We start from the raw sequence: 72,089 nt of genomic DNA on the forward strand, positions 1-72,089 counted from the left end.
AATGCCATTCAGACAAACATCCATCAGGATGGGGGATAGATAAACTAGGCAATCTCTTAAAATACCTTCCAGTTTTATTTTTTCTTTATGATTATCTGAGTAGGCTTGTCATACTGAAATATTTCTCTGATTAGGGTCTGATGTTATGCCTTGTCTCCTGTAAAGCTATTTATCCTTATGTTGTTAGAGACCCATGATAATGAATAAATGACAGATGCCTAGTTTGTTCTCAGAAGCCAATTTTTCAGCCAGTTAGCATCTGGAGTTGCAGAGATTTCCTACAGAGCTCAGTTCTAGAAGTTCCTTTGTTTCAGATATAATGGGACTTTCTAGGTCAAGCTTCCTGATATTTTCTAGAAATATGCTTAAGTAAAGGACTCCCATCATGCTCAAGACACAGGGCTGCATTCCTATAACTCACCTACAGAATCTGAGCTAATCCATAACCTCACGTGGCTTCCACTGAGATTAAAACTGGGAAGTTTTATTAGTTATTTGTAGTGAGACAAGCTCATGAACGAGATCATCAAGGTTCTGGGAAGATCTTATAGCAGCCTTCCAGTACCTAAAGAGGACCTGCAAGAGCTGGAGAGGGACTTTTGACAGGCGTTAAGGACCACTTTTGACATGTGATAGAACAAGGGGTAATGGCATTAGACTGAAAGAGGGTGGGTTTAGATTAAGGATTAGGAAGAAATTCTTTCCCGTGAGGGTGATGAGACACTGGAACAGGTTGCTCAGAGATGTCATGGATGCCTCATCCCTGGAAGAGTTCAAGGCCCATTTGGACAGGGCTTTGACCAACCTGATCTGGTGGGTGACATCCCTGTCCAGGGCATGACAGTCGGAACTAGACGATCTTTAAGATACCTTCTGACCCAAGTCATTCCATGATTTTATAACCAGTTGCTAAATCCCAGTTGTAATATAGGAACATGTTAAGTCTTTGCAGACTTCAAAGATTAACTCACACTGAAGAAAATATTTCAGGAATCTCAGAGCCTAAGAGTAGCTGATACTGTTCCTGAGGCTTCTACACTAAGCTACTCCGGAGGCACACTATGAACTGACAAAGATGCTTGCTCAGACCACCTATAGCTATTTTTATGCTCTTAAAACATTTGAATGAAGTCTCTAAATTGATTCTGAAAATGAGACCTAGACTTTGAATTTAGCTGGTTTTGATTTAGGTGTCATTTAGGTGCTTTTGACAAAGTTGTATTTAGCACTCTTCAAAAGCTCCAAGGACGCAGTAAATATGTACCCACAAAAATGCTGCTGAAGAGGAATGGATGTGAGCATACACATTCCTGGTTATATGTACTTTCAAACATATTTCTCCGCTCTTCAGCTATATCACAGCTCGATAAGAAAAACTATCTTGGAAATTTGATCCTAAGTGAACCACTATCCTGAAGGAACACCCAGAGCAGGACGCTGAGGACAATGTTACTCTAAATAAAAGACAACAGCAAGAACTGTCTAGTATCATAAACCAGTTCAGAGAAAGTGGGGTACTAGTGTTGGTTTTAAGACACTAATTTTCTTATCCACCAGTGACATTTTTTTCTATTTCTGCATTCTATTTTTGTTCCTGAATACCCTGGTCTAGTGCTGATTTTAAACAATTTAATTCTGAACATCAGTTAAGATCTCTGATATCAAACACCTACACAAACACCTTTGTGCCTTATTTGTGTTTAAGTTTTATTTCAAATCAGGTGCCTAAATGCAGAGCTTGTAGAATTGCAGAGCATTTGGATTTTAATTGTATCAACTTCATGCAAAAGTGACTATAAAAGCCTCAAAGAAAAATAATAGCTTCTAAGTGCAAGTGAAAAGATGCTGAGATTTACATAATGGGTTTAGTCAGACACCCCTACTGTTTTATAGAGGGTAAAGTGTATGTGCACAATAAATAAATTACACTCTGCCATCAGTAGGTTGCATCTAATTGCATTGGTGGTTCCATTTTTCCCCTCATGACTTCTTTGGGGTAGCATGTTGGAAAGCACATTTTTTTTCATTATCCTACTTAATTGGTTTGATAGATCTGCGTATAGATGACACTGGTTTTTATTGCTTCTACCAAATTACTTATATATAAACCAGATCCTTTGTGTGTTTACATGCAAGATCTCGAAATACTGAAAAAAAAATTATTATTGTCTGTGGCTCAGATAGAACATGACCAATATTCTTCCACCTACTCTGCCTTCAGGCTGCCTTGCTATGTGTGCTTTTCATAGTGTCCACCTCCTAAATCTACTCACTTCAAGACAGAGCTGGCTAAAGCACCTCCTTCCACTACCACACTGCCCTCCATGGGGATGTTTTGATCTATCTTTCAACAATTCATTGCCAAAATTATTTTCTTGAAATGCTGTTCAAATTCCATTAATCTCATTTTATTATGGCAAAGTATAATTTAGAAATTGTTAAATTATTAAATCCATTTTTATGGAGACTGACCCTTTCTTTAAAAAGGAAATATATAGAAAATGGAGAGGTTCTGATGAATTTAATTTATTTAGCTTCAATATTTCTTTATCCTCTTCCTTCATACTTTTCCCTGTGTTTTTCTGGACTTTTTTTAAAAAATATTTTAAAAATGGTAAGAAGAATGGCTTAAATATGGTCAAAATGTGAAAAATCAAAAAATGGAAAAATAACGAAAGTTTCCGGATAATTTCCATTTATTTGCTTTTTTCTTTTCTTTCCTTTTTGTTGTTGTTTTTGGTTTTTTGTTTGTTGTTTTTAAATTGAGAACCTTTAGAAATAGCCTTTTCTGTCAAAATTTTCAACATTTTAATTTTGGCCAGCTTGCTTCTTTTCTCTGTTCAGTGCATTTATGTTCTGGAATAAAAGAGAAAGATCTAATATATGTGTTATGTTTCCATTTGCAAAAGAAAACTAAAGCAGATTAAGGATTGTGTTACTTGAAGAGTGTGTTGGGTTTCTACAGCCAGGTTTTGGTAGCAGGGAAGCTACAGGGATGGCTTCTGTGAGAGGCTACCAGCAGCTTCCTTCACGTACAACAGAACTTCAGGATGCCAGAGCAGGCTGCAGGATGGAAGCTGGCCAGGGCTGGGCCCATCAGAAATGGTGGTGACACCTCTGGGGTAACAGATTTAACAGGAGAAAAAAAATGTTGTTGCACAGTTGTATTTGCAGCCAGAGAAGAGCAGGGTGAGAATACGTGGGAGGAACAGCCCTGCAGACTCCAAGGTCAGTGCAGAAGGAGGGACAGGAGGTGCTGCAGGCACCAGAGCTGGGATTTCTCTGCAGCCCCTGGTGCAGACCATGGTGAGGCAGCTGTGTCCCTGCAGCCCAGGGAGCTCCACAGCGATGCAGAAATCCACCTGCAGCCCAGGGAGGAGCCCAGGCTGGAGCAGGTGGATGCCTCAGAAGAGGCTGGGACCCCATGGGAGGTGTGTGCTGGAGCAGACTCCTGACAGAGACCTGCAGACCCATGGAGAGAGGTGCCCATGCTGGAGCAGGTTTCCTGGTAGAACTTCTGACCACGTGGGGGACCCACATTGGGGCAGCCTGTCCCTGAAGGACTGCACCCTGTGGAAGAGTGACTCACGTTACAGCAGTTTGTGGAGGACTGTGCCCGTGGGATGGACCCACACTGGAGTAGTTCATGAAGAACTCTCTCCTGTGGGAGGGACCCCACATTGGAGCAAGGACAGGACTCCTGTCCTTGAGCAGTGGCAGAAACAAAGTGTGATAAACTGACCTTAGCCTCAATCCCTGTCTCCTTGCATCACTGGGGGAGGTGGTAGAGCTAGGAAGGAGGGAATGGTGCAGAAAAGATCTTATTTTACTTCTCATTATTCTGCTCTGATTTTCTTAGCAATAAATTCAATTAATATCTCTAATCTGAGCCTGTTTTGCCCCTGACAGTATTTGATGAGTGATCTCTTCTGGTCCTTATCTCAACTCATGAACCCTTTGTTATATTTTCTCTCACCTGTCCAGCTGGGGGGGTGGGGGAGGGAGAGGTGGCTTTGGTGGGTGTCTGGCATCCAACCAGCATGAACCCACCACAAGGTCACAGACAGGATATATTATGGACTTGATTTTGCCAGACACTAGATGCCTGCAGCTCGCCTCTCACTGAGTGAATTTAAGGCACTTGTCACATGACCTACTCTTTTATTAGCTTAGTTGCAATGGAAAAGGCAGAGCAGAAGCATCAGGAATGGAAAATGATGGCAGGAAAAGTCTGGCAGTTTGTTCCACGGGGATGATGGAAACTGCTATTCTGAAAGGCTCTCTGCAGAGGTAATGTAGAGGAAGATAGTAAGAGCAAAGGGAAATTAAGATTTCAGAATAATAGAAAATAATAAAAAAAGCGCACAAACTATTTCTGGAGCAATAACTGCTCTAAGAAAAAGGTATCAACCCAGATGAATCACATCTACAAAAACGGGGTAATTTAAAGTCATTTTATCAGACAAAGAGAAATAAGTGTTTTTAGAGAGTGATTCAGCCCTTAGATAGATAGCATATCTTTCTCTCTTGTGAGACATCTCAAATCGCATCATGAAATTCAGATTGAACAGCACTGAGGCACAATGACTGGGCATTATTACAGTGGTCCTTTCAAAAGTTTCTCCTTAAGCTAGGACATGGGAAGTCTGGTCCCAGCGCAGAAACCCGTATAAAATCCAGCAAACCTGAAAAAACTGTCTTCAGCCTCCAAGAGAACTATACTTTTTCTACCTAAGCATTACTCACTGCTCATTTCAGAGGGCTCCCTTCTGCTGCCAAGCAGCTGGTGATGGCCTGCAGACCACGCAGGCTATCACTGAAATGTTTTTATCAGCCCTGACTGAGAACCCATCCTGTACTTTGTTCCAGTGTATTCCCCATCTATACCCTCTGAACGGATCAGTGACCTCCGTGCCTTTTCAGTAACTCAGCCTGTGTGCTCTGGCTTTGTCACCTTGGGAAAGGGGCCCAATGCAGTGCCAAAGAACTGCCCTTCCCATAGGAAGGAGGAGGAGGAGGAGGTACATGTTGCAGGCTTTCCCATGTTTGCCATCTTTTGTGTAAGCTTGATTTTCACAGGTGTCTTTGCATGGGGAAGGTCCAGTCCTACAGACAAAGGTCAAGAGCTTTTCAGTGGAAACTTTTCCCCAAAAGAGACTGCAGCATCAAACTTTCCTGCATGAAAAAAGACATCTTTCCTCACTGAAATAGTCTGCACACAGAAGCAAGATCGCCCTTTGCAATATAATGCAACCAAAGACACGCTGCCTCCAACACAAGGCCACAAAAGAGGGCTACTTTATTTTATTCACAGATTTTTAAGCTCACAGTGTTCACGTTAGGAAATTCAGTCACAAGAGAGGATTGCTCGGAAAGCCACCGCTTGATGAACAGCATCTCGCTACTGCCACGACCCCGAGACCGGGCGCTGGGTCCGACTCCCGCGGGATGCTCGGTGGGGGCTTACGCGTGGCCCCACTGACCCCGCATCCCCCCGGCCACCGCCCCGCACCGGACCACCCCATCTTCTGCCGCGACCCCCGGCGGCGGCGGCGCGGCTCCGCAAACGCCCCCTCCTCCTCCTCCTCCTCCTCCTCCTCCTCCTCGTCCTGCGGCGGCAGCCCCGCACCCCGCGGGCCGCTCCGCGCTGCCTCCGCGCCCGGGGGCGCGCCCGGGAGGGAGCGGGCCCGGGCGGGAGCGAGCGCAAGGCGGGGCCGCGCAGCCCCGCGCCCGGCGGTGCCGTCTGCGAGCGGGGCGGGGAGCGGAGGAGGGCGGGAGTGGGGCACGAGCATCCTCCAGGCCGAGGCTCCGTCTGGCTTTCCGGGCTCCGCGCCGGCGAGCGGGAGGCGCTTCGGCAGCAATAACCGGCGAAGTACCTGCGGATCGGCTTTCCTCCTCCTCGCTGGCTTTTTTTAGTTTGCTGGTGCCGCTGCCTTTTTTTTTTTTTTTTTTTTCTTTTTTTCTTCTTAACCCTCCCTCAAATCCAGGGAGACGCTTCAGAAGCGGGGCGAGCGCTGATCTTACGTAAATGGTGCTGCTCCGGGGAGGGCATCTCCCCTGCCAGCCCCGGGCCAGGGGAGCATCCCCAGGCGCCGCTCGCCCTGCCTAGCGACCGGGCTCCCGGCTGCCGCCCAGCCCGGATCCGCAGCGGCGGCGGCACCGGCGGGGGCGGGCGGTGAGCAGCAGCCGGCAGCCCGCAGCCCGCAGCCCCGCTCCCGGCGGGATTCGGCGCCTCCGCGGAGCGGCTGCGGGGATGATGCGGCGCGTTGGACCCCGCGGCGGGGAGGGCGCTATGTCAGAGAGATAACGCGCCTCCGCCAGCAGCCCGGGGGCAGTGTCGGTGCCAGCCCCCCCGGGACCCGGCTGCCTGGGAGCCCTCGCATCTCGGCGGACGGACTGGCCGCGGCGGCGGGGCCGGGGAGCGGCGGGGCGAGGCCCGGCGGGGCGGGGGAGCGGCGGCCGGCCGTGCCGGGGCACCCCGCCTGCGGGGGGCGAGCGGCCGGGAGGCTGAGGAGCGCAGGCAGCGGAGCCGGGGAGGAGGAGGAGGAGGGCAGCGCCATGACTCATTTGCAGGCAGGTCTCTCCCCGGAGACTCTGGAGAAAGCCCGGCTGGAGCTGAACGAGAACCCCGACACATTGCACCAGGACATCCAGGAGGTGCGGGACATGGTCATCACCCGGCCGGACATCGGCTTCCTCCGCACCGACGATGCCTTCATCCTGCGGTTTCTGCGGGCCAGGAAGTTTCAGCACTTCGAGGCGTTTCGCCTCCTGGCCCAATACTTCGAATATCGCCAGCAGAACCTGGACATGTTTAAGAGCTTCAAGGCCACAGACCCGGGCATCAAGCAAGCGCTGAAGGATGGTTTCCCCGGCGGGCTGGCCAACCTGGACCACTACGGCAGGAAGATCCTCGTCCTTTTCGCTGCCAACTGGGATCAGAGCAGGTAAAAGCAAAGCCACTCGCCCACCTCAAGCCCTTCTCCCCCTGGGCAGTGCGTGGGAAAGCCGTGGCAGAGCAGAGGGGGAGAGGGTGGGCAGCAGGGACACACCCGGCGCTGCCCACAGGGGGCTGGGCAGCAGCCTGGAAGGCAGAGGGAGAAAATAAAGAGGAAATACGTTTTGTGGCTTAAGGCCCTTTCAACCAGCTCATCCTTTGGGGTGTGAATTTTGGGAGGCAAGTAGGCGCTGCTGGGGTGCTCTTCTCAACTGTCTGCTAGGAGGTTTACAGGCTTCTGCCTCCCCTCAGCCGGAGTGAGCTGGCACGTAGATGATGTGCTTATCCCCCAGACAAAGGCTGGTTGCACTCCAGGCTGGTCTTTCTGCTTCAGCACACACAGAGCTGCTCAGGTGTCATGGGAGAAAGTGGGAGATGCTCTGTGTAGGAGTATCCATCATGGCTTTTGAGCTGAAAAGTTTGCTTGTGCAGGAAGCTGAGACTCTTGAAATCCTTTCCCTCAGCTGAAGAAAGCTCTTCCTGAGCCACCTGGAAATGCCAGGATGGAAGTTTCTGTAACCACTTCTTTTTCCACTCATGCTACTCAATTCTCTGCATAATAAAATCTGAGTACACAAAGCTTTGATCACAAATTGAAGACTAGTCTCTAGAACAATTTCTGATCTTTTTTGGGGGGGATTACTCTACCCTGAAGATGATTTAGCAGGGTGACCCAAGAACTGTCTCCATCAAGGCCCTTTTTAGCAATTGGCTTGATATTATATGACATTATTTGTTTATTCTAACTACATTGTGGGGGTGTCACGCTGAGTTTCTCCTGCAGTCTAAAATTATATCCACAACAATGGCTTGATTTCAGTACATTTAAACTCTCTAAAACATGCTTCTGTGGGCACTGCATTGTTTTCTTTGATTCCCAACCTGAGTGCAGGTTTAGGATCCGAAGCAGTTTTTAGTGAGAAAACTGAGAATCTTGTAAGTTGCCATCCTCATTGCAGTCAACAAAGTGCTGAGTTCTCAGAGCAGATATCCTCAGCTCATCTACTTTGAAACTTTGCGGGCACTCAAACAACTGTTGTCAGTGTGGATAGAAAGGACAAAATCTGGGGGAGAGGCATGTTTAAGTTTGCCCTTTTGGTGTTTGTTTTGCTGTCCTCTTGCGGGCTGTGTGGATTGCCATCACAGGGAGCCTCCCCACAGCTCCCTGCCCTGGTTGGTGCTGCAGCCAGGCACAGGTCTCTGTCCAGAGGGATGCTGGCCCACCTTGGCTTTCCTCTCCTCCAGACATGGCAGCCGCACCCACACTGTCTATGGGAGAAGTTTCCTGTCCCTTGCTAACCCATGAATCAAGTCTAGGGACTAGGAGAAAGCTGTCTGGCACAAATCAAAATTACCCACAGCCAGGGTAATGACTAGAAAGGGTGGATGATAGATGCAGAGCTAGGGCCAGCATCCTTTTTCTGCTTTGCTTTTCTAACAGATGGAGCATGAAAGCTGAGTGAAGAGCAGTGATGATGAGGCTAAGGACTTGCTGAGTGTGTTTGCTTTCCCAGATAAAGACCTTCCTTGCTTCCCACACAAGGATCAGGTCAACTTTTAATTTTAAAAACAACTCCACAAACTCTTAACAATCCCTGAAGGAAGAATTAGCAAAGAAACAGGTGTTTAGCACTTTTGTTAAGTCATGTCTATGATGAAGAAGTTCCCATGATAAAGGTAGCGTGATCTACTGTATACTATTGTTTCTTATTAATGAAAAAATCCTAAAGCTTTGTGTGACACTTGTCATATTACTTGACTTGATCCTAGTCAAAAAAGTACCAAGAATTAACGTGCAGAGATGAAGTAGCATTTAAAATAATAATTGCCATGTAGAGAGAACAGGTTTATTTTCTTCTTGATGTCAGATATGCTGATATTTAAAGTACATGAGCTCAGTTGACACAGCAATAAATTTAATGTGGTTTTTTTCATGAACTTCTATTGTTATGATTAATATTATATATGCTATGACAGCAAAGTGGCTGGGATACACTAGAGTACTTAATGGATGTGTTTGCAATTGGGTTCCTTCTGCTTTTGAGCACTGCATGCTCCCGGCACGCCTCCTCCAGAGCGAGGGATTTGTTTTCAGACCACTCAGACAAAGCAGAGAGAGCTGAAGCCCAGCTGCGGGGAGTGGCTTGCTCCAAGGCACATGACAAGTCAGTGACACATCTGGGAATGGAGCTAGGTCACTTTCTTTCTAATTAATTTAGTGCCTTCCATTATCTGATGCTCAGTGGCTGAACCTGGGGAGCAATGTGGAACTTATGCCTGGGCTGCTGTGCAATATGTCTCAAGCTTATGCCTTAACTGACTTGAGATCTTGCAGTACATAACCCAGTGCTCCTCTTACAGCAACAATAGGAGGATTACTTATTGAAGCCTGTCTTGTTAGCCCCTCTTTGTGTGCTTTATAAACTTAAGTTAATAGAGCACAGCTAGCCTCCACATTTATCATATATGTGCAACTTATTATGGCCAGAATATAACAACTAGAAATAAAAATTTCCAATTTGTTATTTAAATGAATAGCAGACGTACTAGAGATGATTTATATAGCACTGTCAGCCTATGATTTACATAGTTCCAATTAGAAAGAAAAGTGTGGGAGGCAAAAAAATTCCTGTGGTAAAACAAGCCTGTGTACTAGATGTTAAATCATTAAATTAAAGCAGGGCCTGAAAACTGTACCAGATGTCCTGCCATCTGAACAACCCAATCAGACATGTATTTAAAACAAACAAACAAAAAAAGGAAAGGTGAAAGATAACTGGCTCAGTAGCCCAGCAGTTTTTCAGTGGGACCCAGCCTAACTCTCCACCCTGTCTGTAGTATGGGTAAAATGAAGGTCAGTGGCATTCCTGCCAGGAAGCTGGATGGCTCTCAGGGAGGGATCAGCCTTCCCTATTAGCTTCCAGATTGTTGATTCTTAACTGCATTTGGCTTGTAGGTGTCTATGTGCATTTGAAGACTCCTTTTTTCTTAATGTGTCCAGCTGCTGAAGTTTTTTTTCAGTTAATAGCACAATTAACTTCAGCTCTCAGCTGCAAGGGATCTGTTGTCGTGCGTGGCCTTCTGTATGCTTCCTGGCACCTGGACACACATTCAGCATGAATATCAGCCCATGTGTTTGAAACCTTTCTGGTATTAATTATCTCAGGTTTTTCCCTAGAAAGTGCATTAGAAAAGTGCAATGCTACCTAGTTCTGTAGGTGTCACAGTGACCTGCTCAGCTCACACCATCCTCAGTGAATATGGAAATCCCCTACACTCATTTGCTGCTGGTTCTGCTGTTGCATCAGACAGTTTATACCAGGGCAAAGACAGAGCCCATGGGTTTTCTTTCAGAACTAGACCTCACCTTGCACAAGTGCTAGAAACTTTTCCTCCTGTTAAATGAAAATTTAACTTCTGTAGCTATGAGGAGCCTGGTTCGCTCCTCAGCTCGCAATAAACAAACAGGCAAGATGGCAAGGTATTTTTCAAGCTCTGATGGAGGCAATATGACAAAATAAATAGCAATGCTAACAGGAGTAGCTAAACTCCTAGTAGTTAAAAAACACTGTTTTAAAGAGTCAGTTTTTGTTTGGAAGTTGTATCTTCTAAATGATAACTATTAACTAGTGTAAACATTGTCATTTTTTTCTACAGTTACTTCTGCTGACTGATGATGCTTGGTTTCCTAGTTTTCTCTCAGGTGTCCCTATCTGCCTATCATCACCTGAGAGTTTAAACTGCAGGGGTTTTGGCTGGGGAGCTTTTTGATCTATGTAAAATTTAGATCAGCTGAATCTTCACCTGTGGCTGTGACTGTTAGACACTGGACTAATATGTGGCCTAATGAATGGTATTAAATCTGAATCTAAAAGCTAATCTGGTAAAATACTTGAAACTATTTCTATTTTTTCTATGCACTTTTTGTAGCAGTGGTGGTGCTTTTTATTTCTGGAATAAGGTATTCCCAGGGCATGCTGCCACTGTTTTAGCAGAATAGCCATAAGAGAACTTTCAATCCCTCATCTTTTCAGCATTCAAATCTGTACTCAGACTGACAAACCAAGGAGATATGAAGTATCATTTCAAAGTACTCCTTTGTGTATCTTGGGGGTTTTTGTTCTGTTGAAATTCTAAAAATATTGAGCCAGAACAGTAGCTTAGAGATGGGATGATGGCTCAGAGACTTGACCAGCTTTCTCTTTTAAATCACAGTGGTGCAAGAGCTCATTTGACAGAAGCCTTTTCTTGTCCAAATGATGAGGAGCTTAAAATATAGACTGTGCATTCTTTGTGTTTTCAGACGTTCAAGAGACATATGGCTCAAATTCAAGCAAAGGAGACATCATTTTTCTGTTCTAGTTCACATCCTGAGAGGCAGATTCATGCCATTTAGTTATAATTCTCAAAATTACTTCAAATTTCTATCTTTTAGGGAGGAGATGACAAATAGCCATAGAGATAGTGGGGCAACTCTGCTAAATCAGATTATCTGTTATTCAGGGCAAAAGTGAGTTGACTAGAACCCAAATCTGGTTAAACAGATGATATGGTTGATGCCACTCATCATCAAGAGCATAAAGTATTGAAAACAGCTGACACAGCTGAGTTTGACATGAGAAATCTGTTCCCTGTTCTCCCTGTCTCTTCTCTTTATGTTGGCCTGGTGGAGATCACAGTGGATGCATACAAGGGGATGCATAGACCACATAACTTAGAGATAAAGGTGAAAGGGTTCTGGTGAAGATAGATATATCTGCCAGACTGTTTTCCCCAGAAATCCTTGGAAATACATTGAATCTGTTCACGTCCCACAAAAAAACAAAACAAAACAAACAAACAAACAAACAAAAACTCATAAAACTTTTCTTTTTTGTAAAGGGGAAATTGCTGCCACTGTTAAATTAGGAGAGAGTGGGATGCTCAGTAAATCGTTTGTGTTCTTCTGTTCTTGGCAAATAAAGACCCCAGTGAGGCATTTCCCTCGAAAGCTCTGTTACTGTTGGGGTAGAAATTGTAGCTGTCCCAAAGAATTTGAAAGAATCCCTGCCAGTGTGGCTGTCATCTTGTCACACCTTCTCAGGCTCTATTACTTTCAAGTCAACCTGAATGAAAAATTTCAAGTGGTGACAGAGTCTTGCACACCAGTCCCTGCTTCAGTCAGTCTCCAGCTAGGACTCACATAAAAAAGGAACATTAAGGGTGAATTATATATGTGATAACATATTTCCAGCATTTGTTACTCACATTAATAACAGACTAAAAAACTTGTCCAAGTTTTCCATTGAATTAAGCATGGTTCTGTAAAGAGAAGGCATTAAATACATTTAAATTAACTGTGAGTTTTTGATTATCCTAGCAATTAGTAATATCTTGCTAGCTACAATATGTCCCATAAGAGTCTGTTTAAACAAGTGAATGCAACTGGATTTAGCCATAAATAAATTAGGATTTGTTTATTCACAGCCTAACTTCAAGCTGCTACAGAATATGCACTGCAGCCAATTGGGCCCAGAACACCCAACATATCTGACAGCACTGGGGCAAATAATTAAAAAAACCTGGTGCCAGGGCAAAATGAGTAGCTTGCTGCTCCATAAGTACACATTTTTACTTAGCACAGATTGGTAAAAATGAAACAGTACCATCTTCACCTCAGACTGTACACCATAGTCTCTTCAAATTAAAGGCTAATATTTATTATTTATTTTTTCCTTCAAAGTAGAAAGGCAGTTAAAGCTGTCTTGGACCAAATACATTTCACTCTCACTAGCTTGTCCTGTTTCTCTCACTTTTGACTGGTCGTACTTCTGTATCTGCATGGAAAGTAATTTCAGTCTGGAATTAAAGTTTCAGCAAAAAAATCCAGAGTAATTTTTCACAACTTCTTTTTACATAAGGTTTTGATTTCCCTAAAGTCCAGCCAGGTGTGGAGTATATTTTACGGCAGAGCCTGTGCACCCTAGTGCTAGCGCAAACAGTAGTAGCAGTGAGGTGAAATGTTGGACAACGTGGGGCTGAAGTGGATTAAAGAGGAGTCTTTACACAAATAACTCTGTGCGGTGTGAAAGCTTCCATGCAGTTCCTTCAATCATGTTTTTTTTGCTTGGGCTGCTCAGCTGATACTTTCAATACTCAGCGTTTTGCACCACCTAAGGTTTCATCTGCCACAGCAAGTTTACATTTCTGACTTGCCTTAGCACGTGTTCAGAGTAAAAGTTGCTTTAAATACTCACAAATGGATTTTTCAGTCTTTCTGGTGCTCTGGAACTTAACTAAGGTATTGAAGACAAGAGAAGAGATCCTGTAGAGAAAAAAGAATATCTTCTATCTTCAACTAATTGCCCTGAAGGGTATTTGAGGTGGGAAGCTTGATTATTACTGACATGTCCCTGTATACTCCTGATATAGCTTTTTAGACTTTAAGAATACTTCAGATACCTCCCTCTGGCAGAAAGTGTTCTTGCTTGCTTTTAGCCAGACCTGTTTTGTGCAGGACTTCTCTCTTATTCTCAGTGAATAAATATAAATATTATTGTTGTTGTGGACTGTATTTCTTACACTAGCAGACCTACAATAGGAGTCATGGTGGTGGTGAATATGCCACAGATTTGTGGAGACACAGCCCTGTGACTAATTTTTTACTCTATGTGGCAGCTGAAATCCTGTTCCCATTGCTGCCTGACAGTTTTCTTTTTGACTTAAATGAATTCAACACATAATTAGGTGTATTTCTGTTTACATGTATACATCTTGTATTTAACACTTAGGTATACATAAAAAAAAGCATTTTATGGTCAATCTTAGAGGGCTGACTGGCCCCACAAACAATTAATCTTTATGTCTGATGCACCAGATTTCTAGCATCCTTGTGCCACTAGGAATCTGTTAATCCAAGGCATGTGATGTCTCCTTAAACTCCTTAGGGAGGGCTTTAGAGATGGACATCAGGAACTTGGCACCCTTATTCCAGGACTGAATGTAGGGTTCTTCATTGTGGAGCCCTTCTGGAGAATGAGATCTTTTGAATGGGACAACCTAAATGCCAAGTAGGGTTGAGGCTAATTTTAGAATTTAAACATTTTTAATGTCTATTCCTTGTATGAGCTGTGGTCAAAATCGTCCTCAGACCAAGGCATTCCAAACTTCCTGTAAACCTAGATCTCAGAAAAGTAAAGTGTTAGAAAAGAGTTAAATCTCAGAAAAGTTCAAAGGAGAGGAATGAATATGAAAAAAATTATCCCTGTCAATCACACAAAATTTCAAAAGAAAAAGGATCTCCAAGATGAAGAGACAAATTTTGTTTTTACAAAATTATTTTTAATGCTTCCCCTAGTATTTTCCAGGGAAAACACACTTTCTCCTGTTAATTTCATTTATGTTATTTCCTTTTACAGATATTTTCAAAATACAGTTATGTCCACAACAGAACAGTGTACTCATTGTATTAAAGCAAGTCAAATTCAGTATAATTTAATGTCATTTCTAAGTAGGCACACATGCTCTTTGCTACATATGCAAAATGGTGAAGAATTCTCTAGGGACTCACAATTTTGAAAACTTCTGTTTGTTGCCATCACGGGGGACATTTAAAGGGCATTGCTTGAAAATATTTTGAATTGAAAACATTGAATATTTCTTTCATTTCTGGAATACTTTTACTTCTGATTTTTTCAGGTTTAACTTTCTGGTGCTTCATTTAATATTGTAGTGTGGACTGGCAAATTTATGTCTGTTTTGGTAACTGTTTATGAAATCCCACAATCCTGGTATGGTTTGGGTTGAAAGGGACCTCAAAGATCATCTAGTTCTAACTCTCCTGCCATGAGCAGGGGCACCTTCAGTAGACAAACACCTCAAAGCGCTAGTGTGTGTTACTTGCTTTTAAGATCCTTGAGTAATCAGACTTCTGTAATTATGGATTTAAGAGAAAAACATACACAGAGAGTGGGATAAGGAGAGGAGGTGGAAATTCTCCATTTTAGTTGATAGTTTTGTAGGACATATTATTTAATTTCCTTGGAAAATATAGGAGAAAATTGGATCTATGCTTCTGGTGTTAGTCTTGGGTTTTGGTATAATATATATATATGATTTTAGGAAAAAAACAGTTTGTGTGGGAGCTTTTATACAGACAGGTAATTACACATAAAGATACTAAAGCAGCTTAGGATATTATGTTGTATCTAGTTTAAATTTGGTTTTGATGTGTTACGTTCTTGTGGTTTGTTTTGGCTGCCTGGTGGTCCGTAGGTACATAATCCTGCTCCAGAAGATGAGCTCAGCTAGTTGAGCTCTTGAGGATTTTCCAGCTTTAGGCACTTCTGAGGACACATTTGCACTCTTTGATTTCAACTTTTGGGAGACAAAGGGAGAATACTCAGAACTTCTCCACCTCGGTGGCTGGTGCTCCTTTCCTAACCAAACCTCCTCTTCCCATTCTCAGGTACACGCTGGTGGATATTTTGCGTGCCATACTTCTTTCCTTAGAAGCCATGATAGAAGACCCCGAGCTGCAAGTGAATGGATTTGTTTTGATTATAGACTGGAGCAACTTCACCTTCAAGCAGGCCTCCAAGCTCACACCAAGCATGCTGAGATTAGCCATAGAGGGCCTTCAGGTAACATTATTATTTTCTTTCTTTTCCCAATTCTTCTTCATTGTGCAGTTCATTACAAATCTAGGTCAAGAAAAAAGACCAAAACAAAACCTTAAGGTGTGGGTGTATGGGCAAACTACTTGTGACAAAAGTGTGAACTCAGTCAGCTAACTGCAGTAACTCCTGATGTGTAGGCTCCTTCCTTGCTATAAATATAAGGTAACTTTTTTGTCTTTATTCCAAAGTGATTTGTTTTCTGTAAATTCAGATGGTAGCTTCTGCAATGGGATGTTAGAAATAATCGGTCTGTGTTGCACTTATGCACAGGGCTAATGAAATAGGGGTTGCTGCTGCCACACCAGGTTGAGGGTCTTTTGTTGATTCTTTTGGAGATAGGCTCTACATCATTTGTCATGAAAGTCTGTGGCCCTGTGGCTGGACAGTTAGCTGGGACTATTTATTTACTCAAAGTTCAGCATGTGCTTGGCTCTTTTTCTGGGTCAAGATTAATCTGAGCAGCAGCTTCTGGGACTGAGTATGCAGTGATTTAAATTTTTTTTCAGCTCATTGTAAATGCACTTTACATGGCACAGCAACACTGGTGAAAAGGATACTGCATAACTCACATCTGTTTCCTATGGCATTTTATTCTTCTTAAAATGAGAAACTAAAATTGTTAAAGTAGTTGTTTTCTGCACAAGTCTGAATTGCTGTGTTAAACATGTCTGTAATTCACTCCTGTGGCAGACTGCCTTGCTTTTAAAAGGACATGTATTCCTCATCTGTGATGTTTCTTTCATTTATACATTTTTATTACTTATAAAGCAAAATAACAGCCTTATCTTTGAACTTTTTTCAAAGTGATAGTGTGATTTTTGAAGAAACTTGTATAGCAGTAATATGGAGTTTTGATCTGATGAAATGGCTCAACTAGCATTCAACCTGTCATTGCACAAAGAAGGGTAGTGACATGAGACAAAGATCTCAGTTCTCAACTCGCTTTGTTATGTTTCCTTATGCAACAGTGTGATTTCATTGTTTTCCAACTACCATAGAAGGAAGGCAGCAGTAAGACCTGTGCTCTAGATATGCTGCATTTCCCTTTATTGCTTTCAAAGTTGTTTTCTTTTTGTGCTTTTTTCAAAGTTAGCCGTTGTTTTCTGGTTTATAACATGAGGAAAAGCTTTAGTAGTCTTTGTTTTCAAATGGTGGTGTTTCTTCTTGGGTGATATTTAGAGATGGTTATTTTGAGAAGAGCTGCAGTGAATAATTGCATCTGAAAATGTGAGAGGTGACCTACCAAGCTTTACCAAACTGAGACTGCATTCTCCTTTGCCTTACTTAATTTACCCATGCCCCCAGCTTTGTAGTTTTGAATATTCCAAGTCTGATGGTGGCCAGCACCTATGGCATAATTTTGTGCCCACTGCCTTCAGTGCTGTTTACTGCAAAAGTGGGCATGAAATGCTCCAGAAGAGAGAAGGAAAATTAATTTTTTTGACTGCCTTCTATTATGGAGGAAAGTGCATAGTAAAAACATCGTTCTGAATGATGTCGAAGTAAAAAGTGCTTAATCAGGTAGTATGAAAAAGAACAAGAACAACTCTTACACACTATTTATTTATGATCTTTGTAAATACTTCCCATTTAATTAGAGAAATGAAATTTACTTTGGCTTATAAGATTTGACAGGGCTCAAGATGCTGAACTTTACTATTTGGAGAATTTAAATATTTGTGTTGCTTAGGCGGAAGGGGACACTGAGAGTGGGATTAGTGACCACTGAATTTGATGTTAGCCAAATCCCTTTGCCTTCTGAATGAAATCTACTGAATTTGCATTATATTTGCTTAGCTTCCATGGTGAGCAGAATACTCAATATGGTATGTACCAAAGAATTTACAAGCTATGGAAGCTTTTGACTTTTCACAATGGCTTAATGTTAGGAAATCGGTTTTGAAACCAAGATAAGTAAATACACAGTTTTCTACTGTATAGAAGAAGATGAATTCTGGTATATATTTTGACTGCATATGTGTTAAACAGGAGTGTGAAAAGAATCATACCCCAAACTTTCTTGCATAAATTAGAAAAACGTCCTAGGTAGCTGTTTCCAGGAAAAGAGACCTTCGATCATGGCATTTAGAGGACAGTGATTATCTATAATCTGATGGGAAATTCTAGCACACCCATCACTGTGGTACAGTGCTGTACCAAACAATCGGTGCAGTGGAGGTCAGTGCTGATTTGTTGGACAAATGGTTTTGCTAGACAAGAAGAAATCTTTATGTGGAGGTGGGGGCACTCAGCTGGGACTCTTGCTGCTCCAGTCCCAGCTCATACACTGGCTGTGTGCTTTTGGAGAAAATGAGCAACACTCTTCCTTGCAGATGCTTGTGCCTACAGCACTCCTGTTGCTCCTCATCAGTGAGAAGGAGGATTTGCACTTAGAGCTCCTACACCTTCCCTAGTGTAAAGTCAGAAGAAAAACATTTTTTGAGAGCTGAAACACATGCCTCGACTTTAGGCCTTTGTGTTGACTCTCCCTAGTGTATTCTGTGTGTGGATGTTTGTGAGTTCCAGTCTTTAGTGCCCACTTTTCCCCATTCATTGATTTCTGTAGCCAATTGATTTTGGGCTTGTGAAGAAGCTCATGTTACTCAGCAGCTGTGTTCCTGAAAGCAGAGAGTGTTACAGTGTTGTGTACTTCAATACCTGAGTGCCCTGATAAGGTCTCTTTCAAAAACTTTACAAAATGTTGCCTTCTTCACCAGTAGTGGCTTGCAATCTGTGTGCTTCAGCTATTTTTCCTATAGAAGAGAGAAGCTTTTGGGAGCTCTGAAGAAAAGCAATCCTAAATTTCCATAGACAGTGAAGAACGCTGAGCAAAAAACCCAAAATGTATCAAATGGTTTCTGTATAAGGAACAATTCAATCGGCTGGAATTAATCTGGATGGAAGAAGAAAAAGTACAAAAAATAAAGTAAAGTACAGAAATCTATAAAACCATAGAATCATAGGATAATTCAGCTTGGAAAAGACATCAGGAGCTTGGCAAATCTAATCTCTTCTTTAAAGCAGGGCCCCTGATGAGGTCAGACCTTGATGCAAACAAGATCATGGATGGCTGGAGAGAGTGGACAAGCTGCAGATGTAATTTGTTATTTAAATTTTAAGAAATGAGCATAATCATCACCTAGGAGGAGGCCTGTCTCTTTCTGAGACACCTTTGTACAACATCTGGTTAACTTGTGGAACTCTGTGCCATGTGGAATTCTGGATGCTTAAATTGTAGTTGTCTTTGGGGAGAATGAAAAGAGAGATGAACTGAGGATTAGTAATTATATAAAAATGAAATCAAAGTTCAGAATTCCATAGGCTGTACAAAGTTGGAGATGAGGTGGATGCTAAGTGGAAATAATCACATATGTTGTCCAAGTTGTAGCTGCTCTAGGCTCTCTTTTTTGGCCTCTGTTAAGGACAGGATATGAGGCTAGGTGGACTTTTGGTATGGCATAATTAAGTCAAGTGTTGTATATTCCACTGCTTCTTCCCCCATTCTGAAAACCTGCCTCTCATTTTACTGCTTCTAGCACTGCCCTGACCCCTGCTACCAAAACACCTAGCTGAGAACACTTGGGCAGAAAGAGGGAGGGTTCATGTTCAGGGTATGATTATTTGCTTGGTGATAGTCCTTTCTTACATAAGCCCCCATATAGACTTTTTTTTTTTTTTTAATTATCAAGACAGCATTGTTTTCATAAGGCAGGTAAGAACAGTTTCAAAGACTGAAAATTCAATTTGAAAATTATATTGAAAGTCAGGGTTATTATTAACTCTGACAGACAGCTTTGAGGGTAATCATAATTGAGTTTTGCGAAACGGAACACTATAGGTATGCATGAATCACTTTAACTGATTAACTGATACTTAGTATTCTAAAACCTGGACCACTAATTCCTTCTTAAATATTGATTTCTGTTTAGTGCATAATAGTAGTTACATGAGTGGCAGATTTTTTTCATGCATGTTTTCACTCAGGCAGGCTGCACATCCCAGTGCTTTGCAAACGTGTGTAGTCATTGGTGGCTGAATGTGAATGCTTCTTCTCTAGTTAAAAAGCTAGTGGAAAAGAGATGATACACATTTAAATGGGGAGCTGAGCATATGTGGACAGTCAGAATTGTTGCAGAAGACAGAAGACTCTTGCTTCTGGGACAAGAGTGTTTGGAAGAAACAGTGATAGTGTTATGGGGGACAAGGCAGGCCTTTTAAATGTGTCCTTTATTATTTTTTCATAACAGAGGAAGGCTTCATAAGCTAAAACCAATTCACTCCTGTAGAAATAAAAGCAAACCAGAAAGTAAATGAAGGCAGCATCCTTGCAGCTGCAATTACTTTCAAAAACGTCTTTCACCCAGCTGTTCTTGCGAGCTGTAAGAACAATATCCTCAAGCAGATTTGCTGCAGCAGTGCAAGAGGCAAGTACCAGACACAGACCATGTACAGTCTGGTGATGAAGGTGACAGGACTTCCTACTCCCATTTTCTCTGAGTGTGAACTCTATCAGTGTCTTGCAGGGAGTCTTGCTGAGCATCAGGGTTGGTTCAACAAGCACAGAGAGTGCTTAAATTTTACCATGTGGTTCTGGACAACATCTAAGCCACCAGCATGCTGCAGTGCCAAGGACTGCTAAGACAGGAACTTCCAGAGCTAAGGATTCCTCTGAAAACAGTATCTTGGCTTCATGTAATTACATGGTCACATGCTCTGTGCAGTGCATAAGATTGCTAATAATGAGCTGGAGGAACAGTCAGTACTAACAGTGAGCAGCAGTGAGCTGCAAACCACAAGACTGAGCTTTAAATGTTTTTGCATCCAGACTTGAAAAGATAAACCTCTCTCATTCAGGGCTTGAATATTCCACCAGTTTTTGAGAACAGGGTTCTGACACTTTCTATATTGCTTAAGGGAATATTAAAAAAGTAGCAGACTCAAGCTTTTAATGGGAGTATCTTCTGTTTTCAGGAAGTCTAGTAAATAATTTCAATCAGTTTGTTTTTTTTTTTTTAAATCAAAGAATTAAGTAGTTTGTAAACGCTAGAGTCCTCTGAGCCCAGGACTTCCCAAAGAACAAAAGGATGTGCTTGTAAACAGCATAATTTCATACCAGTTCACCTCATGTTCTGTAGCAACAGCAGTTAAATGGGATATTTTTCCTAAGAGCTTGTTATTTTCAAGAGTTTGCTTACACTCTGTCTTCCTTGCTTGTAAAAAGGCCATAAAAAGGCTTAGCAGCAATTTACTGTAGGAGCAGGGTGGATTGGAAGTGATTGTTATTTCTAGCTCCTCACCTAATCTGGATGGGCTTAACCTGCTGGGTGAGAAAGGACTTTATGACCACAGCTCGAGTTCAGCTACAAACAGGCAGGTCTGCACATTATTCAGTGTGGTCTCAGCTGCTAACCTGTTATCTGAAGACAGAGTAATTAATTTACTTGCTGGAATCTTTTATGATGGTCATTAAAAAATGCTGAACACCTTTGGAATGTTGATTTATGTATTCTCACAAGCACACTTTTAAGATGAGGGAATACAATAATCTTCTTTTTGTTTTTCTATCCCCAGCTGAGAATAATTCCACTGAAAGGTTACTGTTAAGTGTTTTCTAATTTGGGATGCCCACTGTGACAGGCTGTGGTCTGATATTCAGTCATTTTTTACATGTTTGGAGTCCAGCTGACATTTATTTTTGATCAGGAGGATTCAAGACTCTAGTCTTGATCTTGAGCCCCCAAGCCAGGAGTCTGAGTCCTGCCATGGCTGAATTAAGAGCTTCTCATTAGATTCTCTTTGAATGCACATAATGCCACGTGGGCTGCCACCTCTGAAACAAATGAGAAGAAGTACCAAACTAATTTCCCCTTTTCCCTCTTAGAAACCCTGCTCTGTGGTATCTTACTGAAAACTGCAAGGGGGATTGATGGAGTTAAATACCCACCCTCCAAACACTGCCACTGGGTCTAGTGGAGTATCTGCCTGCAGTAGGTTGTCATCCTCCATGTGAACCTGAAGAGGAAAGACAGAGGGCACTTTGCCAGTGGTTTGCAGATATTTGCTGTAAGCAAGGCATGATTAGTTATGGGGAGCTTGGCTTTTGTTCAGACACTTTGATCTAATTGGCACAGACTCTTCTCCTCATTGTTCCTGCCCTTTTTGTTCTGAGCAGGCTTTGCCACAGTCCTGCTGTGTCCCCAGTTCCTCAACCCATTCCTGCTGACATTGTCTTTGTACTAGTCTTCACTTGTGGTTTTTTTGTCTCTATTTTGGTGGCATCCTCCAAAACCTCAGTCACCACTGATGACTGCATGGCACATTAAGTTCACCTTAAACTCCTTAGGAGATTTCAGCCTTTTGTGATCTCACTGGCCAAATGCTCTCCACATCTGGCTTCCAATCACCTTCAAACTTCCCACCTCCAAATCTTCTTTTAACCAGTGTTCCCTTTGCTCTCCATACCAGCCATGAATGTAGCACTGGAGAGTTAGTGCTGATCTGTTCACATACCAAGTGAGTCCTTTAGACACCAGGCTGTCAAGGAAGCCCTCCTTTTTGTTCCTCACACCAGAGCTGGCCTGCTTGGTACACGTGAATGACTCGGTGCCCATGGGACCAGGCAGGAGACATCGAGAGCTTCTGAGGATGTTTACTGGAATGATCTAGAAAAAGAAAGGGGTTTTTTTGAATATGATGTTTTCTTCTACTCAACAAAGTGGTTACTGTAGAAACCAATAAAAATGCTCATAGCTGACATTTTCCCATCAGTTCTGTCAACAGAGAAAAACATCCAAATAAAATTATTGCCTCTTGAGAGAAAGAAAATAGAAGAGACTCGTTCATGCAGGCTACTTCTTTATTGAGCTTTTGCTAAAAGTTATCCCATTTTCTGTTTTTCTTCTCTTTATCAGTAAACTAAAAAAATCTATCTGCATTAACTAAAGAGAGTGACTAAATTGCTCTGATAAGGCTGAGAAACTAATACAATACTAAAGTGACACAAACATGAAGGGCTTGTAGCACAAACTCAGTATAGGCAATTAATTCTTGTCACTGTGAATGACTTTCTGTTGTCTCTGGTAGATCACAGTTTAACAACTGTATGCTTATAACCATTCCTCAGCTTCAAAATATCTATTTATTTTTGAAAGTGATTTTTCTCAGTCAAGGTCCAAATATTTCTCTTTTCTTCAGTATCTTAAGGCCATAAAGGGAACAAATAGTAGTCTTCCTTGTAAGGTCACTCAGAAATAAAACTAATTTGTTCTAAATTGTAATGTTGGAGACAGAAGACATGTTTTAAGATCATAGTTCACCTTTCTGCTAAGGCAAGATTATTCTGTGCATTATATTTTCTAGTGCTTTTCACAGTTTAATTTAAAAGCTCCAAGGCAGGTCTGGCACATTCTGTGGAAACCGCTCTACGACTTCTTGCTCTTCAGATTTCCTCTCGGCATTAATCCTAATTTTTCTATTTCGAAATGTCAACTCCTATAAAACCCTTTGCTATTTCACTGTGTGCTGTTGGGTCCAAAGCAGGAATTGGTATGTGACTCTCAGTAACCCATAGAAAGGAATTGTTTTGATGCAGTACCTATCTGCAGCAGCAGTGATTTGGAATCAGGACCTGGAGATGTTCCTTCTGACTTGTTTGGCATTGGAGATGGTGAGATGTGAGAGTCAGTGGGATTCTCTTTATTTGTAGAGCCTAAATCTATTTTTATGGTCTTCAACTTACCTATGTTATCATTCCATTTTATATATGCATCTTTCACATTTATCTCAAAAGTATACACTGGATCATTTTGTAATTATTTTCTGAAACCTTTATCTTCCATGATGCTAATAAATCCCTTTTGATCTTGTTAGGCTGTGCACAGTTGTCTTTAGGTTACTGTCTACTGCACATACTGCCCCTGCATATAGTGCCTCTGCCAGCAAAGTCTTATGGTGCTCCATCCACAAAACAATACAATATATTATTTTGTGGTTTTGGTTTATATTCCTTAACAAGGCTTCACCTCCTTTGACAATTATTTTATATTAATAAAATTTGCCTTTGGTTATAAGAAAATTTTTACTTTGTTTATAAGTGATTGCTGTGCAGGAAGAACACTGCTGTCATAATTCACTAATATTTAAAAACAACTGTAGGAAACTTCTCTAAGGGAAGCACCATAAAAAATGTGAAATTATATGGCTGGTGATGGTTTCTCTCATCTCATGTTTCCTAATCATAAAGCAATTTAGAAAATTCAATTTTTGTGTGTTTTAGTAGGCATAACTGTTTGAATAAATGATACTTTTGTGGTGATTTAAAGTAGTTCAGGAGCTGAAAGTTTAGGTATATAACAAATTAAGAAAATTGTATTTCTGAAGAAACCATTAAGTATTAACTTTTTTTCTAAAATATCATGCTTCAGTGTGGATAATATACTTAAGAAAAAAGCTCCTTTCTCCAAAAATAATTTCTGTAGTCTTTTCCTGCATATTTTGCAAAGATCAGAATATATTCTGAAAAAACATCTCTTGTATTATGTGTATTATGAAAATAGTGCTTTTCCAGTGTTTTCTGTAATGAAAAGGGTTGGGTAGTAATGTTTTGTTTACACATAATGAACATCCAAACATGGATATGGACTGAAATCCAAGGTGGCTGAATATATCGTCCTTTTTGAGGAAAATAAATTTACATTCAATCAAAAAAAATCAGCTTCACTCCAGCACCTGACCCTGAGAAAGCCTCATGTCAGCATCTCCCCCAGCACAGTTCTGGCTATGCCAAGGTGCTTGCTTGTTCTTTTGGGTTACATTTTACATTGTCCCTCACAGTATACGTTTTGCCTATGAAATATGTATTGTCCCTGTCCCTTGTTTTATAGGACTGTCTCTAATTAATCGCACAGTGTCATTGGAAAATACAAATTTTAATCAGTGATTAAAGATTGTGTTTTCAAATGTATTTGTTATTTCCCTGCTCTTTTTAGTTGGTTCTCATGAATCCTTTATAGCTGTTAAAATCTTTTGGGGTAGGGCTTCCTTTCTGAGAAGAACTGGACTTCAACCCTTGGCCACTTACACCATTGAAAACATTTTCTGGAAGGAGAAAGTGATTCTGCTGTGATTCAGGGGAGGGCCTCCCTAAAGGTGTATTTCAACTGCAGTTTTCATTAATTCTTACCTGTCATTGCACTGAATGTGCCTTATTGCCTACAAAAGCTTCTGAGTTTGTTGGGACGTGCCTCCATCTTATGCTAAGCGATTTGACTGAAAGTATAATTTAGAGCACTGCATCTTCTGGCTGAAGGCCACCGTGCAAAGTATAAAGAGCCCAGGGCAAATCACCAAGTACTGGTAGTCCTCCAGCATTCTCCTCAGAAGGTCTTTGCAAGGTACAGCCAGTCCTCTGAAATCTGCAGTGGATCTTTCTGGTCTTCACGCAGAAACCCCACGGATTATGCTCCAGACTCAGTGAGTGCATGTGGAAACACTGGATACACACAGTAATTCAAGTGCACTTATAAACCCTTTGCAAGAGGGATTTCCAACCTACTGAAGGGTATATGGTGAAAATGTAGATTCATTTGGTGAGGAAGATGGAAAAGGTTTTGAAGGATAGTGCTTAACAGAGGGAAAAAGAGGACACTAAGGATGTCAAGAGAAGACAGGATAATTATGAAAGGATAGAGCAAGGTGTTGGGCAGACCTAAAAACTGCCCTTCAGTTTAGATTTTGAAATGTTTCAAATCAGACAATTATACTTCCTATTTTATGGCTGTTATCAATCGCATTGAGTAAAATGTCATCTCTAAAACAATTTTTTTAAAAGCTATACTGATGTACTATTGGAAAATAAAGATGAACATTTTTTAAATCATAGCTGTCACACATTTGCTGCAATAACTAACCTTTACCATAGCACCAGATATTATCATTCCCCTCTAGTTTTAGTCAGTGAGCACACCACCACTAAATGGTGACTTTGACAGGCACCAAGCATGCCTTGAGACTGTGTTCTTCCTCAAATTCTTAGTTCATTTTCCAGAAGAATTATATGGGTTAACTGTATAACTTCAGCAACATGTTTCCATGAAGAGGGGATGCAGTTAAACAGTTGTGATTGATGAGGGATTATGTATCAGTGAGAAGCTGCCTGAGCCTCTTAACCACTTATTTTCTCATCCTTTGTTTTTCGGTGGTTTAGAGATACAGAACTGCAAGCAAGGTTTGACATATGTTTTGGGCATTAGCTGGGATCCATTGGGTCATGCTTTTCAAAGCGTTTTGTTAGGAATATTGAGCAATTGATTTTCTCTGGAAAACATTAGGACGTCTTCATACTATCACTATCAGTATGTTTCAATTCTGTTCTCCACAGAAATTCAGCAGGAGTGCAATTTAATGAGACCAGTGAAAGGAATCTGACTACTCTATTTATAGCACACTAATTGATCAGGGTAGCCATGGTAGGAGAAAACTTCAGAGAAAATCAATGCAGTATCAAATGAAAGTAGCACACAAGCCTTTAAAGACAGCTGTGTGAAAGCCAGTTAAGAATGAATTTATTTGAAGATCCATGGGAACATCTTGGACCATGTGTGTTCTCAATTTAAGGTGTAGACAAATGAAGCTAAAATAAGCAACATCTTACATGCAAGGTGACCCTTTCTATGTATTTTTTCTTCATCCTCTTGATACTCTGTCCCATTAAATCTTCTTGGTGGATTTTTTTAGTTTTGTATGGGGACTGTAAATGTCTTCTTTTAAGAGCTCCCCTTTGACAACATTACCCTTTTTTTGTAATGAGGATGGCAGCTACACTGTGTAGGAGAACTGCAGAGCCTCTTGGCTGTGTGTCCAGCATTTGGGCACAGTTCCAGGTCTCATGGCTTTCACTTAAATGCAGGGAGAAGATGGTCTGTCTATCTCCATTCTCATTCCTGTCATCAAAATACATGTAATTGTACTAGGTTCATGAAGCACAACTGTTTGTATTCATTGTTGGTGTTTCCTAAATCTGTGTAATCAACCTTGGCTTCCTCCACTAACTGCATTTTTTGCTTATGAAATCTGCTAAAATCCTGAACAGCTCCCTATTTGCCATCCCTGAAAATTAGAGGTTTGTGTCACATTCTCCTTTACTGGGTGTACCTCCATGCTATGGGCTGACTGCCCATCAGTGCATTGCTTTTGGGCTGCTGCAGGAGGATGAAGCAAGAAATAAACTAACATAAAGGCATTTTAGCAGTAACGTGTTTCAGAAAGAGTCAGAGGGGAAACATATGTACACTTTGGTTACTTTGAACCTGCTCTTTGTTCTTGTGTTTGTACATAGACAAAAGTTTTACCTAAAGGATGGCAAACACAACGTTTACCAGCAAAGCTGTCCAGGCTGTCAGCCTGTCTCCTTTCTTTCAATGCTTGAATGTGCTTGCAAGTAAATGAATAAAAAAATCTTGTTTCGTTTTACGGCATATAGGATGAAGCATTTAGGTTCACTTTCTGAGGACAAATGCACACACCTTTTTTTCAGTAGGGTAATTGAAGGCATGGTATCATGAAGTAGATGCATGAATAATTCTGTTTTCCTTCTGCTTCATAAGAAAGGAGTAAATAATCTACACCTTCCATGAACAATTAATTTCTGTGGGCTAATTTTATGTAGCACCAATAGCTAAGCATATTAATAGTGCTGCATCTTCTGTTCATTCAGTTTTGAGCATATGCAGTGGCATGGAGTTGTGGCTTAATTAGGCAGATGAATGATGTCAGAAATATTGTCAATTATCAATATGGTCTTCATCTTCCTTTAAGCCCCGACTGGGAATCCAGCTCCCAATGACATCAGCAGTTGCCGTGGTGAACTTTCATAAGCTAGTCTTTAATCTTTCATTAAATTGCAGGCTAGGAAAGCAGACATGAGGGCTGAGATGAAAAAACGTGCATCTGCAGCACTGATGTCTTCCCTGAAAAACAGGAAAGCCACACTTCTGTGTTTTTTGAAAGAAAAGATAATTTGATGCATTGGTGAGCACATTCTCTCGGCCACTTACATTGTCTAAGCAGCACCACGCAAGAAGAATTTGCAGAATGTAAGCAGAGGGGAGACATGTGGGGCTTGAGAGCAGCTGAAATGACAGGGCCTGGATATATGATGAATGACTCAGCTCTGTCATGTGCAGGATTTGAGAATGGAGGTAAGGCTGGCAGGTTTAGGACCTCTTTTTCTTGCTACACTGGGCTTTATCTGGACATTTCTCAGAGCAATGTGGTACAAATTTGAGTTACTGTTCCGAAGGGCACTAGGGTTATCTCCATGTGAGCTACCAGCACAGAGGTGATGTGTGAACTCCTGCTCAGACTGACACATGGGAAAAAAAGAATGGGACAGAGGGCAGAGTACTTCAGGGCCCATGAAGTAGGGCTATGTACTTCAGGGCCCATGTGAAGCAGGGTGGGTCTTTTGAAAGCAGCTCTGGGTTGGGAGGGCAAATGGAAATTGAGTTGTTAATGACAAGCCCCCAAGTGTTTGGTGTACTGATCTGAGACTGGAAGAGTAGAAGTACCCGTGTCGTAAGGGACATAAAGGTGCAATAAAAAGCTTTCATTGTGGAACAGCTCCCCAAAATAGCACTTTGGGCCAATATGTAACTGTCTCATTCTGTGCTATTTTGTCTAATAGGAGAAAATTTTTCTTCCCCGTGAAGCTTAATGTACTTATGTCATTAGAGCACTGTGTCTGTAAGAATGCTATCATAGGAGCTGGTACTGGCACAGGTCTTCTCAGTAGTTAATTTCTGCCCAGGTCTTGGTCTACCAATGCAAAGCTCTGTCCCTGTTCTGTTTGTCCTAAACCAGTCCTGCCTCCTGTGTAGAACCAGTTGTTGAGCCAGTGCTTGTCATTATAGAGGGGGCCAAGACACACAGAGTGATATAGTAGAAGTTTTCAGAAGGCTCCTTTATTACTTAAAAAACTTACAGGAAATATCAGAAAGCACTGTGTTAAACTTAATTAGTCAGCAGTACAGTGAAACTCAGTTCATTGGTCAGTAAGGGCTATAGTGTATGTCTATCCAGTTTTCACTCTCTAGATATATTTACATTTTTCCTTTGTGGGTTCTCATGGGACAAATCTAATTGTTTACACAGGTGCATGTGTTTTTCACCCTCAGAATAGATTGTTGTGTTAAAGGAAAACTTCTCATTCCCAAAACAGCTTCATATGGGAATTAGCAAATTGCTTGTTAGTTTATGGGAATTTGCAGATTACTTGTTAGCTGCACTTAAAAGAAATGCCGGGGTAGTTTTTTGGCCCCTTCCTACAGTGCTTCCCCTGTGCCTGCTTTTGGAGAAAAGAAGTACAATAGCAATAGCATTTTTTCCCACAGTAGAAATTATGGGAATCCATAAATTTGCACTTTGCAAATGGAAAAAGAAAATAAACAGGCAGGGAACAGACCTACAATTGCTTTGCTCTATTTTGCAAATAGAGTAATTGGAAAAAAAAACAGATAATAGAAAAGCAGAATCTGGAGGATATGGTTTGTTGGTTTGGCGGTTTTTTACAAATTTTAAAGTTGGGATTGATTTCCTTTAAGGTTGTGAAGTCTTGCTCACAAATCTTTTATGCTTTCCCTGAGGCTTTTTATTCCTGGAAAGGTTTTCGGCAATTTAAAGTTAGTCACAAGAAGTACACTAAGATGTAATTTATGTTGCTAGGCATTATTACCCAATGCCCTCCCTTGTCACACAGAGGAGCACACAGGTGAAACTGGAGAATAGAATTAATCTTTGCCCAAGTTGCAAAAAGAGAGGTTGTCTGTGAGAGCACTGTGTTGTGTTTTCCTACCAGCATCAAGTTCACACTTATGTCCTTGAAAAATACCTTGAAAAACAATTTTGCTTGGATGACAGACTGTCAGAGGACTGGGACATAGGTTATTGCTGTGAGATGAGAGCCTTTTGGCGTTCTTCTGAGTCACTGGCACCATCTGTCCCTCTTCCTGAGGCAGGGCCGGATGGAGCGAGCGGGGCCCTGGCACGCTCCTCAGCTTTGTGTTTGGCATTCCTGACCTTGCGTCAGTCGCCGTCCGACGGGGGGTTGGTTTGGGATGACTTGCTTGGTTCCACGCTCTGCAGCCAAGCCCAGGCATGATCTGCTTTGACTCACGTATTGTATTGCAGGAGGCATGTTTTGTTCCAAAGCAGATAGTTTCAAAATGAATGTTTTTGCTATTAGTGCATCATATTGGGCCAGGTGTTGCTTGCTTCTCTCACCTCTCTTTATTCAGAACCTTGATTTTCTTTTCAACACACAATAAAAAACTTAGAAGGGAATTCAGTCAGAATTCACACAGATCACAAATCTGGTCACCCAAATAGTGTCAGCCTGGTTTCCCTTTTTGTTTTTATTAGGTGGGTGATGTGTCCTTTCTCTCTCGGGTTTGATCCTTTCAACATGGACTGAAATTCACAGCCCTGGGCTCATCAAACCCATACAGATTAAAAAAAACCTCAGCCCTTAGAATAACTTTTAGGCAGCACAAAATGTGGTGGTAGGATATTAAAGATAGCAGAGTCAGGTTCCCCACAACACTGGATGTGGAAAGATGTGGTAAGTGTTGGTCTTGCAGACACTGTGGTGTTAGAGGAGAACAGCACTTTACAGAGAAACCCATGGCTGTGAGTGTGCTGGCTGACTGCACCGTGAGGATTGTTGCAACAGCAGAAAGAATAAAAACTGAGTGAACTTGATCTTGGTGCTGTTAGTGAGCTTTCAGACAAGTGGTAATGATGGGTGAGGCTTGGCAGTGGGAGGCACGAGTTGAGGTAGTATTTGTATTGGAATAACACTGGAATAACACAGGAATAACACTGAAGTGCTCCTAGGAAAAGGGAGTACTTTAGGGATGGTGTCACTGTGAAGTGAGCACGGAATAAGTGCTGAAGTCTGAGGGATGGTGAAAGGTGACCCACATCACTGAAACCTGGAGAAGACAGTTGGCATGGATCAGGGAGACTTGGAGAGAGGGCAGAGAGGATGGATAATGCAGCAACTGAGGGCATCCTGTTTCTTGAGCACTAACTGTAAAATAGAAATGGGATGAACAGCAAGTTTTTTTAGAATGAAATGTACTGTAATGCATTTATATGTTAATGAGAAGGAGCAGGAAGGATGAAAATAGGAGCTGTCACTGCAAGAAAATGTCATTAGGCAGAGAGTTAGAGGAGTTTCCAGTTGGTGCTAGAAAGTCAAATTTCCACTTTGTTTCCCAGGTAACAGGTGAGTGTGGTGAGGCTGGGAGGTGTCCAGACTGTGAAATGGGACTTGGGGATAGAAGATCATGTTTGTGTGTGCCATTTGTTTTGCCCTCATTTTTAGAGTCCTAAAATAGATCTAATTTCCCTTAGTGTTACATAACAGTGAGTCAAACACAGCTTTTAAATATCTTTAATTAGTTTTAACAATCAAATTTCTAGTTAACACACTTAAAGCAATGAATGCTGCTCTCCATCCTTGCAGAAGAGGCTCAGTGGTTACCTGCAGTGAGTGTGCAGGTGACTTTCACCAAAACTTATCCAAACCCTATTTCCTCCTGAGCTAGACAAGATGCACTGCAGGAGGTCCAGACTTTCCACGATGCTGGTGTCTTTCGGTGTCTTTATGTTTTCTCTTTATTCCCTGTGCCCATCTTCATACTCTTGCAAGCTCTGGTGCAGCCTCCTGCACTTCCAAAGCCCTGCAGCTTTGGAGAGTTGGCAGCAGTTGCCTGTCCATGGAGATCATCAGAGCTGGTGTCAATTTGATGTGGATTTAAACAAAGCTAGGCCTGCCAGGTTGGACAGAGCATTACTTGCTTGAACTTCAAAATTTTGACTTCTGGTTTGATTCTTGCTTCAGGCATTATTTCAGGACTCTCATTTGAAGAGAAAATATTTTCCCTACCTGGCTGGAAGCCATGTCCAGGGCAATGCAGTGTGATCCTCGCTGGGAATACTTTTCATCTGCAGAAGTTGTAGATGATGCACATACTTGTGCACATGCTTTGATAGTAAATAGCATCTGTACTTGTTATTCCTTTTTGTAGTACTGAAAAGCACATGCCAGTATGATAGGTATGGATCAGGGAAGAATTATAGCTTGTGTGGATTATATAAAACAATATACAGCCTACTGATGATGCAACAATGCATCTATTTTATAAATTTTGTGCTCTATTGGAATACACACTGTAAGGTCTTTGCACTTATGCTGAGTTATATTAATCTGTTAACACTTGTTTAACAATAGTGTTGTAGAAAAGATAATTAATTTTTTTGCAAACACATCTACATGTGTACTTTTGTTAGTGTCAAAGAAAACCAACACAGTGAGGGAGAGTTTTATTTCAAAAGTATAAAAGGCTTGTAAATATTTTTTTTCTCTGTGAAATGCAAGACCATGCACAGGTCTTGCTCACATTTTTTATTTACTATGAATTCAGCTTGTCTGTTAATCTAGCTCCTAGACAGTGATCCTACTGATGACAGGGAATAAGTTGTTTTTATTAAATGCATATGAAGCCTCTTACATAGAAAAACCATTCACTATATACTCAGTAATGGAGAACTGTTTTCAGACAGGTACATTGTTTTGAAAAAGGAGAATCATGTATCCCAGATGAATTGCTCTTTAAGACTACCAGAAATAGTAATCATCATCAACATTTACAACTTTGCATGTGGATTTTATTTATTTTGGATTTATCATTTGTGTACTCAGACTGGACTTGATTCTCACCTGATGCAGAGTCCAGCTCCTCAGAGGCAGCAGTTAAGTTGCTATAATTGAGCTTCTCCAAAATCCCTCACTAGATCTGCTGATCAGTGAACTCTGGTGTTCTTCATTTGTGACTGATATTCAGATCTGGGCTCTTCTCCCTCACTTTCCCCATTTACCAAATGTTGGGTTCTTGGTTGAAACCTTTGAGTTACTTTCTGAATTAATTGGATTATGGACAGAACTTAGTTAATTAATTATAACTTATCTTAAATATTAATGACAATACATTTCTCAGTGCTGTTGGAAAGGAACTGAATGATGTTGAAGACCTGATGGCTAAGAAAGTAATAATGATGCCTATTTTGCATGGAGAGCTGATTATATCTTACAGCAATTTCTAGTCACCATTTCAGCCTATACAGGATATGGACAATAAAAATTTCAACAGAGATGATATGAACAGGAGCATTTGTGTGATACTAATTTTTGTAAAAAAAAAGCTATTCAGTAGAGGTCACTGTAGTGGGCAAAAACATCTCTCAGAACTCCTTAACATGTATTTACACAATGGACCTCATAGTGCTTGAGTAGCCACTCTGTTTAATTAATGATGTTTAACAGGTTTAATCTGTGTAATGAATAGAATTTTTAAAAATCCATAGCTAATATTTGAAAGTGAATGTGTTTGTTTTTGTATGAGGCAAAATAATTTAAAATTGCTTCATGTTTTCCTGAGTTTCTTGCTGGTTTATAATGTGCAGCTGCCAGTGGACAACATCTCTAAGAGAGTATAACTATGTACTAATGAAACAGACATGCCCAGGGCTGCTCCCTTCTGCTGTAGTGTCTGTGTCCTAACTATTGATATTTTTGTTAACCTATGTAAATAGCTATTTTCAAAGGTCATTTTGGAAATGGTGCTTGACTTCTGTTTACCTTCCAAATTGTTTAGGAGAGGGATGGTGGCTATAACTTACTCTTAACTGTTTCACAGTATAGATAACTGAGTTCCTCCCCTATTAATGTTTCTGGGTGCCTTTAATTGTGTGGTATAGATGATGCTTGGGATTTTGTAGAATGTAATTTTGTGTATCTTGGTACTTCTTATGGTATATTTTATTAGGGAAAGGCCAGTCTCTGTAGTCAGAAATGATGGAGTACACCCGATACAATCAAACTACTGCAAGACCACAGCGAGTTCGAGTGAGTGAGCTGTATGTGGAGAACATTGCTTTGGAGATCTTAGGTGAGCCTGCACTCACCCCTGCAGGCTGGTGGAGCAGGACTAGAATGTCACAGAGTTAGTCGAGCTCATCAGACCCACTTGCTATAAACTCTTATAACATTTATAGTGATGACACCAGCACATCTTAGATCAGCTAAGTTGTTGTGTGCAGTGTTTTCCAGTTCTTGATGACATACTGAGGCAGGTGAATGCTGCTGTAAAAATGCTGGAGTCAGCTGGGAGTATAGAGAGGGTTTAGATAGGCAGAATGAGATTCCTTGAGTTGTTATTTGACCAAGTTATTGAGGTTAATGCTCCCCCATCTACAATGGCACCAGGGACTTTATACACCCAGAACTGGTCAAGAATCTTAACTTTTTTCCTGCTGAAAGCTGGAAGCTTCAGTGAGCACTTCAGCTGTTCAGTTGTGCTGGAATTCTGAGACAGAGTTGAGCTGGAGGAGAAGAACCAATTACTAAAGTGCCAACAACTATTGGACATCACTTTGGGTTCCACCTGGAGGTCATTCTGCATGGCCTCACTTTGCAGGTGAGGTCTGTCAGGACAGTCACAGGACTTGGAGATGGAATTTGCAGCAGTGTGACAGCTTAAAATAGCCAAGCAATCTGTTTGAATACTTGAGAGTGTCTTGGGACACACAGGATTGTGCTTGTCTTTGATTTATTTCATCACGTAACTCTCCATATCAGATCTGGATGAAATTCAATTTCTTGTCCTAGTGTAAGCTTGTGTTGTGTATGACCACAGCAAGTGACAGAATGAAATCTGTTAGAATAGCTCCAAGATGCTGCATTCTTATCCACAAAAACAAAGGCTAGAGTTCTTTTAAAAATTTAAACAGAGACATTATAACCTTTGACTCTAAAGCCTAAGAAGAATCACAAATTTTCCATAATGACTAAAAGAAAGTATTTATGTAAAATGTCTCCCTTCTAGAGATTTTTATTTATTTGAAAAGTGTCAAATGGGTCAAAATTGAAGTGTTTAATTTTGGGAAAGCTGCCAGCATTGAGTGGAGCATTCAGACACCTCACATCCTCATTTACCTCTAGGCTGTATCTGTTCCTGTCTCCAGGAGAGATTGTTTTGCACTGTAGGAAAAAAATATTTCAACTAAATAGCATTGTATTTGTAAGGAAATGGAAGCTTAGAACACTCAAACTACAGCTCCTATGGCAGCAGCAATAGCTAGCAAGAATTCTGATATCCCCTCTGGTTTTTTTTTGTTTTGTTTTTTTGGTGTTTTTTTTTTTTTTTTTTTACATCTACCTTCCCTCCCTCCCTCCGTGAAGTGAACTCAAATTCTAAGGTAGCCTTTGCATTTTGTACATTGGCAGAGATTTAGCTGCTGTGTTCCTGTCACAGAACATTTAAATATTCATGCTTCCTTTAATTTCGGTGCTGAAAGACTGTAGTGGATACGATGATGCAGGAATTTGGGCTCAAAAAATGGAAGATTTTTTAATGCTTCAGCTACACGTGAAGATTTATCAGCCACGCTCCAAAATGAGCAGAGCTGACTGAAGTACTGCTTTAAATTATCTGCTTCAGTAAATACACAGTCAGGATCTTTAAATGGCTAAGCATACAGCTGGTGTCTGATATCCAGAATGTGGCTCAAAATGCTGCTTATTCAGGATGAGAACAGGTATTATAGGTCTGTAGTACTCCACTGTACACATATATACACATCAGCAAATCTCTTTGTCTGAATTGCCGTAACTAAGATTAACAAAGAAACATGTTGAAGATTATCATACGGTTATTCCAGGTTGGATAGAATTACATTTAAGGAAATTTAAATTATTTACCTGTGTGTTTCTTATTTCCCTGTGTGCTGGCAGTAGGCAGCCTGTCCCCTCACTGCCAATGTCTCACTGATTAATTGGTCTCTTGCTAGATCTGTTTTCCTTTTTGTTTATGTGTAAGTTATTCTAGTGCTTTCCCTTTTTAATATGTTAACATCAGATTTGTTTAAGGTCTGTGAACTAACATGGATTAAAAGTCAAGGAGCAGCAGCTCTAATAGATAATTGATCTACCAGTAGGGCACGAAGAACTGGTTCTGGTTCCTAGACAGGAAATGCCTTTTTTGTCCTATGCTGATAGTCTGAGCTCTTAAATCTATGTCAAAGTGAATAGGCTACTGGAAATTGCAAAATTATCCATGTTAATAATTTTTTAAAGAGATTAATTTGCTGTTTGAGGCATAATGACCTTTATACACAGACACACATGCATTCTGACATGTTCCTTTTAGATTTCAATGCAGTTCTGTTCATTGCCAATTGAAGATGTCTTAGGTCTAGAAAATGTGGTACATTTTGAGTCTGTATCTGCAGCCTGCTGTGACCCCACACTTGTTAATACCTAACAGAAGATTTTGTTTGCTTAAACTATTTTTTTGTGTAGGTGCAAGAGCTTTGTGACATGGTCTCAACAACAGCATCCATTTGTGAATGGATGGGTTGGAAGAGGCCACATGTCCTTGTATCAGCATTGGCTCTGACTTTGTTTCAGCCTGTCCTGTGTTGCTGAGGAGTGGCTCCTGACTGTTCAGTTCAGTGGAGGTAGAAGTTTGTTTGCTGTTCAGTGTTTAATAATGTTCTCACTGAAGCAGGGGCCTTCAGGGCTGCAGCACGAGCGGCGGGGGCGAGGGCCGTGCGGCGGTGGCACTGATGGCAGGGATGTGCCGGAGAGCACGGCACGGAGCCCCGTGTGGGGCTAATGGAGGGGGGGCAGGAGACAGCCAGCAGGGCCTCTCTGCCTTCCTTTAAGCCCACTCACGCATGCCATATGCCATCATCCCTGTGCTGGGGATTTAATTCTCTGGTTAGCATCAGCCACCAGCACTGGAGCAGCAGGAGCGGAGGAAAGCAGAAAATTTAAGCCGTGCTGTGGAAGAGCATGTGGAAGAGCAAATCGGAATGTGGCTAAGTCAGAGAAATAGAATAGAAGGTGAGGGAAGGAGGATCTTTTTGCATACATTCTTATGCTTCCTGCAAAAAGTAGGTTACGCTAGTCTAGTGTATTGCATTGCACTTAAGATGTTACAATTTGAATCAGGTTTTAGCAGTAGAACAATAAACATTTTGCAATCTCTAGTTATAAACATCTGAAGACATTACATATGCAAAAGCAATATCTTTGTAAATAATGCTATGTTTAGAAAAAAGGCATACTTTCAGATGCAACCATCCTTTGTTATGTTGCTAGAGCTAAGAGCAGAGCAGCAAACTGTCAGTTTCAAAATGGAAATTGAACTTCTTTCCTAGAGATGTCATTAATGAATGGAGTTAATTTGACTGTTGCTGACTTTCCTGGTCTGTGAGCTGCCTGTGTTGTCTTCTGACATTTCTGAAATGGTGGGCTCACTGATGGGTGCCAGAACAGGGGAGGCAGCTCATTCCCACCCTTTGGAAACTGAACTTGTTCAGTGTTGCTCAGACAGCTTGGCAGTGGCTACCTTTTGTAATCCTGGTTCAGAGAGTGCAATGCATGAAATGTCAAGGTTTGCAGGTAAGGCAAGCCTTCGTTTAGGTGGAGAAAGCCAAGCATATTTTTGACAGTCACTTGTTAAGATCAGTGACCTCAGCCAATCCAAGAAATTTGAATAACTTGCATAGGGTAAATATTAACATCTACTAACAAATATTTTTTTAGTTGCCTTTGTGGAGTCTATCATCACACTGGTTACTTCTGCTGGTTAGTAATTTCAAAAATAGCACAACTTTGGTATGTGGTTTGAAAAATAGCAGGTAAGAAGACAACCTCAGTGATTTTATATTTTTCATCAGTCTCTAACTTGTTTAGAACTGTGTGTTCTTATATGGTTTCCTTATGCTCAGAAGGACCCTTCTGTGTTTAAGTTTGTTGCCATGGCCTCTGATTCTATCACTGGGCACCACTGAAAAGAGCCTGGCTCCAGCTTCTTATACCCTCCCTTCAGGTGTTTGTGTACACTGCTGAAATTCCCCTGAGTTTTCTCTCCTCCATGCTGGGCATTCCCAGCTCTCTCAGTCTCCATCCATATGAGAGATGCTCAAGTCCCTGAGTCTTCTTCCTGGCCCTCTGTCTGCTTTGTACTGGGAAGCCCAGCACTGGACCCTGCATTCCAGACAGAGTTGAGTTCTTTTCTCTGTGGGTATCCATGTGATGTGAACTGAGGCTACTGTTGTTTTCTCTTGATGACAGTACATTCACGTGGGTTCCACTTTTATCTCAGCATGACTATATCTGCATTTCTGGTTTTTCTCTCCCAACTCCTTGCACATGAATTTTCAAGAGTTTCAAAAGTGTGATTTTAGGAGACATCCTACCATCACATTTCTTCATTACTGGCATATCCTGATAGCACAGTAAACACATTAGCCTTGTCCTAGATACGTATGGTAAAACACGTGACTATTTATTTTCCCAGTTGTTGTGAATCTCTGCTTTTTACTGGAAGATTTCCTCCACAGAAGCTGGCAAAGAGATAGCAATGCTTATATGGCTTTACAAAGAGAGAGGGTTGATGTCTGAAATTAGAATCCAACAATAGAGATTTGTGGTCCTCTAGAGTAATAACTTGAATGACAGTTCTCCCTCAAACAATATTGAAATTCCCTGGACTCTCAGGCACATATTGCATGTGTGTACCACCAGCAGTCGTTCAGGAGTGCAGAGGAGGAGGGAAGCTGAAGTGGAGCTAGCATGTACGAAATCGTATCTTTTCAAGCACCTTTGTAAAGATAAAGTGTAGCTGAGCAGTTCAGACTAAGGCTTTCTTTAAAGCTGAAAGGCTGAAATATATCTTCATTCTGTACTATGACAAAGATATTTGAACACTTTTTGGAACTGGGAATAGATTTGTCCTGTGGGGAACTGACCTCTTGAAACTGTATTCTGCATAGGTCATGATACTTCTACTCTTAATAAAATATAATTCTTATTAATGGATCTCTTGTCAATATTCAATTTCCTCAGTAATTTAAAGATTAATTATGCTGAATTCTAGATCTCAGTGGCTGTCCTTAGTTGATTTTTCTTAAATCACTATCACTCCAATTATACGGTTCAGTTCAATTCTCAGGACTGTCATTTGCATGGAGTGACAGAATAAAATTGGAGGGCTAAAATGATTACAGCTCTTATTGCTTACTGCAGTGATGGAAATTGATTCCTCATTGTATGAGGAAACACATGGCTCATTAAATAACTCTTGAAACATTATAGTTTTCAGTTTATTGTATTGTTGTAAGTTGAAACTTACAAAGGGCTAATCCAATCTTAATGCATCTTGCCTGAAACTAAGAGTTGCATTTCCGGAGGAGCTTTGAATGGTAAAATTTTAGGCATCAGTTTAGAAGTTCTCCATTTCCAGGGGAGAAAAAGTGACTGTTATGGTAGGAGAAATGAGATCTTTCAACTCAGTAACTTACTGGCACTGGATAGCTATGCAGCACTATTTAAAAACATGCATTTTTGCCTCTGTGCAGGATCTTTCTCACCTTATCCATCTGCAGACCTGTGTGTCCCATTGCCTAGCCAGGTTCAGATTAGCCTCTTGCAAATTTTGACAGAAGTCAATCCTGAACTGAAAATCCTTAGGCTGGGTCTGGTCCTAGGAGATTGTCAGCGCGAATGATATGTGAAATTACATGGAAGATATAAGATTTGATATTTATTTACCCTATATGAGTTTAGGTCTGAAAAACCAGACTTGACCTGTGACTGTAAAACACGGGTCCTCCATGCAGGAATACTTTATATTTCTCTTTCCCTACCCTTCTGTGAAAATTTTGAAAGGCGGCTAGAGAGGGAACAAGATGACTATTTTTCTCTTGTGACTCACAATAGTATTTTGATACTGCTCTCTGAATTACTTTTTTCATTTAATCTCTTCTACTCCTCACTTTTATCTTATTATCTTATTTCTATGTTTTCTGCCTTGTCTTGTTTCTTTCAAACCTCATCTTAGCATTATTCTAAAACATCCCTTCATTCCCAGGTGCTGTTTAATCTACTCATATTTGAAAGTGGCCAGGTACAAGGAAAGGGGGTGGTATCTGATAGCTACTAGTGCTCCTCTTTGAAATGACCTCAGGCCTGTGGGAAGCTTTCTGCATGATGAAAAGCATCCTGACAGTAATCCTGTGGTCAGCAGTTTGGCAGAGGCCAGGGGCTGTTTGGACAGTCTCACTGACAAAAAGAGGGTGACCTCAGGACGGGGGTGCTACAAGCCAAGGTGCTGGTGTGGCGTTTCAGTTCTTGCTGTGCAATCCCTGGCTGGCCGAAGACTTCTGCCTTCAGGAACTGGAGGATGGAATCCTTCATGAACAGTAATTTTCCACATTGTTTTTATTCCAGCAGTGTTATGGAAGTATTGCTACTGTATTTATGCACAGCACTTCGCAATATAGCGGGTTTTTTTCTCTTTGTCTGTAATTTTAATCTAATAAGACGTTCACAAGCTGCCTGGAAAACAGACTTTTTTTTTTCCCCCCTATGGTAATTTCCATAGAAGAAATCACTATCTAATAATTGTCTATTGTAAAGAATGATTTTCATCACAGGGTAGAAAACAGAATAGAAGAACCTATTTCTACCCTCCTTCCTACTCTTTCTGGCTTTGATGATTTGGAAAATAGCATTGGGCTGTAAAAGTTTTTGGGTTCCTTTCCCCCTTTTTAATATCTCACATTCCAAATTAAGTGTTAGAAAAGAGGCAGTGCTGATTGAAAACAGTTGAAAACAGTACTGTCCTTGAAAAACAGCATTTTTCATTTCTTCTTTAAAATTAAAGCCTTCATTTTCAATGTTTAAACTAAACAAGTAGGCCAAGAGCCAATGTTCAAAACCCTAAGTCCCCATCAAAATGAAGAAAAAAATCTTAAAATAATTTCACAAATTTGAATTAAAACTTAAAAAATAAAAATAAGGTCAAAACCTATTGAACATAATTTGCAAAGAAATAGAGGAATTTCAAATTTAAAAAAGGGTTTTACACAAAGTACTTTATTTATCAAGCTCACCTAATTAAAAATTGAGAATGATATAATCCCTTTATCCAAACAGTGAAAGCACAAAATCTATGTAGGTTTTAAATTTTATTATATTTATATGTAAATATGCTGATACATACAATCAGATGACTTTTAAATCCCTAATTAATTTAAACAATATATAATTTTTATGAGTAGCATATTGAAATGAAGGGTGGAAGACTGCTTGAAATTAAAACAAATACTTCAATAAAAAAAGCAATATTCTCACTGGATGGATACCATCTCTCTTCTCATTTCATTCAATTTAACATAGTTCTATATGAGCTGTAAGATAAAATGACTAATACAAATGAAAAGGACTGCCAAAAGTCAAATTGCTTCACTGGAAGCTTCTTAGCAAAATGACAACATCCAGTTCTAGATAATTAAATCTTATTTTGTAGGAATGTCACTGAATGATGTTCATTTGCCTTTAGGTACTGTGCTTTTGGTTGAACACAGTAACACAAATTTATTTGGGCACTTTTTGTTTGTCTTAGAAATGGCTCAACACTGCATAATAAAAATGAAAAGCTCAGACTGGGAGAGAACAACATTTCAGTCCTACAGAGGGAAATCACTAGTGCAGCTGTTCCAGGGGTCAAGCAAAATTTCACCACCTGAGACTTCTTTTTTGGGTCTGAACCTTAAAGAGCCTTAACAGTAAGGCACAGAAGGAAAGTCTCCTGTTGTTCAACAACCTGAAGCTTAGCTTCTTCAGAATTTTCTAATTTTCTCAAAATAAGTTAGGGTGCTCATTCTCTGCCCATCTTTGGTGATTCAAAGCTGTCTACTAGCTTCCAATCTGGTTGTGTTCCTGGTCAGCTTTCCTCTGTTTTGATGTCAACATTGTCCTTTGCATTTAAAGGTTCTTTCCTCACCTGTTTATTCCCCCTAGCGCGTTTATCATCTGTTTCCTTAAAAAAATCCAACCCAACTCCTTTAGATGCCAAAGATTCACTTTCCAGTCTCCTAATCATCCAGTCCTCACCACTGGTTCCAGTCATGTCTTGAGCACAGGTGATCAGTCTTGACATAAAAGTTTGTTTGTTCTGAGGCATTGCAAGTGCTCATGTCATGGACGGATGCTGGCAGGAAGTCTGATATGAGGAATGCCTTGCTCTTTCGTACCCTCAGTTAAAGTTACAGTTTGGTAGCAAGATGGGTGTCCTTCTCTGATGTAGATGGCAGTGACTCCTGGTTCCTCTGGTATTTCAGTTCTTGGATACTAAGGATGTGAACTATTCCTTCTAGTCAGAGCCTTTTCTTTCGATGAGTTTCCACAGTCTTCTCTTTAAGGTGCTAAAAATTTAGTTGTGATGCATTTTGTAGCAGACAGAATGTTTCAGTTTCTTTCTAGTGGAGCTTTCCACTATAAAGATACTATTTTGTATCTTTATAGCTTGCTTTTTCTCCCTGAAGTGCTTGACTTTTCAGAAAAGCTAAAGGAGGACTAACATATTATCTTCAGGAATAAGTCTTAAGTCACACTTGAGATATTAATAGTTTTGTATGCTTTCTTTGAAGTTGAAATTTTTGTTCTGAAGATGCAGCTGTTGTAGTTTTGACTTTGTAACCTCTTGTTGTCTGCAGATGCTCCAGCCTGAATTCATCAGAGCACTCAGGTGCTCTGGATCCACAGATGTCAAGGGTGTGAGTGTATTCATAGTATTTGTCTAGACTGTCCTTTGCAGGATGTCTCTAGACTGTCCCCAAAAACAGTTTCACTGCACATAAGGACAGCAAACCCTCAGAAATAACCCCAGAGCTCACATGCCCAAGCACTCTCTCAGTGTTAATTTGGGGCAAGGTGTGTCCAGACAGTCTATTTGCTGTAGATGTGCAGCATACTTTTAAGGCTCTGATGACAATGGGCTGCCAAAGCACCTCCAGGCACACAGTGGTCTCAGCAGTTTCTGAGACTACACTTCTAAAAGCTGTGCAAACAAATTTGATTATAGTACTGAGTTCAGCTAGGAGGGCTCTTCATTAAAAGTAGACTTCAGAGATTTAGGTGTAGACACAATGCTTAAGGAGTGAAGAATGCTGTGGCTTTTAAGAAGTTATTTGATTTTTTGCATTTGGTAAAGATAAAGAATATGGGTCATTTTTATGATATGATAACAGCAGTCCTGATACCATTAAGAAGACTCACATTGGTTTTCAGTAGTAATTTGGCACTTCCATAAGTGCTGTTGAAAATGTCATATACTGGTTTTGCTGTCACTACCTGTGCTGCAAGAGTTCCTGCTGGCCAAAGTGTAGCAGGGAACCCTCTGTGAAACCCTGAGAGCTGGCTCAGGTGATGGCTGAGCCCAGCACAGGGTGAAATGTGCAAACCTGGCTTCTTGGCACGTGCCAAGGCTGGTAGCAGGCAACAGCAGCTGGGTCCTTGGAGAGGAAGCCTGTAAAGATAGTTTGTACAGATTGTGTTTGGCAGAGAGGTTAAAAATGCTGTGCTGTGAGTCCACAGAACCCTTTCTCAGGAGATGGAAACCCAGTGAGTGGTCATTCTGCAACGCTGCCAGTGCACTTGCAGTCCCCCAGTGCTGCAGACAGCAGTTTAGGGGTGTGCCCCTTCCTTGGCAGCCTGCTGTTAATTACCACTTGGTCTGTGGTCTCTGATAGTACCTGTCTGCTTGTCTGTGTCTATGGCATGGCCATGTCACAAACTATGCTTATCAGCAACAAGCAAAAGTTACATTCTGCTGCTGCAACAGAGGTTACAGTCAATGTGAAGAAAAATCCACCCACTGTGTATACATAATTGGTTCTTTTTTGCAGTTTGGTAATACCCCATCAGATTTATTACTTTTCTAGTCAGAAGCACAGCTCACTTTACAGATTATCTCCATTTCTTACTGTTTTCTGGCAAGAGATTCCTCTTACTTAGAATTCATGTGATTCATGGGTTACAGACTCATCTGTCAAAGTACAGTATGTCTGCAGAGGCAGTTGTGACTGCCACTGTGCTTGTAACCTAATCTACATAAAACCTCAAAAGATTTGAAAGAAATTCCTACCTGCTGTTTGTGTAGGATGACCATCTGTCTGGCAAATCCCCATGTGGAAATCAGGTACATCTGAGAAGAGCAAGACAACCTTCTGACACCTGTTTCTCCAGCAGATGTGGTTGCTTATTCTGCTTTTTTGATTTTCTCAGCAAGTGCTTTTGAGATTTGTTTTTGGATCTACTTTCAGCAGCTTTTGAATACTAGTCTAAGCACTGTGTACAATGAAGGATAATTCTGACTAAATCATCCTTTCTCTTTTTTGGCAAATTTTTGGGGGGCCTAATTACACCTTGGGAAATGCTTCTGAATCTGAGCACCTCAGTTAGATCACAGAGACTGATAAATACTCATCTTCTTTAGTTCCAGAGAATACCTTCAGAATTTCTGAGAAACACTGAAACAAGCTGGCTTTTAAGATCAACTGGCATCTTCCTTCTATTTGAGGATCAATCCATATATATTCGTCATACTCCATGTAAATGGTTTCCAAGATGCAGGAGAAGATAGTAGATGTGTCAAAGTGGCACTTTTTAAGGATAATCCTATTGTCTGCTGGAAATTTTGTGTCTTTAAAAAGATACAGAGCATTCTGAGGCCAGGTTAGAATACAAATGCCTTTGGCACTCTGAATCTGTGTTTGTACATGTCAGTTTGCCTATTGAGATCTTCTTATTCAAAATTGTCCTCAGTTTCTGTGTGACTCTCAGAGATTTATGCAGCTCTAAGTGTGTGCTCTTTTGTGCATAGCACACAGCAGGGAGCACTGGATTTCTTTGCTGGAGAACCAGTTGTGATAATCCAAATAAACACAACCTTCTGTAGATGAATTGTATCTCCTGTAACTAAAGGTTAAGGTGTCATCCAGTGATTTATCCTTCCTAATGGATCTGTTGGATCACTATGATACAAACATAATTTACTACCTTTTGCACAACATAGCTGTGTCCTCGGAATGGTGTTAGGGGATTTATAATACTGAACAGGGTGAATTATGTGTCAAATTATCAACCATCCTGTTTGACATTTAGTTAGTGCTGACAGCTATCAGGCATTTAGCAGAATGAGGCTTCTGCAGCAATCTTTCCATAGGATTGTTTTCCTTCAAAGCTGCTGTTAATCAAAAGTTTCTGGACAAAAGCTGCAAACAGACCATTGATTGCACTGACTGCTGTGCTCTGGCCAGCCAGATGTGAGTGGTGTGTGTTGTGGTTGTCCTCCTCCCTGTAAATTATTGTCAAGGTCCTGCCTCCTTGATGGAAAATCCAGCAAGTTGTTACAATTTGAAGGCAAGAGGTACCTTGCTGTAAGGGGCCCCTGGGTTTGGTGTGCCTGACAGGCTGTGAATGGATCCTTGGAGAGGAATAAGTGATAAGTACTTCATTATTCCCACTGGTCTGAACACATTGGCAGAACTAAAGAGGTTCTGTGGATATGCAGGCAGCTGCACTTTGAAGTATATCCGTATCTGGAAACATTTAATGGAATATTACCTTCCTGCAGTTTCTGCCTTCCTTTTGTGACAGTTCTTGGTTGGCTGGAATAGTTCATAATTCTTTTCTTGGCCATTTTGTTGGTGTGTGCTGTATGACCCCATGCTTCAAGAGGTGCTTGCAGATTACACTGAGACTGCTGGGTGCTTCTATAGGGACTCCTCTCTCATCTCCAGAGGAGGCAAAATAGGTCTATTTGCACAAAGCACCATGTCAGACCTTTTGATTACCTCCTTTTGAGCCTTTGATCCCAGGACACAGAGCTGAAGCTGCCTTTAGTGTATCCACATAGGAGGAGGAAGAGGAGGGGGTGTAGCTGGAAACGATGTCCTTGTTTGTTACCTGCATGGTCCAATGGGAGCTGCTGCTGTCGTGAGGAACTTGGTTTTGGTCTGACTCCCATGGCTGCCTGTGCTTTTTCATCTGTTGACTTAAGCTTCAAATGAAGGCCAATAATTTAGTAAGTCTGTATTTAGTAAGTAACCTACCTAGGAGTAGGTTCTTCACTGAGAAGGTTCTGGCATAAGCCACAGAAACAAAAGGGGACATGCATCAACTGCACCTGTTTACAGCTCTTTCCTCCTTCCTCGGTGGTGCAGCTCTAGGAAACATAGGAGCTGCTTATTGCAGCGTTAGTGCATGTGATCCACCAGGCAAAGACAAAATGAGGACAACACAAAGAATGTGGCAATTGTATTCCAGGACAAAGTGGCTGCCCTCCTCAAACTGCCAAACCCCCTGGCATATTCTCTCAATTTAGAAATTGAAAATTCATATCAGAATCTTTTCCTAGTGAGTTATCTGCCTCTTGTGATTTTCAGCAAGTAAAAAAGAAAAGCCATTGCCTCAATACAGATACGCTGTCCTTACATTTAAGTTCCCAGAAGGCCTCTGACTATGTGACAAGAATTACTGTAATGGATATTGCATAATGGTTTATGCATAATGTTTAATGCAGTCTCAGTTCTATGAAATATAGATAATATTGGAGACATTTTGAATAGTAGTTTAGATTTACACTTTCTTTTAAAGGTGGAGACAAGGGACATTTTTAGTGCTCTTCAATGACACTGGAAGAGTTGAGATTGTTACTATTAAAAATTAATAAAACCCATAGAAGTGGAAAAGAGAAAAATATATGGCATAGATGAATTATGGGCAAATCATAAATGTTTAAAGCATTTCTGGAGGTTAGAAATGCTGTGCCTTTATTTGAATAGCAAAGCTAACTCAGCACACTTCCTCCACACTTCCTCTGTCCAAGGTTTGTTGCTCCTTGGTCTGGAATGTTGGTACTCAACTGAGAGGATGCAGTTTTGAATAATCTTACTTATTCTTAAAGGTTTATTATTAAGATGAAGGCATTCAGAAAAAAAAGAAAAGGTACCTGATGCATGTGGTACATATGTTAAGAATCAGCTCAAATTGTATGTATTTGTTTTGTGTCACACAGGACAGCTTTCCAGCTCGGTTTGGAGGAATACATTTTGTCAATCAGCCGTGGTATATCCATGCCCTCTACACAGTTATCCGGCCCTTTCTAAAGGAGAAGACACGAAAAAGGGTATTCTTCTTTTTAATTGTCCATTTTCTGGAAGTTGTCATCAGCAGATGCATCATACTCTAAGAAAGTAGATTAACAAGAGACATGAGGTTGCCATTGGTGGAAAATGTTTAAATATATCTGTGTCATAAAGGGTACCTTCAACTGTTTTAGAAACTTAGACAACATTACCCTTTAAGGATACAGTCAAGCAGTGCACTTAAATGTATTTTAAAATGTAAGCATATGCTTGCTCCTGGGGATTATATAAAAAATATTGCCAGCATTAAAGTTTGTATTAAGATTGTATTCAATTCCATTCTATTTAATTTCTGTTAACGTTATTTGTGCCTTTCTTTTAAAAACAGAGTTAGTGACTACAAAGTCCTTTCCTAGTGTGATTTCCTTGACATTAGCATGAGCTAAAATACCCAGCTGGCATCTAGTAGTATTAGTTTGCAAATACTAATTTGAATGAAAGCCAATAAAAGGGAATTTGTGTGCATGCATCTGTGCATAAGCATGAGAAGCCTCTGAGATGTTGCTGAATTTGTAACATTTACATCAGTGCAATTAAATTAGAGCTTGGTGGTGACAGCATATAGAATGATATTATTTCTGTAACAGGAACTTGTCATCCAGGAAAACACAATCAACATCATGTACAAAGAACATGATGATTTTTTCCTATGGAATCAGCTCCCTAAGCAGCCCTGTATTTTTTCCTCCTCAAACACACTCTGCAAGGCCACAATGATCCCTGGTGTTGAGCTGTTTTTTACTGACAGATTATGCTTGAGAGGCCTCTGGTATTTACAGATTTTGAACTATAGATCACAAAGCCTTTTATGTAATATCTGTTATAAATATGCAAATGAAGCCCTGTTTTGCAGGACTCAGTTGCACTCTGTAGACTGCAGCTTCTGCAAAGAATATTGCAGTGCCAGAGATGTCTGAGGCCTTTTCAACTCAAGTGCTGCATATGCAGAACTGGGGAGTAAAGTGCAGCTCATAGAAGTGTTACAGCATCAAATATAAGTGACAAGGCAGTTGAACATGGAGACTTATCAGCTAGCATATAAATTTGTATTTGGACACCTGAATCAATGGCATATATTTTTAGAAATGCTGACTTTTTACAACTGTTTTTTGTCAATACTGAATACCTATAAAAAGTAGTCAGGTAGTTAGATATTGATTTACAGTTCTAAACTTAGTGTCAAAGTGTGAAAATTATCATAAACGTATAAAATTTAAAATCAGCTTTTAAAAAATGATTAGATGCAGAACAAATGATTGGGAAAAAACCCTAAACCCAAGAGAATTCTCTTTAGATTTTTTTTTTTGATTTGGCTTATTATTTATCCATTGATTTTATCCTGAATTATTGTGTATTTTTTAATTTGTCATGTAGATTTACAACTGATAGTTATATTCAGATAAATGCAGTACTAGGCATACATAAAAACAATTGCTAAGAGGTGAAACACTTAGTTGTAAAGGCACCACAAACCAAATTGTGTTAGTTACACAATTCTAGCTTCATATATCTGGGCATATCATAACTTTCACCATTAATAAATGTTCTTTCACAAAAGGATAGATTCCTTTCTGAGATGGAAGAAAATCACTGGTTTTGCACAGTCATATTAACTTTCTTGGGTCCACAGCTGACTAGAAGGTGGTCTGAAGTAAGCAATAAAAGACAAGCATATATTTGGTCTTTGTCTTTCTGCCTTTTGAATTTAACTCTTATAAATCGTGATAGGTATAGCTGCCCAGAAAAACTCTACAAGGTGAAGTGGAACGTGTGAGATCTCTAAGGGGAACCACTAAAGTTAAACATAAACATAAATACAAGTATTCATGTCATGTCATACTAATATACAGATATATAAATATAAAATATATATAAATATCAGTCTACCGAAACATTGATGGAAGATATCAAATAGTCCATCAGCTATTCCCTCAGTGTTGTCACAGGGATGATTTTACTGTTGTTACTTTGTGTATTTTCAAGTATAAATGGCAGTTACTGGTATGGCTAGATTAAGGAAGAAATTTGAAGCACTCACATCATTACACTGTACAATATATCTTATTTATAGAACTCATGGCTGCATGCTGAAAGTCAATATGTATTCCTTGTTGTATATGGTGAATATTATTTTTATTTATTTATTTTAATCTTAATTTATTCACTTAATTCACAGAATCAGGGAGAGCAATTGACAAGAGATTACCAAGGGAGTTTCTCTATCTAGTATTCTGTCCATCTAGCTACCAGATACCAGTTCTTACCCTCCCTAAGTCCCTTTCCCTGCAAACATTTTAAGTTATTTATGCTTTAATTACTTTGGAGATTTATGAACATAGTATGACCATGCTTAAGGCAGAGATGATGTGTACCTTCCTCTGCACCTCTGTTAGCCCAACACAACCAAAATGTTTAAATTGTACAATGTCCTCCTAATAACGGTGATATCATTTGCGCTTTGATGTTTTTTGGTGATACCCCTGTGTTTTTACCTGCATGCCTACATACAGATATTCCTGCATGGTAACAACCTCAACAGCCTGCATCAGCTCATACACCCTGAGATCCTGCCCTCAGAGTTTGGAGGAATGTTGCCCCCCTACGACATGGGGACATGGGCAAGAACACTGCTTGACCACGAATACGATGATGACAGTGAATGCAATGTGGACTCCTACAACACTCCTGCAAAGGATATAGAAAAGGACCTCTCTCCCAAATCCATGAAAAGGTGAGTTAAAGGTACCATTGCCTTCTCGTATTGCCATAAGGTTGACATTTGCCTTTTTCCTCCTTTATGAAGCTGTAGGTAGTTTAGTCTATTATATAGGAAGACAATTGGGTGTTTTTTTCCCTTTCTGAAAAAGATCAGTGTTGATGAGAGAACGTGGCCTTGATTATTACCATGTGAGTTGTGAACTTAGTGCAGCTGATTATTTCTGGTGTGCCATCTAGGTTGTGCACACAGCACTGTCTTTGGAATAAGCTGCTATCTCACCTCAGCCTACAGTACTTATTAGAGAAACAGTGCTAGCTGGAGTGAGCCTCTCTGCAGAGGTAAATTTGGGCCAATTATCATTCTGGGTGGTGAAGTGAGCTCTTATCTTCCTCCATCTCATAGCCCACTGCCTGCTATCCTCCAGCCTGTAGGTGCTAGGATATTTACAGCATCTCAACCATCAGTCATAGTGATTGCATGCCTGAGAAAGAATGAGGAGAACCAGGACCAAAATCAGTGCCAATTGTAATACTCAAGTCTGGTAAACATCCTGGCATTCTGATATTCTTCTCTTCGAGAAGGTACAGTGTAATTGCTTGCTGCATTTTACCATTCAGAATCAAGTATAAGAAGAGCTTAGTTACCTCTCCAGTAACTATGGAAGCAGTGAGGTCATTAGCTTGGAAGGGGTGAATCTGATACAAGCTTGCCAGGGCAGTAGGAGAGAAAAGGGTAAAGATTACAAAGATTACAACTGTGATAGAAAAGACAGCAGAAAGGGCACCAGAAAGGGCAGCAAAAGTCAGAGTGCAGCTCATAAGGGGCAAGCCTAGCAATGGATCAGAAAAGAACAAACATGGCAGAAACCAATATATAAAGTAATTAAAATTAAGTTAGGGTATGCTAGGCTGGGAACCCAGTTTCAAGAGACAGCATGTGATGCAAAAGGAAAAGAAACTCTGGAAACAGACCAAACAGGATAAAATACTTTCAGATGTCTCAGCCAGGAAGATGATTTTGGCTGGAAAATACTGCCTAGACTGGAAAGGACAGTCTGATTTAAAAGGGAGATATTTTTGTGGAAAGAGAAGAGACAGCGTAAGATTGCTATAGGAAGTTAAAAAAGAAAAAAACCAGTAAAGTTTAAGGATTTTGTGGTGAAAATAAACTCCACTTTATTGAAAGTAGGAAATAGCAAGAAACTGGATAGAAATGAGCTAGGATAAGAAGTTTAAAAAGGTTCTGAAACTATATGACAGGGGTGCTAGAATGGCTGCAAACCTGGTCTCAAATTCCCAGTGGGGTGGTTATGGCCATAAATTCCCAGAGCCTCAAAAATCTCCAATGCCCAGATATATGAAGCTAGAATTTTGTAACTAACACAATTAGTGGAGAAAATGGGACTGACGAAAAGAGCCAGGGGAGGGGAAAAGTGAGCAATACACTTATATGTGATCTGCACGTAATACAAGAATTATGAGACAGCAGAGAAGCTGTCTTAGACAAGGATGGAATTAAGGAACTGGAAGTATTTCTGCTGCAAAATGATGTTGTGAGAGAGTAAATAACTTCATCCAAGGGTGCAACAACAACAACAAAAAGAGAAGGCCTGTGACAAGTCCTTTTGGAACAACCTGTTTGGAGCAGAGTTTTCCAGATTGTCCTGGGCAAGCATATTATTACCTGGAAAAGCAGTGAGTTGACCAGATTCTTAATTATTTCTCAAATAATTTTTATTCTCATTTAACATGTTCTTGAAAACTCTTTTAATACAGGATTACACTTCAGTATAAGCTTCAAATTGACGTTCTTTCATTCTGGGTGAACTAACACAGTAGGAGACCTAGTGCAGAAAATAAACATTGAAATCTGTATCTACATAATATGCTAAAATTTATTCATCTTCTATGCATTCTTTCTCAGTTAGCAAGCCTCCAGCATCTGCTGGAATCCTTGTTCCCTGCTGCTGGACATAAAATGTACTAAGTAGACTTACTTAGTGCCAGTACCAAGACTGACAGAAAGTCCCAAGACTTCAGTGTATAAAGTGCACAGACTGTTAAAACACAAATAGAGAAGATAAAACAGATAAACTCTGTTTCATTGAAAATTAAATTTAACTTGGATTCAGCAACTGATGGGTTGTTTCCCTCAGGTTAAACTCACAGTCAATATGATATGTTAATATAGAAGATTTTTAACATATGAAAAACCATGACTAAGGCAAAAGTGCTTAGCTTAGAACAAATTTCATAAGCATCTAGCAGATCTCCAACAATTGTTTTGTTTAATTTGGCTTCCCATTTAAAATTTGTTTACTCCTGAAAGAATATCCTTTAAAACCAAAATCCTACTGAGAATTCACTTCTTTCTTACTTCTTTTTTTGCCCCCAACATGAACCACTGATATTCCTCCAGATCTCCTTGAATTTTTGGTGAATTGGATGACCTCATCTTGAAAGGAAGGTTGACTGGGGGGGAGTTTGATGGATATAAGGAGGAATTAAGGCCACCTGTAGCACAGACCTCTGGGGAGAACCTCTTTGTGTCCTCTGGCAACATTGCAGCTGTTTCAGCAGTCAGGTTTAGCCTGTGGCTGTCATCCTGAGGCACCCAGCTGGAGACCTGCATCCTCTTCTCACCTAACCCAGCAGGGCAGAGGTCTGTGTTGATAAACTTTGCAGAGCAGCTGTGATTTGGTTCTTCACCTCTGCAATAGGACTTTGCAGTATAACTCTGTCCCACTGTGTTTTCTCAGAATGTATTCAGTAATGTTCATAAAGTTATTTGGGAGATGTAGGTAAAAGAGAAGGAGCTATAGACTTAAACAAATGTTTTTCCTTTCCCAAACCTTTATTTGTGAATTGCTGCTGAATGGGATGAAGCATGACAGTAAACTTCTGTTTAAAACTGAGTGCAGACTATTTATCCTTCTTCTTCAAGGCATTTGGGCATCTGAGCTTACAAACCATAGGTCAGGATTTGTGCAGTTCAATTTTCACGCCTGCCTTGGCATTGGGAGTTTTGGAGGCCCTGGGAATTTATGGCCAAAGCCTCCTCAGTGGGTATTGGAGGCCAGGTTTGCAGCCATTCCCGCTGCCCTTCAGTTTTCCCCAGATGAGAACAGGAAACCCTGCCTGCTCAGCCATTGGCAGCCGAGGAAAAGGCTCCGTTTCAGCACTTACATCCAGTTGGCAAACCTTTGAAGTTAATTTGCTTCCACAGCAATTTTTATCATGATGAACTAGATTTTCCATGAGTGCAGCTTTCCACCAGCAAATTTTCAATCAGCTTTGCATTGGCACGGTACCTTGTGAAGATTTTAAAGAAGCATTTTTAATTCAGTGGTTTAGTTTTCTGCCTGAGGAACTGGGTAGTGTTCAGCATGAGTATTATTGCACACTCTTAATTTAAAGAAGTTTAAACTATGCTGATCACAAGAGAGATGATCATATTTTTAAAGCTAATTTTCTTGATTTTAAAATTAGCATGAGAATTGGATAAATATTATTAGAAAATATCCTTGTGTCCAAAGTTTTTACCTAGGCTTTAAGTCAGACTTTTTTCGTGCTTTTGTAAGTTTTCTTTATATTTTTTTTAAGGAAAATCTCATCAGCCTCAGTCATTGATTTCACTGGATGCTGCCAGTTTATAAGAGAGGGGGATTGACTACAAATTCTTGTCTTAGGAAAGGTTAGAATTTGTAAAGGTTTTTCTCTGCACTGTAGCCCTCTAAATGGGCAAATCTATAGCTATGCTGCAGGCACAGTGTGCTTCCACTGATCAAAAATAGATGCCTGCATTGTAGAGATGTACACATGCTCTTTAGTCATCTCAAATCTTCTTTACAGAAAGAAAGAGAAGTAGGCATTTCCTGCATGAGATATTTCTCACTAAAAGAAACATCTAACAAGGGGTGCATTTACTGTACCCCAGAAGTGGCTGCTTTTTGATGAGCTGAGCCCTAGATGATGTGACACCCCATCTTAACACTCCAGGCTTTGTTTTCAGTGGAGCATTTTGATATTGCTGGAGACTCAGTTTTCCTCTTTGCTCGTCACATATGACTGTTGCAGGGCACCAGTTCCATGTTATGCTTCTGGGCTGATTCAGAGAATCTAGAGAAATTTTACAATCATCACTGAATTTGCCCTGATCATCCTTCCCTGTCCTGTTCAGTTGAGCTGAAAAGTGAGTTTGACACATTTGTCTGCTGCTCCAGAAATCCTGCTAACCATGGCACAGTTCCTCGTTTTGGCTTAGGATCTCGCACTCTTGAATTAAGATGCTATTCAGCATAGGAGCAACTTGTGCTTCCAGCTAACACATCCCACTAATTGCAGTGTGTGATTAGCCAGCTGGGTGGCTGAATTGTACCTTCTTTGTACCAGTGCAGTGCTGTATAACCTTCAGAGAGACAGTAAGTGCTTAAGTCACTACAGAGGACAGCTTAGTTTGCTCTAGTGTGTGGAGGGCACTCCCTGCTTCACAATTTCACTGAAGAGAGGATCCACCTTATTCCACCTTTTGCTCCTACATTTACAGATCAGTGCTGATCCCTTTAAAGCCCTGTTATTCCTCCATGTGGGTATTTCCTGATGATTTGCAATGATCGGATGCTTGGGTAATTCTGTACCCTTATTTTTAAGCCCTGACAGAAATGAAAATAAACAAAAGAAAGCTGAGGTTTAACCTCATTTGTCTTGATCTAGAAATGTCAAATAAACATGTTGTCCCTCTGCAGGTCTCAGTCAGTTGTGGATCCTGGGGTGCTGAAACGCATGGATAAGAATGAGGAAGAAAACATGCAGCCTTTGCTTTCACTTGACTAACAGTTTTTGAACATTGGACGTGAACTGAGGTGGAAGGCACTGCCTCTCAGCAACAAGCAAATCATTGGGAAAGAGTGTAACAGCTGGAATCCTATTTACTCATGTTAATGTAGCATATTGGCAACAGGTGTTCCTATTCTGCCTGAATTCTTGATGCCCTTTGGTGAAAAAGAAGTGGAGAAAAAAAAAGAAAATGAAATAAAAAAGAAAAGAAATCAATAATTTATTCTGTAAGTGCCAACTTGTTTGTAAATACAATATAATCCTCCAGTCTTACTTTGTTAAGTTATGGTAAACAAGCGCTATGGAAATGAGTGACTATTAAATATGTCAGTGAAGTGCACCAAAAAAAGAGAAGAAAACATGTGTGTTCTCACATGCACTGGCACACATACACAGAGAGAAACATAATGGACAAAGAAAAATATCAAAGCCAATTAGATGTTGTCCTTCCCATGGGAAGCCAACTAGTACATTGACTATTGGGTTTTTTCTGCAATGCTCACATAGTGTGCTAAGATAAAGAAGGAATATAAGTACTTGGGAGATGCTGTAATCAGTGGAATGTTTCCTGACGGTAGGAATTGGTTTCTCAAATAACACTGGGGCTTAGGATTGTGATTTAGCATAAACCATGTGCATTGTGAGGAGGATCACAGGTCAACTGGAACCAGCTCTTGGATAGCTTTGTTTTTTAGCTATATGGGTCTCTGAGATTTCTTCCCTAGCTTTTCATTTACACAAGTTAACCTGGTTTGGTACCATAATCTGGGTGTTGTAACGTGGGACACATTGGAGTTACTTCTCTTGCATTTTGGGTGCACATCAAGAATTTTTCCAGAACTCTGTTCTCCCTTGGAGTGAGACATTAGCCCTCTAAATGCAGTGTAATAACCAGTATCTGAAAGCAAAGCCTAGCAGCAGAGGTTAATCAATGAATCCTGTGCACTGGGAGACTGGATACATATATATATTTTTACCAATCTCTGACAAGCATACAAGGTGACATTGTTAGATAAATATATTTCATTGAAGGTTTATACAAGAAATCATATGTATTCAATGTACTTAGATATATTATAGATTGTATATTGAGACACTGTCATTATTAATAAAGTAAAACTTTCCATAGATCAACAGCATCCCACTCCAAGCAAGGATTAATATGAATAAGTTGTAGTCAAACATCTCAGCCTATAGTTTAGGACACTTTTGTTTTGGTTGTAGTGTAACTGTATATACTGAACGTGTGCCATAATAGAGAAATACATTTTACCTCAAAAGAGCAACAGGTTTCACTAGGGATTGAGTAAATCAGCTGAAACACAGGGGCTATGTCATCTCTGTGTGCTGGCTGATGTGTGTGCAGCCTGTGGTATGCTGAGGTGAGAATGTAACTTCTTATTAGGACGTAAATCAACAGTCAGAGTGAGAAGGCACACAGGGTGCCCAGCAAAACATCTGCATAATTGGAGGTATTGTAAGAGTGTGTTCAGGCAGCGCAGGGGTTAGTTAAGTAAACACTGACCACAGTGGAGGTGACAGCTCACGGCAACCCTGCCTCCCAAGTGCTAGAGTTAAAAACATTTCTGCCATCACTCCAGTGATTGGTGGAGTTTCAAAGTTACTGGTTGTAGGTCACCTCATCCAGGATGATTACAGCTGTAAGATTTGGTAGGCTGAGATGAGTTAAGAGCAGAGAGTGAAAACTTTAAAGTCTGTCGTCTCGAGTTTAGCTGTAACTCCTGCGGTGGCAGCTTCAGCGTTTCTCAGGGCTGAGACGACCCTGACTCTTCCAGCATCACCCTTGATTAGCCCAGGCAGCACACAGATAAAGCTTTCCTACATCCCAGGTCATTAGCAGCACTGATAAACAGTGTATGCCCTAATACACCATCACCTTGCAGGAACTTGTCTGAACAACTCATTCCCTTTCTGCTTTCCTAATTCTCTATCCATGATATGTGTTAGGAAATGCAGAGAGGAAAGATATGGAGCCTGAACTTCTTATCAGTCTATCCTACAAGTTGTCAGGAGCAGAAACTGTCCTAATACTACTTCTGTGGTTTGAGAGACTTGAAGAAATGGTCAGTTCTTATATACTATTTTATTCAGTTCAATTTTTCACATTCCTTGTAAAATCATGCTGTATAAGTGAGATGTGTCTCCAGTATTTGCATAAGTGCCATATTTGAATGTATGTTATATATTTCCACACTTCTGGTTAGTAGATTAGTATATAGTCATAGTTCTGATTTAAAAGGTCTTATCAGATAAAACTAAAATATCAGTAGAAATCTTCTCCTTATAAGGGCTTCAGGATTTAGTCAGTACTCCACATGTATTCAAACTCTTACACTGTGGTGATCAAAATCTTCATGGATCCTTTTAGATACATGGGCCAGACTGGTGAAAGACAGCAGAATGCTGATTTCAGAGTACATCACCAGTTTAATCAAAAAATGCACATCTGTTCCACTGTATGAAGCTTAAAATTTGTTTGGAAGCTTATCAATTTCTGTTTGAAAACCCTTTATTTGTGCACTTAACTGTAATTTATGTAATATTTTCTGATGTCTGATTTCAATTTTAAGGTAATGAGTATTAATACATTCTTTCGAGAAAGTGAAAGTAGAATATATTATAATTTTGTGTAACTGGGACTCCATCTTTCAGCCAGAACAAAATTGCTTTTTCAATAAGATTCTCTCTGTTGAAGAGTTGGGCTGCAGGTCTTCACGGCTGCAGATTTTATTTCACTGAAGCAAATTCTCACAGTGGTAATTGCAGTTGTGACATTGAAAAAGAATATGGAAATGGGTAAGAGAAATAAATATACTTTACCTGCTCTCAGTATTCTTTGAAGGCATTTCTCTTTTACATATCAGGGTACATAAAGGGTTCCACCTTTCTTGTAGAAAATCTTTATAGGTAGTTCAATTTTTATTAGATGAATTTGGACTGAAAACTTTTTCCAATCTTTATTACCATAGGAATTGCTGTCTAATTTTTATAGAAGAATTGAAGTGCTAAAACCAGAATGCACTGCTTGGGAGGAACTCCTCTTAATTTCTTACCTTTCTTGTGTATTGGGTAGAATAAAACCTTGTTGTAATTATGCATGCCAATATGCATATAAAAATATCCTACAATATGAGGAACTTAGTGGAGAAACTGGATATACCTGTCCAACTACGTAAAAAAAAGAATTTAAAAAAAAGTGTAAAATTTGATAGTTTTAGGCCTTTGATAAGATCTAAAAATATCCTCTTACATGATGGCTTTTCCAAGATACAAATGTTTAAAAATATATGGAAAAGCTATGGATACTTCCATGACCAAAATCTCCTTGTAATCAGAGATGTCAGTAGACTCTTGGCTTTACAGAGACAGGTAACCAGACCCACTAAGCTCCAACAGACACAGACTCCCTCCCAATAGTTATTAGTTGTAAAATAGTTTGAGATGTCTTTACAAAAGTGTAAATTTACTGTATAGCATATTTAAAAAGATGTTTTGCACTCTACAAACATGCTATGCCTAGTCACAAACTGAACACAGAATTAAAGAAAAGAGGAGTAAAAGGGGCCTCAAGAGGTCACTGATATGTGGAGGAGCAGATTCACTTTAATGTCGCTCTCAAATGTTTTAGCTCAGTACCTTGCATGGAATGCTCTTTGTATTATTTAATCACAGTCACAGCCAAGCCTAAACACATTACCTGACAAAATTGTAACCTGACAGTATTTTGTTCATGCCATTTATTATGTTCCTGTTCTGTTTGGGAAATTAAAGTTTGTCAAGCATCATGAAAACTACCATTTAGCATTACTTGGAAAACACTTTGCAATAAGCTTTGGTCATATCCCTATTATTATATTGTTTCTGTTATGATTATCAGTGTATGTATTTGTCAAGTTTTTTGATAAAGTCATGTTTGAAAGAGCATGCAAGGGGGAAAAAACCAAAATCAACCAGGCTTCAGGATTTTATTTAGAATAACAAAATGGGATTTTGGGGGCAAGCTGAGTTTGGATTTTATAATCTTTAATTGTGTCTGGGGAATGTCCGACTGAGCTATTGGCAGTGTTGGGTTCCAAGACAAATTCGGAAGATTAATATCAATATGAAAGACAGGAGCAAAGGTCTCAAAGGATTGTACTGAGAAAACCAATCACATGGCTATCTGAATCAGGTCCCTCTAAAAAAAGATATTTTGCAAGTAGCCTGAGAGTGTGTACTTCTGATTCTGAGAATAGTTCTTTGGTCCACCAACTTCAAAACACTCTATGAAATTGAGAAAATAATAGTTATCTGATTTCTCAGGTAGTGAAACAAGAGCATGACAAGCTAGAGACATATCTCAATGAAGACATTTTTCTATATGGAAAAGATGACACTTTGATCACTCAGTCTGATTTTAACTGTAGGGGAGAAAATGTGTTCCTATGTTGTGTAAGAAGGTCTTATTGTCTATCCACTCATGCCTAATTTCTTTAGAACACTTTGAGACCTTTGCAAATCAACAGTGATCTGATTTCCTGTGGAGTTAAATATGAATGTACATTTAAACATTTCTGCTGAGGAAATGGCAAAAAGGATGTATGCCCCCCAAATGAAATGCCTTTCTTCCCTGTCTGATTGTTTGGAAAAAAGGTAGTGTAATCCAAAGACGCCTCAAATGGAAATTTGCCCCATAAAAAATTCTGTTAGGGACGAAACAAGATACTTATCTCCCATTAACTATACACAGAACATCAACATTTTGTTGGGAGGCATGCTCAGGTGACCCCAAATGAAAGAGCAAGCTAGGTAGATAAAATCCCACATCCTGTATTGCCTCGTGACTTTGAATGATCCTGTGTCAAAAGTCTGTATTTAGATTGACTTGGACATTCCCTTCAGTCTGCCTTTCGGCTTTCAGTTGCGTAGGAATTCTTTTCCTATCAGCTTTTGGGATCTTAATTTGTTTCCTTCATAAGGGTCTGTTGGCACAAAACAGCATCGACCCCTGTTGGATTGCACGATTTGAGAAGTGGCTCTGTTGTTAAAAAATAACAACTTGTGCAGTGCTGGGCAGTGATGAAGTTGAAACACGGGTTTCAACTTCAATGGAAGTTCCCACCATTTTGTCACTCCTCCTCCAGTGTTTTGTGTGTGCAAACTGCTTTGGTTGATAAAAGACATGTTAACACTTGCATGATATGAATTTAAAAACAGCAAAAAAAAAGAGGTTTCTGCAGTCAGTTCAAAATCTGAATTGATCAGCTCTTGCTGTGGAATCCAAAGGTGGGCGCAAGGACTGCAGGCAGGTGAAATAGAGAAACCTCCAAAGGATAATGCTGATAACTCCTTATGGTACACGTTTTGTTAAAATGTGGCCAAAATACTTTGTCTGCAGAGACAGTGGTTAGCCTGATCTTTCCTCTCTGAATCTGTGGTTTACAGTAAGTCCTCTCTAATAAAGGTATGACAAAGCTTCCTTTTTCAGATAATTCGCTTCCAGAGAATTGACATATCTGTCAATTTGTAGTCGACAAATGGCGGGAGTTAATTAGGATTTTTATTTGATATGGAAATGCTGCTGTGATTCCTTAAAGAGGCCGTTGCATCGTCAGCAACAAACAGCAGTGCCTAAAGGCAGGCATCTCAAATCAGGTCCCTTGGTTAATAAAAATTTAAGAGTAGAAAAAAATCAAGGGAAGAGATAATAGAAGAAGATAAAGCACAATAATTAAAAAATCAAAACAGAAGCAAGCTTGCAGTGGAAAGCTGTGTGAATGCCAAAAATTGTGATAGAATTTGCATTACACTTCCTAGAAATTAATCAGTAGCCTCTTATGAGACCCCCTTTACATTATGAGCAGAGTTTCCATTTTTCACATGGTCTTCCATGTATGGCCAGGATAGAGTTTCCCAAATCGTTAGAAAATGAGTTACCATGTAAAATGATAGGTGCTGTGGCTGAGCCTGTGAACACGATTTAAGGGGTCAGAACATGACAGCAGAGTCTCATCTGTATATGGGTCCAAGGAATATGAGAAGTGCTGTGTCCTGCCTGGCTGAAGAAGTCGGGGGAGGAGAGAATGAAAGGAGCCCTATGGTTGTAAAGAAAGGTGGCAGGCCTAGGAGAAAACAACATTAGAGATTTGGAGTGAACTGGTTAACCATTTTAACAGGGAGGGAGGCTTTCACCTGCTCAGTAATATGAGAGGACTTACAAACCCCATGACACATCTGTCATCAGGAAGGAGAGATAACATGTTTCCCACTTTCCCACACAAACTCAGTATATTTAAACCTGAAGTGCCTCTGCTGCTGCTGTTTCCACAGGAGCTCCCAGGGTGAGGGTATCATGTAGCACGCAGGAGCTGGGAGGGTAGAGCCCGAACCCTTCCATATGAAGAGAGGGAGGGATGTGTTCTGCAAAGCCCTGCTGCAGAGAAAATGTGGGAGAGTTCAGTGCTTGTTGAGTTACAGCCTGCCTTGCCCTGACACCACTACCAGCGCCTACTCTGTGGACAGCTGGGAGTGAAGCGGTGTGGGAATCTCCCCTGCAAACCTCGGTGTCTTGTGCTAATTATGCAGCTTCGAGCTGTAGCTGGTGATCTGTGTCCCGTGTATCCAAACAGCGCTGCTGGTGATGTTAATTGTAGCCATTAGTCACTCAGAGCAGAGATGATTTAAAGGAAACTGACAACTTTAAGCATTACACTTAATGCCTAAGAATATTAAATCGGTGATTGTTACAAGTAATGCCTAACACTATGATAACTTAAAGACTTCCAGGGTTTGGGTGCATTGTATCCTTGATGGGACTTAGTGTATTATCACTTTTCTTTAAGTATGGTTGTCCCTGAGGTTCATGTGCATCTTTGATGCAGCAATGGTAGAAGGAATTAAATAGTAGAAAAAGTCATTCTAAGGCTATGAATATATTCAGAGGGACACATTTAGATTACCTGACACTCTTAAGAAAAATTGTTTTGCAGTTTGCTAGTGTTCAACTTGACAAGAATGGCTCTTTTAAATCATTCGCTTCTCTAGCTCTTTCACCCTGTGGATTGCTGTGTGAAATTTGTTCTGCAAAACATTTCCAGCTTTTCATCCCTTCTCCTACCCTCCTGTGTTCAACAGCATCCTGTCTTCTGTGTGTGCTTTATTCTATACATAACTGAAGAAAACTAAAAAAAACCCAAAACACTGATAACCTGCAGACTAGATCTTGAGGACCAGTATTTTGAATATTACCCTTGTATGAATCTCTGGTTAACAGTATGAAATGGAAAATGAGACCAAGGCCAACCACATCATAGAGGAATACAAAATGAAAGAGTCTGGCTAGGAGTGTAGATGAAACAACCCTTATGATGTAAGATGTTACCTTCCCTGACTGTCCGTTGTCATTCTTCACACAGGAACTACTGTCTCAACGTTTAATCAACAACATATTATGGAAGTACTCATGTCCCAGTGAAGGCTGTGCACAAATCATGTTAACTCTGTTGATTCTGCACTCTTGCAAATACAAAAGCACTCACATAATCTATAATACAGCTCTGTTATGAGAATAATGATTAACAACTAGTCATAGTGACATCTAAAATTGCAGATTGGCAACCTGTGCCTTAAGGCTCTTGTGATCTGTAGTACTTGCATAGCAGTAACTACTGACTAATGTTCTTTTTGGATGCAGCAATCTACTTTGGAGCCTTATGAAAAATATTATAGCACCATATCAAAATTCAAAATTAAATTACAGAAGTAATTTACAAACAGTGCTTGTATCCTCAGGATAAAAATTGTTTGTTTCTCAGTTTAGTACTGTTAGGACTCAGGGGGTGTGAGATTTGTAAAGCCAGGACAAGTTTATTAATCATGTTCTTTCTCTGTAAAGTTTCAATAACTTCTCTTTTCACAACTTGTTGTCAGTTTGAATTTTTTTCTTGGACTTAGTGAAATGGTTAATTTTGGTCTGTTGTGTTCTAACCTAGAGTCTGAAGATAAAGCAGCTTTGTGAAACATCACTCTATATATTGTATATTTAAATATCACTTCTCTGTGATCAATAGGCTGCTTTGGACAGTGCTACTACTTTAGGTCATCATTGGTTATTGAGGAAGACAGACATTCTGTTAAATAAAATATGACCAAATGAAAATTAAAATACATATATATTTTTGTGTTTGTAGATGGGAGTGTTTGTCTGGCTTCCTTGTGCTAAAACATATATGGAAGACATACTTTAACTGGATGAACTGCATTTTTTTCACCAAGGTATTGAAAGAAAGATACTGAGTGATATTTCAGCATGAAAGTCTGGTAACATTGAATGTCTCTTTCTACCCATTAGTAAGTTTTAGAGAGTTAACATATTTCACATTTACACTACCATTTTGAACTGTCACTTGGAAGTCTCTCTTATCTCACAGCTGAAGATCATGTAGAGATGCAACACAAGAAAAGCTCATTTCCCCCTCCAATTCCTCCTCTCCTGCCTCAGAGCTTCATCTGTAGTGTGTTCCATAGCACTGTCTTGTTTTCATTGACTTTTCTTTTTATGCCACATCAGGGAGAAATGGTATTAGGTCTTGACAGAGATGTCCCTTTCTTCAGGAAAATGTTTTTGTTCTCAGGAGAGATTAACCAGAGTAGGATAGAGCAGGCTGTGTGGCATTAGAGCAACTCCTGCCAGATGACCATATTTCATTCTAGATTTTGTTTTTCTCATGGGAAAGGAGGCCCAGTAAATTACAGTAAAGAGTTTATGTGCTTATTTAATGTCATTTTTGTAGTATGCCTTGCTTTAGACACAACGACACATATTCACCTCTTCTGTACATTTTCCATTTCTTTGGTTTACACAGACTAAAAAAAAAATTAGGCTGCAGTAGCTTCCTGTTTCACACATAATTTCAGTGGCATATGCAGATGCATTCCTCATGACAACATGTTGAAAAAATTTTGATGGGTTCTCATCTGTGTGGGAATGCAGTCCCTCAGCTCCCAGGTGCTGCATGGTTGTACACAGTATGTAAGCCTTTGCTGCACAAGGCTGCATTCCATCATGACTTAATGTACAAGCTACATGTCAGTACAGCTCCCTGCTCCCTTGGAAGTCCCTCACTTGCATCCCTCTTACTGAGCAGAGTTGAAGCCCCTGTGACGGTGTGGTTTGCAATGCCAGTGTTCTGAGTTGTAACCACCATCCTTTTGTGTGTTACAGGGCTGCTTTTCCCTGCAAACAATGTGATCCCAGTGTGTGCACCTTTGGGGGGTGTGCGTTCGTATGTCTGCGTGTCTCACCCCACTTCCCATGCTGGACTCCCTTCCTAATGCTGGTTTTCTGTGGAAAAAGACAGAGGCCTCAAAGCTGGCATCTTGTGTGATGTGACAGCGCGTTGTGACGTGCTCAGGGCACCTGGCTCTGATGTGGAACTGGCTGGAGCATCCTGCAGTCCATGTGCAGCTCCAGTACCTTCAGTTCCTACCAGAAGAAACCAGCCTGTGGGCTGGGGGATGGGGGAAAGAGTGCCAGGTCTGCCTTTGTTCTGAGGGAACTGGGAGGCAACGGGGACCACACTGGGGCTACACAGACATTTTAGACATGTAGTACAATAAAAGTCGGTAGGTGGGCAGAGGAAAGCTTTTTGCTCCCAGTGGGCAGGAGTTCATACACGACCTCCGGTCCAAAGGAGAATGTCCTGTAGCTCCCATCAGTGTAGTGGCATGACCAGGAGGATGTGCAGGAGTATGGGAGCCCTGTGTGTGGAATTAATCACCTATCATGGTACCACAGCTCTGGTGCAGCCCGGAGTAGCGCTGCAGTGATGAAGGGTAGAGGAGTGGATAGTGAACTGGGAGCTGTGCTAGTAATTTCAATAGTACTGGCAGTGTTTACACAGATCTCTGTCTGTTGAGAACAATATAAACAAAGTAAGCATTCACAAAACTGAAAATTTTCTGTGTCAGTAGCAAATAAAGTATTTTGTCACATTGCCTGCATGATTCTCGGCAGTGCTGTTTTCATTCCATGAACTGGGTGATGGGGAAAAACATCCCTTGGCCTTCCAGACATGTACAGATGGTTGGCTAGCTAAAAGCCCTTCCAGTACCTGAACCCTGACCAACAGCATCCTTTCCCCTCTGGACAGATTACTGGGCTGTCAAGAAATCCTCTTCCCATCATCCATCAGCTTAACTGCTGAAACCCCTGGAGATTAACAACTGAGAAAGTGCCTATGTAGCAAAAATATGTCACACTGGTCAAAATGGAGATAATCTTTTTTTACACTATCAGATATACAACTTTGCCACTTTCATCATTAAATTTACAGAAAAAAAAATCAATGAAAAATGTTATTTAAATATAACTGTTTAAATTTTATCTCCAGCAGTGGTAGTGCTGGAAACAGAAAACAGATAATCATATGGTTTGATAGCATTAATTTTCATTTCAGTCTCTGAAAATAAAAACTTGTTTTTAACAGACATGTAATTTCTTTCTCATGGAACAATGAAGTAAAAATGAGACTGATTTTCACCATATCCAAATCCTAGAATCATCAAATAAAATCTAACCCTTATGAAGAAGCAGTAGGGATGCTGATCTTAATGAGATTTTTTTCTTTAGATTTAGATGTATAGACCAAAAATTTATAAAATTTGAATGTGAAATATGAAGTCTTAAATTAGTTTCTAAATAAACTCAATAGTGGAAAATAACAACATAGTCAAAGCTTTACAATTGTTTATTTTTCTTTAATGCATTTATCCTTCTACAGTTCAGATCAAGTAACCACAAACCAATGAAACCCTGAAATCTGAAAGTGCTCAGAATAAAGTGTGAGGTACAACTGTGCATTATACTATCAACTGGATTTTTTTATTAAGGCTTTATATTATCACTAGATCCCTTTAATGGTTATGTAGCATATAAAGTGTCTTCTTTGCAAGAAAAAAAAAAGAAAGGAAGCATGTACCTGGCACATCATAACTTATCTTTTAAATTTAATTTCTTTTCTTCTTTAAAAAAAACTGTAGTCATGGATCTCAGCTCATGTGGTGCATCAAGCTGATGCACCCGTGTACAAGCAGGCTAAGCCACAATAGTCTCCAAAGTTGTTTTAGTGTCATTAAATCCTTTGACATATAGTGTCTTTTGGAAAAAAAAAAAGGTAAAGTTAATCATGAAATAATGATGCTGCATTCAAGAGAATGTTTGAAAAAATGCTTGCAAATCTACCTGTCAGGTACATAGTTTCTTAAAGAGATGTGGTTTGCAGTCACTTTAGGAAATGATGGTCTTCAACCTCCAGAATTAAAGACAGAGGGAAAGGAGCATATCTTCTAGAAATGTGACTTTTTACATAGGCAGGTAGTGTAAGGACAAGGTCTAGTGGAAGGTGTCCCTGCCCATGGTAGGGGGGTTGGAATTAAATGACCTTTAAGGTTCCTTCTGACCCAAACCATTTTGTGATTCTAAGATTTAGCCTACTGGTAATTTCTCACTATGATAAAACTGCTTCATTATGAGAATTTAGTATAATATAGAGGCAGCTGTGGTGCAGAGTGGATTAATTAAAATTCAGTCATTAACTGAAATTTACCTGAAGTCCCAATTCCTGTGAGTAACATCCTCTGCCACTTGATGTTTGGTGGAGGATCTGGCAGAGTTTTTCAGGAAGCTAGGGATGCGAACTGCTATCATTGCTTTTCCCCTTCTTTAAATTCTCTCAAGCTCATTGCCTTTAAATTTCTCTGCTAATGTCCTGAAATATGAAAAGAAGAAGGTGGATGTACTAGAGAAAAAAATTCTTTAATCTTCCTTTATTGCAATTTTCTTGTCTTCCAATTTTAATGATGATGAGGTGATTTTTGTGTGAGGATTTTTCATGTAATGTTTGGTTGGGGAGGAGATGAGTCCTTTTTTCTTTTTTTTGGAAGGGGAGGAGATGAGTCCTTTTTTCTGTTTCAAGGTAATTCATCAAATGATGTTTTCACAATCCTGCAGTTAAAAAAAATATTTTTGACTGTCTATTTCCTCCAGTTTATTATTCAACTGTTTGATGTTTTTAATGATTAAATATAAGCAGCTTAAAGAAGTGTAATGATGCCAATTTCCTGCCTAGTTTCCCTTTCCTAGAAGCACCTTAACAATGCAATATAAAGCCCTGGATGACAGCAATTTGCTTCTCTGCAGAGACAATAAAATGCAAATAATGTGGTTTATCTTGAGTATTTTCCACTGGAAAGAATTAATTTTACCCTGTTTTTATTCTCGCACATGAAAAAACCTGAAACACTAATAAGATGATGACTAATTACTTATTTATTTATCTTTTAAAGCTCAGGTAAGAATTTATCTGCTACAAAAAGCTATCAGGAATAGTTGTGTATTGGTTGGGCACCACAAAACGAAAAGGCACCTGCCTGCTGCCTTTTACCACTGCTTGTTTGCAGAGTGAAATTTGTGGGTCTCAGACTGCAGAAGTAAGTTTGTGTTTGGCTGAAGTAGTTAAATAATGAGAGGGCATAGAGACCAGTTACAGCACAGTTCCTTGGTTTGCATTTCAGCTATTGAAACCTCTTCTTTATAAAAGGTACTTGAGTTTCTCTGGGATTTTTGTCACATAGCTTCATTGAACAGAACTGCTGCACCCTAGGGAGAAAAGTATCAGTGCCATCAGAGAACTAATTTTGGGAAGGCAGAGAATAAAACTGTCAGCTTTTCCAAGCTGAGAGAGTTTCCCAAGGGACTTTTTATTTTGTGAGGAAAACTACTGGAGGCTAGTAACTGTACTGCTATTGATTTTAATGTTCAAGTTTGCACTCATTATTTGCAAGTGTATTTTGATTAAAATGACCTGACTTTGATTTTCCTTCTCAAAATGGCTTTGATTTTCAAATTGATTTTCTGTCTGTTTATACCATGTGACCAAAACAGTTAAAGGTTTGTTGTTGTTGGTTTCTGTTTTGGGTTTTTGTTTGTTTGTTTGTTTGTATGTTTGTTTAAATCAAGCATGCCATTTTGATTATTAAAATATCATGAGTCTGAATGATTAGCATTGCATTTTTTAAAGGAAGTTTTGTTCTCAGATCCTATTTGGTTCTGTGTCTCTTTTGCCAAGCTACCACAATTTCTTATGGAAGAGAAGCTCTTATATTGAAGCTCTGTTAAAGTCTCTCAAAGTCAAGCTCTGTTGCTTGACTTCTGTCATATAAAGTCATAAGTCACAAATATATGTCGGTTCCTTTAACAGATGAGCTGAAATAAGATTAAAGAGCCTAAGAGGACACTAAAAGTCACTTGCTTCCTGATTTACTGAACTAAAAAAATAATCACATCATTAACTCCCATATCAAAATGCAAGCCTAGTCTTCTGAAAAGTTTAGTTAATGCTTGCACCTACTCTATAAATTTAAGCAACGCACTCCTCAGCTTTATTGCCTCCCTCCCCAGATAGTGAGGTCCATAATTCCAGGGCACAGATGATTAATGCCACCCTGTTTGGACTCCTGCATCTGTGGTGATGAGTCAGGCTACGTGGGAAGGGACAGTTTTAAGCCTTTGAATTTTTCCCATCTTTCTCTATTCTCCTGAGTCAGACTGGTCAGAATTTGTCCAAGAAGCTCTTTTCTGCTGAAGATTTTGGATACAGCAAAGTTGGAACTGTAAAACATTCCAATGTCATCTACATCTTTGAAGTAATTTTTAAAAACAGTTTAAATATGTTTATTTTGATAAAATTATTCCTTTGATGATATATTAGTGAAAACAATGGCATAAAATACTTCTGCTTCGACTTGGATATTTTATTCTGTTAAAACCTTTGGGATTTTTACAATTCATTATAATATGAGGCAGGTATAATTTCAAAATCCATATGCTTTTCTTATGAGTTAAATTCCATTTTTTATCATTTGTTTGGATCAGCATCTCTTGTTTGCTGTAGGTGCCTTCCAGAAAGGTCTTGGTTTGATTAGTATGTTCCTGCAGTCCTTCAGAACCATATTCATCCATTCCAAGGCTTGTTCTTTTTTCTCTTCATCCATCCCAAAGCTTTGGCCTCATCCTCTGCCACCTGATGACAGCCAGAGAGATCTTCTGAGGTGTGTATTAAATAAAAAAGTTTGTGACTTTGCATCTTTCTTTTAAAAATCCTACAATTCTGATATGGATGTCAGAATCACTTTCTAATTTTCCACTTTCACATTTCACTTTCACTTTTGTGAAAACCAACAAATTTCTCAATACTATGGTAGACACAGAGCCCATGTGTCTCAAGGAAGCAAAAATAACCACAATGGGAAGGGGGAGAGTAGATAAGAGAGAGGGAAAGCCTAGAGAGAGAGAGAGGAAGATATAGGGCAACAGTGGGAGCAAGGAACTAAAGCATTAGGATAAATAATGCCATGCTCAAAGTAATATTCCAGCATATAATGGTTCCCTTTCCTTTCTGATCAGCTCTCAGCTGAAAATCAATTTACTTTAGCAGAAAGCACACCATGTTCTTTTGTTATTTATTTTAAAAAAATGCATTCTCTTTGCAGCATTGATGACTACCAGCAACAGTCAGTTTAGAAAGTACAGTATTGAGCTTGCTGGCACAGACAGGATACAATAAAACAAACAAACAAAAAATTGACAGAGTAATAACAAAGATGATGTAATGGTATTTGCACATGGAGAGTAAATGTGCTAAGATGGCTCAGCCCTGAAAATAGCCAGTGGGGTTTCAAGAATGATAAACGCCTAAAAACTCGTGAGTGGTTTGGAGAAACCGAATAGCCTTCTGGGTTTTTACTTTTCTTACATGAGCAAAGAGTCACCACACAAATTATCAGGCTGCACATTCAGGATGCATGAGAAAAAAATGAGTCTTCATTCACCCTCTAATTAAAATATTTTCACCATTACCATAGAGCACTATAGATGCTGAAAATATATATGACTTCCAAAAATATATTCATAAAAGGATTGTTTTTTAGGGTCATCAAACACAAAAGGAGTATGTTCACTGTATCTGGGAGATCTTGAGACACAGGGCTCCAGGTATTCAGACAGTTCACTAGGGGAACATCCATTCCTGCTTGCAGCATTCTCATATCTTTCCTGGGCATCAGCTGCTGCCCACTGTCAGAAACAGGACTAGGCAGACCTTTAGTCTTCCCCAGGATGGCTTTTCCTACCCTCACTAAAATAGCTTGTATGCTACAGGCTTATTTAGTGTCCAACACTGTGATGGATTTGAGATTTGCTGGTTGTAAGAGCTGTTCCTCTTTTGAGATTCTTCGAAGACTGTTATACTGCAAAGGCTTGCTATCATTTAGATAGATATGGGAAATTCACATTACCTGACTTTAGACATCTATATGTGAGAGAATCACCTGAATCCCTGCTCTGATCAGTGGAGAATTCATGGTTATTGTCATCTCCCCTAGGAGATAAGCAGTGCACTATGAAACACACAGTTCTCTGGAAGGGGAGCCAAGAGATTAACTCTCACTGCCCTTGGCTGGCATCCACATGGGAGAGAATGTGAGGGGAGAACTGGTAAGAAAGGGAAGGAAGAAGAGAGTTGTATTCTGCTTTCTCTCTTGTGGAGCACAATGCAAAAAGAAAAAAAAAAAAAAGCAGGAAATGAGGCTTTGAAATTTTTTTTTTCAAGGCGAGAGTGGTGTATTTTTTAAAACAAGAGTGCATGGGCAAGCCAGCTGGAAAAATCTCTCTGGTGTACAGAGTTCAACCAGTTTTGGGGTCCACAAAGATGTTAATGACATCTTTTGCTATCCATGAAGATCCTACTCTTCTTTTGTGAGTGTTACACGTCTGCAAAAGACGAATTTAACTAGAAAAGAATATTAATTGCCTGATTGTCATGTACTTTCCCCAAAAATCCCAGTTTTACAATTCAGAGGGCTAGCTAGGAATGAGAAAAATGCATTTAAATCACTCCTGGCTCTAAAAAGCTGAATAATGGAAATGAAACTGCCTAAAGATAATATCAGACAGGAAGTGTACCCCGGGCAGAGCATCTGAAGGGCAGCACAAGGAAAAGTAGGCTGCTGTTGCTTAGGTTCAGAGGAACTGGACTGTGTAACTCCCGGCAGTTGAATTAATTCACAATAGAATTGTATCAGATGCATGATGTATTATTTTGAGTATTGTTTCTGTGTTCAAGATAAAATAATCTGTCTTTCTGCCATATAGAAAGAAGTTTGTTACCTCCGTGTTTTTCCTATCACCAGTGAAAAGCAATTTCTGTGTCAAATATCTGTGTCTATACTTACAGTTATACCCACACCTTTAACCATCTATATATTATTTTCAAAGCCAAGAATCATTGTCTTCAATTCCTCTTGATCTGCATCTATAGTAGGTCATTGTTTCTTCACGATGACACTTAAATTGCTCACCATGCCTTCAGACAAATTAAATGCTTTGAAGGTACTCCATCTACCTTGAGCCAGGATTCTTCATATCAGCTATGCTCCAAATGTGAATTTTTGCAATGTTAATCTGTTGGGAGCTGCTTACTGTTATGGTGTTTTGATGCAAAAATGCAGCTGCTGGATACTTAGGTGAAGGAGAACGTACAATAAGAGCAGCTGACAAATAGCTAGTTGCGTCAAAATGGGTGGCATTCATCTGACCAACCTTCATTTACATGACCCAGCTCTATACACTCTCATCAATAAAGAGGAACAGTCACTTCAAAGTGACTCATCATATCCTAAAGCAGAAATCTTAGCTAGGGGAAGCTGTTGGTATGACTGGCAGGGGAGGCATAATGGGAACCTGAAACAGCCCATGCACTGCACGGAGGCAGTCCACAGGAGAAGAGAATTGTTTCTTTACAAGTTATTAAACAAGAAGCTGTTTTTACACATTTTATTTGTAATTAAGAGGTAGGTATCTGAAGGACAATACTTGCTTAATAAAATGTAGTTAATAAGGCTTGCATCATCAAAGAGGCACACACATATCTGACCTCTCCTTCACCTCCTTCAGAAGATGGGTCAGCTCACGCTAGGATACTGGAACGTGCTCCAGTTACTCTTCTGAGAGACAAGGCAAAAGGAATGGACTGAGATATGTTAGGAAAACTTTCCACATCATTGATCTTTATTGTGGTGAAAATTCAAGCCCTCAGAAGTGTGAATAATATAAATTCAGACTTCCTGAACAACTGATCTGCATGGTGATGGATCAATAAAAGATACTGCAGTGTCTCAACAAATTGTGCCTCTTTACATTCAACACATACTGAACATCAAACTAGCTTGTGAGACTATACTAAAGTTTGAGGGTTTTTTTTCTTTCTTTAAAAAATCATAGGGTCCTGTGCTGGATCCATGTACTTATTGCCTATGAATCTGCAGAAAACTTCTTGTATGGTCAGCTAAATCTCTTCCTTAAAAAAATCAACCTCTATCCAAACAGCAATGAAGACCCAAAAACTTCTCTCAGAGGCTTCACTCTGAAGTCTCACTGTCCTGTTGCAGAGGGAGTGTCATAACTCAGAGATCCAAAGCTGTTTTGAGTGAAGCAGTTGGAACTTACCACATGTTTAAATTAAAAATTACTCTTGGAGTGAAGGAAATCTTCAGAATTAGCAGTGCTCACTCATTTGGAATTGTAGTTACTGTAACTTGGTTGGGAGATGTCAACTCAGACCTGAACAATGAATTTGTGCATTTGAGCACTAACTGAACATTGACTCATATGGAAACAAGGAGTGGAGATGCAGGTCTGGCTC

The 72,089-nt window shown here is 40.0% G+C and overlaps 1 protein-coding gene across 1 annotated transcript; it reads left to right on the top strand.

Annotated features, from left to right (window-relative positions):
• The first annotated feature begins 5,551 nt into the window (after positions 1–5,551).
• Positions 5,552–58,145, top strand: CLVS2 (clavesin 2). Its single transcript, XM_063391857.1, has 5 exons — positions 5,552–6,947; positions 15,444–15,618; positions 46,647–46,757; positions 49,287–49,507; positions 54,240–58,145. The coding sequence occupies exons 1-5, from the start codon at positions 6,559–6,561 to the stop codon at positions 54,325–54,327; spliced, it is 984 nt and encodes a 327-aa protein (XP_063247927.1). The 5' UTR covers positions 5,552–6,558; the 3' UTR covers positions 54,328–58,145.
• The last annotated feature ends 13,944 nt before the right edge of the window (positions 58,146–72,089 follow it).

Source organism: Prinia subflava, chromosome 2 (genome assembly GCF_021018805.1).
Source record: "Prinia subflava isolate CZ2003 ecotype Zambia chromosome 2, Cam_Psub_1.2, whole genome shotgun sequence".
Taxonomy (NCBI): Eukaryota; Metazoa; Chordata; class Aves; order Passeriformes; family Cisticolidae; genus Prinia; species Prinia subflava.

What these genes read in the sequence shown, in the direction of transcription:
- CLVS2 (XM_063391857.1), top strand. Translation starts at nt 6,559, where the DNA reads ATGACTCATTTGCAGGCAGGTCTCTCCCCGGAGACTCTGGAGAAAGCC. An exon ending in TAGCCATAGAGGGCCTTCAG is followed by an intron (nt 15,619 to 46,646) that starts GTAACATTATTA and finishes TGTGTCACACAG; the next exon opens with GACAGCTTTCCAGCTCGGTT. An exon ending in AGGAGAAGACACGAAAAAGG is followed by an intron (nt 46,758 to 49,286) that starts GTATTCTTCTTT and finishes GCCTACATACAG; the next exon opens with ATATTCCTGCATGGTAACAA.